Source organism: Schistocerca serialis, chromosome 9 (genome assembly GCF_023864345.2).
Source record: "Schistocerca serialis cubense isolate TAMUIC-IGC-003099 chromosome 9, iqSchSeri2.2, whole genome shotgun sequence".
In the NCBI taxonomy this organism is placed as follows: Eukaryota; Metazoa; Arthropoda; class Insecta; order Orthoptera; family Acrididae; genus Schistocerca; species Schistocerca serialis.
Genome location: NC_064646.1, coordinates 438,171,494 through 438,243,582, shown reverse-complemented (window position 1 = coordinate 438,243,582; position 72,089 = coordinate 438,171,494).

Here is a 72,089-nt window from a genome sequence, read left to right as displayed (position 1 = left end):
TCCCGAGGGTATGCAGCTTTACTGTATGGTTAAATGATGATGGCGTCCTATTGGGTAAAATATTCCGGAGGTAAAATAGTCCCCCATTCGGATCTCCGGGCGGGGACTGCTGAAGAGGATGTCGTTGTCAGGAAAAAGAAAACTGGCGTTCTACGGATCGGAGTGTGGAATGTCAGATCCCTTAATCGGGCAGGTAGGTTAGAAAATTTAAAAAGGGAAATGGATAGTTTAAAGGTAGATATAGTGGGAATTAGTGAAGTTCGGTGGCAGGAGGAACAAGACTTCTGGTCAGGTGACTGCAGGGTTATAAACACAAAATCAAATAGGGGTAACGCAGGGATTGGTTTAATAATGAATAAAAAAATAGGAACGCGGATAAGCTACTATGAACAGCATAGCGAACGCATTATTGTAGCCAAGATAGGCACGAGACCCTCGCCTACCACAGTAGTACAAGTTTATATGCCAACTACCTCCGCAGATAACGAAGAGATGGAAGAAACGTATGATGCGATAAAAGAAATTATTCATATAGTTAAGGGAGACGAAAATTTAATAGTCATGGGGAACTGGAATTAGATAGTAGGAAAAGGAAGAGAAGGAAAAGTGGTTGGCGAATACGGATGAGAGGTAAGGAATGAAAGGGAAAGACGCCTGGTTGAATTTTGCACAGAGCATAACCTAATCATAGCTAACACTTGGTTTGAGAATCATGAGAGAAGGTTGTATACGCGGAAGAGGCCTGGAGACACTGGAAGGTTTCAGATAGATTATATAATGGTAAGACAGAGATTTAGGAATCAGGTTTTAAATTGTAAGACATTTCCAGGAGCAGATGTGGACTCTGGTCACAATACATTGGTTATGAACTGCATATTAAAACTGAAGGAACTGCAAAAACGTATAGTAATTTAAGGAGATGGGACCTGGATCAACCGAAAGAACCAGAAGTTGTAGAGAGTTTCAGAGAGAGCAATAGGGAACGATTGACAAGAACAGGGGAAAGAAACACAGTAGAAGAAGAATGGGTAGCGTTGACAGATGAAATACTGAAGGCACCAGAAGATGAAGTGGGTAAAAAGGCGAGGGCTAGGGTAACAGAAGAGATATTGAATTTAATTGATGAAAGGAGAAAATATAAGAATGCAGTAAATGAAGCAGTCGAAAAGGAATACAAACGCCTCAAAATGAGATTGACAGTAAGTGCAAAATGGCTAATCAGGATTGGTTGGAGAACAAATGCAAGAACGTATAGACATATATCACTAGAGTAAAGATAGACGCTACCTATAGGAAAATGAAACAGACCCTTGGGGGAAAGAGTACCACTTGTATGAATATCAAGAGCTCAGATGGAAAACCAGTCCTAAGCAAAGAAGGGAAAGGAGAAAGGTGGAAGGAGTATATAGAGGGTCTATACAGGGCGATGTACTTCAGGGCAATATTAAAGAAATTGAAGAAGACGTTGATGAAGATCAAATGAGAGATATGACACTGCGTGCAGAGTTTGACAGAGCACTGAAACACCTAAGTCAAAACAAGTTGCCAGCCATGACAAAACTCTACTATCTGGTGAGCATTATATATGAGACAGGCGAAATACACTCAGACTTGAAGAAGAATATTATAATTGTAATCCCAAAGAAAGCAGATGGTGAAAGGTGTGAAAATTACCGAACTTTCAGTTTAATAAGTCACGGCTGCAAAACACTAACACGAATTCTGTACAGGCGAATGGAAAACCTGGTAGAAGCCGACCTTGGGGAAGATCAATTTGGATTCCATAGAAATGTAGGAACACGCGAGGCAATACTGACCCTACGAATTATCTTAGAAGATAGGTTAAGAAAAGGCAAACCTCCTTATTTGTAGATTTAGAGAAATCTTTTAACAATGTTGATTGGAATACTGTATTTCAATTTCTGAAGGTGGCAGAGGTAAAACACAGGGAGCGAAAGGCTATTTACAATTTGTACAGAAACCAGATGGCAGTTATAAGAGTCGAGAGGCACGAAAAGGAAGCAGTGGTTGGGAAGGGGGTGAGAGAGGGTTGTAGCCTATTCCCAATGTTATTCAGTCTGTATACTGAGCAAGCAGTAAAGGAAACAAAAGAAAAATTCTGAGGAGGTATTAAAATCCATGGAGAAGGAACAAAAACTTTGAGGTTCGCCGATGACATTGTAAATCTGTTAGAAACAGGAAAGGACTTGGAAGGGCAGTTGAACGGAATGGACAGTGTCTTGAAAGAAGGGCATAAAATGAACATCAACAAAAGTAAAACAAGGATAATGGAATGTAGTAAAATCAGGTGAAATTAGATGAGGAAATGAGACACTTAAAGTAGTAGATGAGTTTTTCTATTTGGGGAGCAAAATAACTGATTATGGTCGAAATAGAGAGGATATAAAATGTAGAGTGGCAATAGCAAGAAAAGCACAACTGAAGAAGAGAAATTTGTTAACATCCAGTATAGATTTAAGCCCCAGGAAATCCTTTCTGAAAGTATCTGTATGGAGTGTAGCTATGTGTGGAAGTGAAACTAGACAAGAAGAGAATAGAAGCTAAGTTATTTTGCAAACTTCATAGAAAACTGTCCAATGATTTTGCAAAACCCATTGATGATTAGCACTGACAATGACTTGACTGAAATTTGCTTACAGCTTTGTAGCCATATTTTAATTTTTTTAAGAAAACTGCAAAATAGCTGTAAGGCGACTGCATAACAATTTTGGTTGTGTGTAATTTCATCGACGAACTTAAAAATGGACTGAGAAAAAGGAAACAAGAGCTCCTCTTTGGATATGAAATAGGCAAAAAAATTAATCTGTTTTCACCTGAACTGACAAGAACAATTCACAAAACTTTTTCTTATTTTTTGACAAAGCATTTGAATTCCTAAAAAACTGGTTATTTAAACTAAGTAATATAAGTTTAAAGATCGGTTTTGGCTGTCACCATTTCGTTAACATAGTTCCAAATTTAGAGTTGCGAAACTCAGTTAAAGTATGGATGTTCTTCATGGGGAAACTGCATTATGAAACAAATTGTATGGTCACATATACACTACTGAGTTTTTGCAGAATTATTTGCTGCACAAAAATGGCAACAAATATCTAACAAGACAAATGTTCCTTTCACAAATTTTCACAAGTTAATTTCATTTCTGTTGTAGATTTCTGCAACTTCAGTACTAACAGAGAGAGCTTTTTCAGTAATGTCTATTATGTGGTAGGGTGAAAGACAAAGTACTGATAAAAATAAATTATTTATTTTTCTTCACTTACATATAGACTGCTGTGGTGCTGTTTAACATTGACAATTATTTGTTAAACATTGCTGGAGGCAATAAAAATATACTTTTAAATAAAATTATGAAGAAAAATAAATAATACTTTATTTTCATACAATGTGATGCTTCTCGTATCTTTAACAACCAATATACTTCATTTGCAAAAAATAAATAAAATAAATTGCACCATTATGCACGAATTGAGGCGAAGTAGCTTCCTTTTCCTATAAGCTTATTACCTGAAATGCCACGTATTGCGGACAAATAACTCAGTCGTTTTAGGCAATGGATTTTAACTCCACAGACTTGCAGATGGACAGAGGGTATGATGTAATATTGCGGTCGTCTTATGAAGCAACGTTTGCTAGAGGGCGCTAAACTAGGCAGAGTGCGGTCACCCAGCCCTCACGTACACGCAGGCGCCATCGCGCTAATTTTCGGCATAAACTTAGCGATGTGCACCAGCAGTCTCTAGTATATAACTCTCTTAAAGATGATTGGATGTTTGCCAACCGAAATATTGTGTCAAGAAGTCGACGCGCATCCGCCAAACCTCGTAGAATACGTCACAGTGTTTCGCATAATATGGTTTTTAGATGTGGAACTGTTTTTCATTATTTTATTTCGTTACACATGTTTTATCAAAAACGTAAGTAGATACAACGCTATTAAGGATACTTTTCCGGCTCAGTATTATGTAAAATATTTCTTTCAGGCACTGTATATAATGTACATGTTTTACAGATTTTTTGTTGATATTGGGTATGCATCACACTTTCTAAACAAATTAAAAGTATTTTGAATATTTTTGATCCTCCATAGGGCTAATAAAAAAATTACAAAGAAATTGATGCAATTTTTTTCCAAAATGGTTCTCAAATTGAGGTACCATTTACTCCAATGTTATACATTTGAAGGAGACCAAATATTTACCAGATATGCATTACATGAGGGATGAGATACTAGACCTGTTTAATTCCATCTATTATGTGCATTACAAGGATAAAAAAATATCACATCATACATTCAAATTTTTATAATTTTTTCCTAATAAAAATGTTATTTTTCTGTAATTTAGTTGATTCTGCAATAAAGCTTAGGCCTACTACATAAGTGTGGACTATTGTAAGTCACAAAAAAATTGGAGCAATGCTTTATAAACTTTAGGAAATATTTGTATCTGAACTCCGAAAAATACAACTTGTGAGAAATTGCGAATCAAGATATGAGTCCAATTATACTATGCCCTAGAACATTCCTGAAGCATAGTCTTCATCCTGAAGCTTTTCTTCATCTTCAAGCTTCCTCTTGGCATTCCATTTAGCACTTCTTATTCTTTGGTAACTTGAAGAGCGAATCTTTCAGCTTCGTGCACCCATTGTCTGTCATATGCAAGCAATTGATCTTCCATATTAGAGCCACATTTTATGCCTAAATTTCTGAGGACTTCAAAACTCCCTACCACTCCATCATTGAAACATATCACTACATCTAGAACACCAACTTTTAATGTATTTAGTCCTACAAAAACATTCTTGGGTAATATTTCCCATAATCAATGGTTGAAACTTACATTTGTATTCTGAGTGCCCCTGTGAAGACATTTACTAAGCAAAATAGGGTCACTCAGGCCTCTAAAAATTGGTTTTATTTCAATCATAATCAGATTCTGGAAGAGAGTGCTTATGATGGTGTATTTGACCACTTTTTTTGATTTTTCGTAACCACACCAAGAATCTGTTCCTTTAGGGCGAAGTCCGTGAACAGGGTGGCCATCTGTTTACAACTTATGAAAGTAGGTGGCCCATACAGGTTTGCTCATTGCTGTAACATCATTAAGAGGTGCAGTTCGTCTAATAGCTAGTCCATAATAACTATGAAGAAAATCTATTTCAGTTTCTGTCAATCTGCCTCAGACAAACAGATTTTCCATCAGACAGCAACTTTCCTTTCATTCTCTTCGTAGCTTCCTCAATCTTGCACCCAGACTCTTCAGCACATGTCCACAACACTCCAGTTTTGTTATCAAGGTATCACCATAAACATTGAACTCATTAATTTTATTGAAAGTTTTAGAGTCCCCATCGCCTAGGTACTTCGTATATCTAACGTTATAACGGGCACCGACGTCTGAAATATTTTTAGAGCTCCATCACACTTCATACCTTCACTGTAACCATCATAATTCTTAGAACACTGATGTTCAATATGTCCTTCAGTGTCACCATGGCAGATGTGGCCATACTTAGATAAGCACTCAACACCAACAACTTTTCCATTCTACAGAGAAATAACGCTTACAACACCATTCAATGAACCATGTCCTCGACGTTGTCATGTCCCATCAAGTCCAACAGCAACGTTCCTGATTCCAGTAATATTTACAGTTTCTTCTACTGCACGATCCATAGATGCTTTAGACAAAACCTTCAAGGCATCTAAAAGTATTTTTATGTACTAGCTGAAACTACTGGGAGGCGGAGGAAGGTCCATCAAACCACAAAACGTTTGAGCAGACTTTTCTCCTTTTCCTATTGCGCGCATTGGATACACTAACTTTGAAAATTCACATCATATGAATTATGCACAATGTTCGAAGTCATTTTCGAGGTAGATTTATTGCAGGATCTACACAGAACAACTAATTTTGACGCTAAACCCTTCCTGCTACTTTGTTGTTCAGTTATTTCCAGACAGCCTACACCATCACATTGTTTACATTCCGCCACTTCCTTCATCAAAGTCCGCAGCTCGTGGTCGTGCGGTAGCGTTCTCGCTTCCCGCGCCCGGGTTCCCGGATTCGACTCCCGGCGGGGTCAGGGATTTTCTCTGCCTCGTGATGACTGGGTGTTGTGTGCTGTTCTTAGGTTAGTTAGGTTTAAGTAGTTCTAAGTTCTAGGGGACTGATGACCATAGATGTTAAGTCCCATAGTGCTCAGAGCCATTTGAACCATTTGAACCTGCATCAAAGAAGATAAGATACCCACAAAAACAACAAATCCACTACAAACAGCGTCATTGTTAAAACAAAAGTTTGAATCATCAGGAGGCGTGAAGAACTGGTACGTAAGTTACTTTCGACAGTGTGACTTGCTTTGTATGTCAACTGGTTACCATGGAAATTCCCTTTATTCAATATCTTGATGCGTGGCATAGTTCGTATGTATTGTACGCTAAGGGATATGTACTTCCACAAATATATGTAGCACTTGGGCAACAAACATTCAGTAACATGTGAACAAAATGCTTCAGCGAAACAAAAGTAAATACTAGCGAAGATGATCATTTACAGACACTAAAAACTTGCACTGTAACCAACATATACAATGTATCATACGTATAATCGCTGGAAACAGAAAGTTCACACTTCTTTTCGAAATAATACTCATTTCTGTAACAGAAATAAAAAGACTTTAGAATTTAATAAAGTCATAAAAAATGTCGAACTTTCCACTATTTATAAGAATTCTGTATCCTTAAATAATGTTGGTAGGAACTTATTTTAGTAGCGCGATGCAAGAGGTGACCGTTTGGGTCATTTCAGGACATCTAACCAGTCTTAGGTGACGTGGGGTGCACCATTACTGGAGATGTGGCAATGAACATTTGCTATGCAACGGCATGTACTTATTGTACTATCATTAATACAGGTCAATAACTGTTAAAGACACAGGTGTTAGAGAAACTGTTTATTCACCATGCCACAATAATGCGCAAACATTCGGATATCAGTGCTGACGAAAACGACTAACTTGTGTGTCATTTCTGAACGTACTAAAAATGTTATTGTGGTCTTCAGTCAGAATACGAATACCTGTTGGTATTGTTACTGTAAATCGTATTCACAGTTCTGGGCAAGTGCAGCACACACATCAAACCTAATGGAACCACTTGGTGTTTTGACAAGTTTGTAAAACTTTTTTCATTGATTTTAAAGAAATTTCTGCTGTTTGACTTTAAATTACTACTCATTTATTTCAGATAATAATGATTTCGGCTTTACAGCCATTCAAGTGCTAGTAGAACTGAAAATTAATAAAGCGAATAGATCAGACACACTAGGGCATAATGCGAGGAACAAAAACTCATTACTTATTTGAGAACATGACTTACAGGTCACAAAACGTTCGACATGTAATCGTCGAGTAACATATATCTTGTATTACAAACCAGTCGTCGTATTACAGGATTTTGGTACTTATCAGAGGCACATAATATGGTTGACGTTTTTTTCGCAAGCCCACAGCCACTGGTCGTGGATCCACTGTCACTTCAGAATGCCGCACCAATCTGGATATTGCACGATCCTACCATCCAGACAACTGGAGACCCACAACGAGGCAACTTTCAAACTGTATCAGGTGCTGATAACGGTGTATCACACGAGTACGCAACATTTCCGTTCTACAGCTAATGCTGTTCATGTCCCATTCATTCGCTACTCGGCCTGGAAGCCACTCTAAACGGTATCAGTACTAATGTTCGCTGTTGGCCGTTCTGTCTTCCACAGAGATCATTTGGATACCTGCCGATGGTGTGTACATGTACGAAGTTACTTCGACATCCGACAATGTCTTCTGCGTGCTTCATACTTTCCTCTGTCACGCAGGATACTTACGTTATTTACAAAAAGAATAAATTATGTTTACACTGTATTAAAAGAAAACTGATTGCCATATATAAGAAGCAATTGTGGAACTACATTACGGATTTCTCGTCAATCAGGACTACATTTTTCTAATTACGTAGCACAAATTTTTGCATTCTTATCACTATGTCTCCCTTTAGCCAATTGTTAACTACATCATTAATTCCACAAAATCTCATTTTCCTGAGAATACTTCGTGATTTGTACAATCATATCTCTTTAACAGGCACCAAAAACAGATCGCCAGATGCTCATCTGTAACTTACTAACGGCAATATTTGCTGCTTATAATCCACAACGTCATTGGAACAACATTTCAGAAACCCGATTTGTGATTTGGTACTCAAATTATTATTAACATGGCAAAAGGCTGTTCTAAACAACCGTTTTCTCAAAAGCTACTATCGTATTATATTATGATTATGTTACATTATTAAATTATGTTAGCAGTGAAACAGCTTGAATAACCACTTACGTCAGCAAAAAATTCTGGATAAAGTTCCTATTTGGTTACAGTTCAGTTGCCACTAGGCTGTGAACCGGTTTAAGCTACGACAGCAAATGAATGATGTGCTCCGGCAATGCACCTAAGCGATCAGCTCGTGTCATTGCTCTAAGCGCAGCAGAAATATGGAACGCATTCTCAATTCAAATGCTGCGGACCTCCTTGGGCAAATTACGAGTAGCTGTGAAACTGTTGATCAGGCAGACCCTCCTACGTGTATGTTAATTCCGAAAACTCGACCCGAACTACCCTGACCTGCTCGCGCAGCGCAACACTTGGGGCAAGCACTGGCTTGCGAGACCGCAAGGCGAGCTCCAAGCGACGTGAATACGCTCGTTGTACTAATGAATGTGGCAGACACATAGAAGACATTCCATGTTCTGTTAATGTACTCCTACGTTGGAAGCTGTCATAGAATGTCCACTCTAGATTCTTCATTGTTGTTAGAGGGACGGCAAAATAAAGTTTTCCGCCCTCCCTAACAGGCGTCGTAAGACGGAAAGGTACCGACCGTCCGCCGTGTCATCCTCAGACGACTGACGTTATCTGGTGCGGAAATGAAGAGACATGTGGTCATCAAACCCCTTTCCCGGCCTCTGCCAGTTTTCGTGACCTGGAGCCACTATTACTCAGTGAAGTAGCTCCTCAACTGGCTTCACGAGGCTGACGTCAACAGCGCAGACAGCTCGGATGGCCACCGATCCACGTGCAACCACGCCCGACTGTGCTTAACTTCAGTGATCTGATGGGAACTGGTTAATCCACTACGGCATGGCTGTTGACTAAAATGTAAGTGACCCAGAAAATGTTGATAAGAGTAACGTGGAACTGACTCTTGTCAGTGAACAGGAGAACTGCCCATTACAGAAAGTGCTAGAAACTGGTTTCTATGCACCAATCAGATGGTGCCACATGTCTGCGCATGCGCATCTCACACGTCCTCGGCCCCGTGTACTCAGATGTGTCATTGCGTCTGAGTGAGCGAGAGGAGTAGATCTTTTAGGTGGTTCGCTGAATGCAACTTAAACGATACTCACAATAACACAGAATGCGTTCGTTGTCGAGTGCTGTGCGAAACACAATTCGTGCAAAACGTATGCAGAACAATTTGCACAATAGTTTAAGCCTGGAAGTGTTTGTCCAAAACATTTAGCAACGTCTAAAATCTACATCTACATCCATACTCCGCAAGCCACCTGACGGTGTGTGGCGGAGGGTACTTTGAGTACCTCTATCAGTTCTCCCTTCTATTCCAGTCTCGTATTGTTCGTGGAAAGAAAGATTGTCGGTATGCTTTTGTGTGGGTTCTAATCTCTCTGATTTTATCCTCATGGTCTCTTCGCGATATAGACGTAGGAGGGAGCAATATACTGCTCGACTCCTCGGTGAAGGTTGGTACCGAGCTACTGAGCGTCTCTCCTGCAGAGTCTTCCACTGGAGTTTATCATCTCCGTAACGCTTTCGCGGTTACTAAATGATCCTGTAACGATGCGCGCTGCTCTCCGTTGCAACAATTATGGAAAAATGGCACGAAACAGGCTCTGTAGCGAATAAACGCTGTTGATGGTTGGAGAAGCAACATCGTTGTTACAGTCTACGGAAACTTGTTCGTGGGTGTTGGCCATTGATGGACCAGTGTATACGATTAGAGTTAACCCTCTCAGTTCCAGTTAAGGCCTGAAGGCGGTGTGTTGAATGACCGAAACTGAAGATATGTAATAAATAACATCTAAAGTACGGCTGCAGATGCTGAAATATTACTCTGTAAGTGAACGGCCGAAGTCCCTCAAACCTGCAATCGAATCCTTTATTGTCTGATTATATGATAGCGGAACAAACAATGGTAGCAGTTCCTTCTGTAAAATATCTGGGAGTATGCGTGTGGAACGATTTGAAGTGGAATGATCATATAAAATTAATTGTTGGTAAGGCGGGTACCAGGTTGAGATTCATTGGGAGAGTCCTTAGAAAATGTAGTCCATCAACAAAGGAGATGGCTTACAAAACACTTGTTCGACCTATACTTGAGAATTGCTCATCAGTGTGGGATCCATACCAGATCGGGTTGACGGAGGAGATGGAGAAGATCCATAGAAGAGCGGCGCGTTTCGTCACAGGGTTATTTGGTAAGCGTTACAGAGATGTTTAGCAAACTCAAGTGGCAGACTCTGCAAGAGAGGCACTCTGCATCGTGGTGTAGCTTGCTGTCCAGGTTTCGAGAGGGTGCGTTTCTGGATGAGGTATCGAATATATTGCTTCCCCCTACTTATACCTCCCGAGGAGATCACGAATGTAAAATTAGAGAGATTCGAGCGCGCACGGAGGCTTTCAGACAGTCGTTCTTCCCGCGAACCATACACGACTGGAACAAGAAAGGGAGGTAATGACAGTGGCACGTTAAGTGCCCTCCGCCACACACCGTTGGGTGGCTTGCGGAGTATAAATGTAGATGTAGATGCAGAACGCTGGACATATAGAAAAATCGGAAAATATTTTTCGAGTGAAAGGAAACCTCGGAAACATTGTTCGAGGGAAGGAAAACGTTCGAATGAAGGAAAACATGGAACAAAGTACGACTAAATCTCAACGACGTTTATCTGCACATGTCGAAATTAATGATATTGTCGTGCCGAAACGTTATCAAAATGACTTGCATCTGCATCATTACAAATTTGCTATGGAGCATGACTTCAATCGTCTGGGCAAACTTCCGTGTGTTGAGATTCGCCGCTGTTTCTAAGCGAAGTGTAATCAGCAATGTGGTATCCTCAGTTTTTCATTTCTTCATACAAGGATTGCTTCAGTCTCTTAAGGGTATGTGAACTCACAGAACACGCACCATAATGCATCAGAAAATCCCCATACTTTGCAGAAACGTTTCTTGGTCTCAAGATCGGTGCTCGGTGCACAATGTCTGGTGTCCGCATCGATAGTAACATGGTTCTTTCATAAATCTGTTAATGCTGACTGGTATCTCCAGAAAATGCTTACGAGGGGAGTTCAATAAGTAGTGCAACACATATTTTATAGGCCAATATCGCTTGGAAAAAAAGCGGAATTTGTTGTGGGACATTGTGGAATATTCCCTCTTCAGCCCCTATACTTTCACAAAATTTCAATACGTGACGGCGTTATAGTAGCCTTCCCAATGGCGTCTACAGGGTGTTACAAAAAGGTACGGCCAAACAATCAGGAAACATTCCTCACACACAAATAAAGAAAAGATGTTATGTGGACATGTGTCCCGAAACACTTAATTTCCATGTTAGAGCTCATTTAAGTTACGTCAGTATGTACTTTACTTCGTCGATTCACCGCCAGCTGGCCCAATTGAAGGAAGGTAATGTTGACTTCGGTGCTTGTGTTGACATGCGACTTATTGCTCTACAGTACTAACATCAAGCACATCAGTACGTAGCATCAACAGGTTCGTGTTCGTCACAAACTTGGTGTTGCAGTCAGTGCAATGTTTACAAATGCGGAGTTGGCAGATGCCCATTTGATGTATGGATTAGCACGGGGCAATAGCCGTGGCGCGCTACGTTTGTATCGAGACAGATTTCCAGAACGAAGGTGTCCCGACAGGAAGACGTTCGAATCAATTGATCGGCGTCTTAGGGAGCACGGAACATTCCAGCCTATGACTCGCGACTGGGGAAGACCTAGAACGACGAGGACACCTGCAATGGACGAGGCAATTCTTTGTGCAGTTGACGATAACCCTAATGTCAGCGTCAGAGAAGTTGCTGCTGTACGAGGTAACGTTGACCACGTCACTGTATGGAGAGTGCTACGGGAGAACAAGTTGTTTCCGTACCATGTACAGCGTGTGCAGGCACTGTCAGCAGCTGATTGGCCTTCACGGGTACACTTCTGCGAATGGTTCTTCCAACAATGTGTCAATCCTCATTTCAGTGCAAATGTTCTCTTTACGGATGAGGCTTCATTCCAACGTGATCAAATTGTAAATTTTCACAATCAACATGTGTGGGCTGACGGGAATCCGCACGCAATTGTGCAATCACGTCATCAACACAGATTTTCTGTGAACGTTTGGGCAGGCATTGTTGGTGATGTCTTGATTGGGCCCCATGTTCTTCCACCTACGCTCAATGGAGCACGATATCATGATTTCATACGGGATACTCTACCTGTGCTGCTAGAACATGTGCCTTTACAAGTACGACACAACATGTGGTTCATGCAAGATGGAGCTCCTGCACATTTCAGTCGAAGTGTTCGTACGCTTCTCAACAAAAGATTCGGTGACCGATGGACTGGTAGAGGCGGACCAATTCCATGGCCTCCACGCTCTCCTGACCTCAACCCTCTTGACTGCCATTTATGGGGGCATTTGAAAGCTCTTGTCTACGCAACCCCGGTACCAAATGTAGAGACTCTTCGTGCTCGTATTGTGGACGGCTGTGATACAATACGCCATTCTCCAGGGCTGCATCAGCGCATCAGGGATTCCATACGACGGAGGGTGGATGCATCTATCCTCGCCAACGGAGGACATTTTGAACATTTCCTGTAACAAAGTGTTTGAAGTCACGCTGGTACGTTCTGTTGCTGTGTGTTTCCATTCCATGATTAATCTGATTTGAAGAGAAGTAATAAAATGAGCTCTAACATGGAAAGTAAGCGCTTCCGGACACATGTCCACATAACATCTTTTCTTTATTTGTGTGTGAGGAATGTTTCCTGAAAGTTTAGCCGTACCTTTTTGTAACACCCTGTATAAGGATGTGCGTTCGAAGCAGAGAGCTGTCACTGAGCTTCTTTCGGCGGAAAACCTGAGCATTGCAGATATTCATAGGCGCTTTCAGACTGTCTACGGCGGTCCGGTAGAACGCTGAGCCGTTGGGCGAGGCGTATCATCACTGCAAAGAGGCCGCTGAAACCTATCCTATCTCCTGCGTGCCGGCTGGCCGCACACAGCTGTGACTCCCGCAGGTGTAACACGCGGGCACTCCCATTCGAGGTGATGGATCGATCATAATCAAAAACCCTGCTGCACAATGTGACGTTTCTGTTGGTAATGCTGACACACTCGTCCACATGAGGGTATCAGACGAGTGTGTCTATTGGATTCCTCGCCCCTTAACACAGAAGCAAAAGGACCAACGAAAGACCTTTTGTGAGAAACTACTCGCGCGTTACTAGACTGAGTGTCAATGTTTTGTCGAACATCGTCACAGAAGAAGAAAAATAGTTCATCTCTTCGAGCCAGAAACAAAACGGCAATCTATGCAGTGACACCACACTACTTCTCCCCTGAAGAAAAAGTTCAAAGCCCCACCCTAAGCCGGTAGAGCCATGCCGAAGGTCTTCTGGGACTCAGAAGCGATTATCCGTTTGATGTCCTCACTCACAGGGCATCGATAAACTGTACTGGGATACCCTCAGGAAATTGAAGAAACGATTTCAGCGCGTTTGTCGCCACAAAAATGCAGACAACTTCTCCTTCTGTATGACAACGCAGGGCCTCTCACAAGTCTGTACACGTTAGAGGAGCTTACAAAACGTCATTGGATTATTCTTCCTTGGATTGTTCTTCCTTGGACGTCGCACCTTCCGACTTCCATCTTTGCCCCAATGAAGGATGCACTCAGCGGGCGGTACGTGAATGATTGCGAGGTTACTGTGCAGCAAGACGACGTAGACCGCCAGAGTGGTACCATGCGGACGTAGAGGCCTTCCCAGTAAGGTGGCGTAAGGCTGTCGCGCTAAACGCAGATTATGTTGAATAATATGGTTTTATAGCCAAAAGAGTGGGGAATAATATGGGATATTGGAGTCCTGAATAAAACCAACCTGCTTTCAGCACAGACGTGTGTTGCGTTACTTATTGAACGCACCTCAGAAATATCGATCAGCTCCTGTGGGGCAAACTGAAGTGTCAGGTCTACTCAAATAATCTTCACATACTGAAGAGCTACAGCAGAACATTGGAAACACTTTGGCTGCCATCCCCCATGCAGAGCTACTACGTGTGTATCTCTGTTTGATAACTCGAACAAATCTCTGCATCGACGCAAATTGAGGCATTTCCAACACCTTCTGCCACGTTAATTGGCAATAGTTAATCCTAGGCCGGTCTTATTGTAAATACACTCATCCGACCCTACATAACCCTCTATGTGAGGTGTGAACTACTCACAACTGCTTATCAGTGCCCATAGATATAGCAAACTTTTAAAAAAAAATCGTAAATCTGTTTCTCAATACCCTTCTTCCTGTAGGAAGTAGCTACGTACAACCTCCTGCCTAAAAGCTGTAACAGCAATTCATTAGACCGCACTGTGTCTCCCATCGTGAATGGGATAACGCGACTTGTGCACTCTGTTCGGTCTGACAATGTGCCTGTGAGAGCCGTTTCAAGCTTGGACCGTGTGCGCTTTGCTACTTCACGGTAAGAAGGGTTATTAGGAAGGAAATTCGGCCATCACACTGGTGCGCAGGACATAGACTTTGTTCCAACACTCCACCGCTATCGTGAAACACAAAAGATCTCTATCGTGCCTCGTAGTGATCGCCCAAGGTCAGCAACAACAGCTGTTGACCGCTACCGACACATTACTGCTGGCAGATACCCCGAGGAGCATGCACCACACCTGGGCGCTGCCCTTTTGAAGACAACTGAATAGGCTGTGCCGACCCAGACATGTTTATTTACTTAACTACAAGGCTTTGTTTGCGTGTGTGTTCGACACATATATTACACATATTCCCCCCTCTGTCCTGTCTGTGTGCATCTCTCCCTTCCACATCTTTCCGTTCCTTCCCCTTCTCTCACTATCTATCTCCTACCCCCTTTTTCCTGCTGAGCCGTACCCATCTACATGTGTAACACCTGCAAGGCTGCTGATACTATCTGCATAACATGTTTCCTCCCCTCCCACCCCTCTCTCTGTCTCTGTCTCTGTCTCTGCCTCTGTCTCTCACCATCTCCTTGCTGCTCCCTCTGTCCTTATCATCCTCCACCTTTCTCTGTCTATCCTTTCCTCACCCCTCTCATTGCCCATTACCTGAGACCCCCCTCTCCATTTGTCCATATCCTCCTTTGCCCTTTCTCTGTCCACCACATCCTCCACCCTCTCTCACTATCCATTTCCTTCCCCCTCTCTCTGCTCAGCCATACCATCAGGTATATTCCCTGCAAGGTATGCCAATACTATGTGCACAACATGCCTGTTGTGCAGGGAAGCATAAATGTCATTGGAAGAAAACACTTTTTTGTCCATATCTTGCTCCAATGGGAACTAGGTGGCTGTAAATCCCACAAGAAAAATCGCAATTGATATCTAACTAGTGAACTTCGCATCAACATATTGGGGTTTATACTTTACTAAATATTCCCTAGAATCTCTCTCTTACAGGATACGTGAGATTAGAGGCCACAGTAGGAGGGTAGGCGTACTGGTACGCACATTATAGTGAAGTTCAACGAACTAAATAGCTGCATGAAAAACATTTATTCACAAGGGTGGAGTATACTCCTGAACTGCGTTTAACACGGAACAGACATCAAACCCTAACACTACGGTTCCTTACAATCAAACAATAATAACTTAAAGATCATCATTATTCAGCAAGGACTTGGTTGACTAAGGGACGCAACATGGTCGCACAACTGCTCACACACAAAGATTCGGAATCACAGAGTAACTGAAAGCAAAATCAGTGATTGAATCGTCAAAGCTGACTTGTGACTTGCACCAAAAATAATTATAAAAATTATGTGGGCACACGATGCTTGAAGTGATCGTGGACAATTAAAGAACAAGTTCGGTTACAAATGGCTCTAAGCACTGAAACTTCCTGGCAGATTAAAACTGTGTGCCGGACCGAGACTCGAAATCGGGACCTATTCCATTTGCGGGCAAGTGCTCTACCATCTGAGCTATCCAAGCACGACTCACGCCCCGTCCTCACAGCCTTACGCCTGCCAGTACCTCGCCTCCTACCTTCCAAACTTTACAGAAGCTCTCCTGCGAACCTAACAGAACTAGCACTCCTGAAAGAAAGGATATTGCGGAGACATGGCTTAGTCATATCAGCGCACACTCCACTGCAGAGTGAAAATCTCATTCTGGGCTCTAAGCACTATGGGACTTAACATCTGATGTCATCAGTCCCCTAGACTTAGAACTACTTAAACCTAACTAACTTAAGGACATCACACACATCAATGCCAAGGAAGGATTCGAACCTGCGTCCGTAGCAGCAGCGCGGTTCTGGACTGAGGCGCCTAGAACCGCTCGGCCACAGTGGCGGGCTAGTTTGGTTACATCTAAGTAAAGTGGTAGTGGAAATATCACTTACGAGAATCCCACACTGCTCCTGACGGTATTAGTCAATTGTTGCACAGAATTATAACCAAAAATTGCACTTCTATCCAAAATCAGCGTTGCGCTTACAAACAGTGCGTCATACCTAACTTGACCACTGTCCAAAATCCAAACTGTCTCACCTCTGCATATCGAGATCGAACAAACTTGGAAGTGTCGGACTGACCAACCACCAAGATTCAGTGGTAGCAGGCGTCTCCTCTAACGACAAGATAGGAGGCACAACGCCTGTTCCTTCGCCTCAAAGTTTCGCACTCAGTTTAAGGAGGTAGACTAGGATGACGCTCGTTTTTGGAACGAATACTCATGATTTTTTCATATAAGTAACAACAAATTACAAAACTGACTTAAGACTTTTATTGTGCACCCTTATAAATGCATTATTTTTTAAATAAAAGACTTGCTCGACCTGGACACTGCACGACATTGGCGAAAGGCCTTCACGGAGGGCGAGGGCCGTTGGTGGGAGCCATGAACGCCACAGCTCTCAACTTAGAACAAAATTTCAAAAATGCTTTGAAACTGATGAAATTGTCGAACGTGTTACGTAGGTGTATTTAAAAATGGTTTTTAATCAAATGGCGACACTTTGAAATAAAAGCAAACTTTTCAACCAAAAAAGTCGGTATATAAACGCGCAGCAAAATCGAAGATAAAATGTATCGCTAACTCCTATGTATTACAGCAGAGAAAACGCCGACTGACAAGCTACAAAAAGCTATAATGTAACTGAATGCAAATTTCACGAGTTAATAGCTCTTCCCAGCGTGAAAAATGTTATTTTGGAAATTGAACAAATCATTTCCCCCGACATCGAAAGACTCTTACACTGGCGAAATTATATCGATTAACTGGTTTCCGCTTACTACTCGAAGCGTTTTTTCACTGTTGGGATTACTTTTCGAACCTTTTTTACCGCTTTAAATACGTTTGTTTGTCATTGCCAAGCACTCACATTTTTCTTCGTATAAAAAACAAGCGAAATGACAAGTTAAGCAGACCCGAAACAAGCACGTGCTTTCAGCCTGTTTACCCTAAACGAATCATGGTACGAAGAGAAATCTTGTTTGAGAATGGTATTTCAGTTGATAAAGATGCCCTCTGTCATATTATCCGAAACTAACTGACCCTCTATTCCGTCGGTAACTATTATATACTGGCATCCAAAATTAAAGCAACAAACGGAAATTTTGCGAGGTTGCGTTTATTTTGCCACGGTATAAAGTGGTGGTAGCAAATAGAAACAACGCAAAGAACGCAGAATGTAATCAACTGCAACATGGATAACGGGAGACAAAAATGTTCTTAATCTTTTTCGAACTTAACGGGTTTGCACACAAGTTCGCCGGCCGGAGTGGCCGTGCGGTTCTGGGCGCTACAGTCTGAGGCCGAGCGACCGCTACGGTCGCAGGTTCGAATCCTGCCTCGGGCATGGATGTGTGTGATGTCCTTAGGTTAGTTAGGTTTAATTAGTTCTAAGTTCTAGGCGACTGATGACCTCAGCAGTTGAGTCGCATAGTGCTCAGAGCCATTTGAACCATTTTTTGGACCACACAAGTTCTGACAACTGGTTAATGTGACCAGTACGGGATGTGAGAACCTCTGGCACCAGTACAGGCCCGACAAAGACGGGGCATTATGTGAACAATGCCATCAAGCCATTGTTAAGGCAATAACAGCGATTCTTCCTGCAGAGCTGCTCGCAAGTCTTGGAGAGTTGTTGGTGGATGCTGACGTGACGCAACCTGTCTCGCTAGTGCATCCCAGACAAGCTCTATGGGATTCAAATCGCGAGAGCGAGCAGGCCACGCTATGCGTGCAATATCTTCTGTTTCCAAGAAAACATCAACCACCCATGCTCTATGAAGCCGAGCATTATCGTACATCAGTACGTAGTCTACGCCCACAGCACCTCGCAACAATCACGCATGAAATCCCAAGATGTCCTGACGGTACGTGACAACATTTAAATGTTTCTGATACACCCGTACAGTTTCATGAACAGGTGCACGAGTGGTCAACATAATCCTTGCTCACATCCTTGGGGATCCTCCTTGGTATCGGTCCTTTCCACGAGGTTTAGGTCCCTAAATCCTGTTCCACGTGCCCTCCAGATGCGAATCCGTCGGGAATCACTCTCCAGATCAGATCGCGACTCATCTGTGAGAAAAACACTGGCCCACCGTTTGACCTTCCAGGTAGTGTGTTGACGGCTCCACTCTAAACGGACCCTTCTGTGAAGACACGCCAGCGGTGAGCAGACATCAAGTATCCAACAGTATAGTCCATCTACTGAAGTCTTCTGTACACCGTTTGCCTCTATACAATACGTCCAGTGGACGCTGTGAGGTCAGATGCCAGTTGTAGTGTAGTACTAAGGCGGCACCATCGTATCCTTACAGCCAAATAACGGTCCACTCTTTCTGATGTCACACGTGATCGGTCCTGTCCTGGTCTCCGGAATACAGATTCGGCATCTACAAACTGTCCACTCATATGAGAAACAACAGAACGATTCACATTATGCCATAAGGCCACATCAGTTTGCGACTCTCCAGCTTCCATTCTTCTTAGGGCCCTTCACAGAAGAGAGTCTGTAGGAGTCTTCTCTGTGGCATACCGTACCATCTGTGGCTGTGTACACAGCGATTGTGGATGTGGGACGACCCCGAAAACACTACCCCGCTTGACAGGTGCCCTAACGTCCGTGGTGGCGAGGTTTTCCGTTTATAGGAATGCCATCCTCCATGCAGAACACGATCGTAACAACATCTGTTGACAATTTGTATGATTATATGGTGAATTAGTCACAGGACGTGGAAATAGCGGTTTGTTGCTTTAATTTTGGACGATAGTGTAGTATTATATCGGTTACATTTGAGCACTCGGATGCGCCAGACACCCATAAATTTCGGTTTTAATGTAGTTGTTGTTGTGGTCTTCAGTCCTGAGACTGGTTTGATGCAGCTCTCCATGCTACTCTATCCTGTGTAAGCTTCTTCATCACCTTCCGCAACCTATATCCTTCTGAATCTGCTTAGTGTATACATCTCTTGGTCTCCCTCTACGATTTTTACCATCCACGTTGACCTCCAGTACTAAATTGGTGATCCCTTGATGCCACAGAACATGTCCTACCAACCGATCCCTTCTTCTAATCAAGTTGTGCCACAAATTTCTCCTCCCCCCCCCAATTCTATTCAGTACCTCCTCATTAGTTACGTGAACTACCTATCTAATCTTCAGAATTCTTCTGTAGCACCACATTTCGAAAGCTTCTATTCTCTTCTTGTCTAAACTATTTATCGTCCATGTTTCACTTCCATACATGGCTACAATCCATACAAATACTTTCAGAAACGACTTTCTAGCAATTAAATCTATACTCGATAGTAACAAATTTCTCGTCTTCAGAAACGCTTTCCTTGCCATTGCCAGTCTACATTTTAAATCCTCTCTACTTCGACCATCATCAGTTATTTTGCTCCCTAAATAGCAAAACTCATTTACTACTTTGGGTGTCTCATTTCCTAATCCAATTCCCTCAGCATCACCCGATTTAATTCGACTACATTCCATTATCCTCGTTTTGCTTTTGTTGATGTTAATCTTATATCCACCTTTCAAGACACTGTCCATTCCGTTCTACTGTTCTTCCAGGTCCTTTTCTGTCTTTGACAGAATTACAACGGCATCGGCGAACCCCTATGTTTTTTATTTTTTCTCCATTCATTTTAATTTCTACTCTGAATTTTTCTTTTGTTGCCTTTACTGCTTCCTCAATATACAGATTGAATAACGTCGGGGATAGACTACAACCCTGTCTCACTCCCTTCCCAACAAGTGCTTCCCTTTCATTCCCCTCGTCTCTCATAACTACCATCTGGTTTCTGTACAAATTATAAATAGCCTTTCTCTCCCTGTACTTTACCCCTGCCACCTTCAGAATTTAGAAGAGCTTATTCCACTCAACACTTTCAATAGCTTTCTCTAAATCTACAAATACTAGAAACGTAGGTTTGAATTTCATTAATCTATTATCTAAGATAAGTCGTCGGGTCAGTATTGCCTCACGTGTTCCAACTTTTGTACGGAATCCAAACTGATACTCCCCGAGGTCGGCTTCTACCAGTTTTTCCATTCGTCTGTAAAGTATTCGTGTTAGTATTTTGCAGCCGTGACTTATAAAACTAATAATTCGGTCATTTTCTCTTATGTCAACACCTGCTTACTTTGGGATTGGAATTATTATAACCTTCTTTAAGTCGGAGGGTATTTCGCCTGTCTCATACATCTTGCTCACCAGATGGTAGAGTTTTGTCAGGACTGGCTCTCCCAAGGCTATCAGTAGTTCTGCTGGAATGTTGTCTATTCCCGGGGCCTTGTTTTGACTTAGGTCTTTCAGTGCTCTGTCACACTCTTCACACAGTATCATATCACTCATTTCATCTTCTCTACTTACTCTTCCCTTTCCATAATATTGTCCTCAAGAACATCGCTCTTGTATGGACCCTCTATATACTGCTTACATCTCTCTGCCTAAAAAAAAAAAAAAAAAAAAAAAAAAAAAGCATGGTTCAAATGGCTCTGAGCACTATGGGACTTAACATCTGAGGTCATCAGTCCCCTAGTACTTAGAACAACTTAAACCTAACTAACCTAAGGACGTCACACACATCCATGCCCAAGGCAGGATTCGAACCTGCGACCGTAGCGGTCGCGCGGTTCCAGACTGTAGCGCCTAGAACCGCTCGGCCACTTCGGTCGGCTTCTGCTTTCTGTTCTTTCCTTAGAACTGGGTTTCCATCTGAGCTCTTGATATTCATACAAGTGGTCCTCTTTTCTCCAAAAGTCCCTTTAATTTTCCTGTAGGCAGTATCTGTCTTACCCCTAGTGATATATGCCTCCACATCCTTACATTTGTTCTTTAGCCACCCCTGCTTAGCCATTTTGCACTTTCTGTCGATCTCATTTTTGAGGCGTTTGTATTCTCTTTTGCCTGCTTCATTTACTGCATTTTTATATTTTCTCCTCTCATCAATTAAATTCAATATATCTTCTGTTACCCAAAGATTTCTGTTAGCCCTCGTCTTTTTACCTACTTGAACCTCTCCTGCCTTCACTATTTCATCTCTCAATGCTACCCAGTCTTCTTCTACGATATTTCTTTCCCCCATTCTTGTTAATCGTTCCCTAATGCTCTCTCTGAAACTCTCTCCAACCTCTGGCTCTGTCAGTTTATTCAAGTGCGATATCCTTAAATTTCCACCTTTTTGCAGTTTCTTCAGTTTTAATCCACAGTTCATAACCATTAGATTGTGGTCAGAGTCCACATCTGCCCCTGGTAATGTGTTACAATTTAAAACCTGGTTCCTGTATCTCTGTCTTAGCATTATGTAATCTATCTGAAACGTTCCAGTATCTCCAGGCCTCTTCCATGTATGCAACCTTTTCATCATTCTTGAACCAAGTGTTAGCTATGATTAAGTTATGCTCTGTGCAAAATTCTACCAGGCGGCTTCCTCTTTCATTCCTTACCCCCAAACCATGTTCACTTTTCCATCTCTTCCTTTTCCTACTAGCGAATTCCAGTGCCCCGTCACTATTAAATTTTCGTCTCCCTTCACTATCCGAATAATTTCATTTATCTCAACATACATTTCATCAATTTCTTCCTCATCTGCGGAGCTAGTTGACATATAAACTTGTATTACTGTGGTAGGCGTGGGCTTCGTATCTATCTTGGTCACAATAATGCGTTCACTGTGCTGTTTGTAGTAGCTTACCCGCATTCCTATTTTTTTATTCATTATTAAACCTACTCCTGCATAAGACCTATTTGATTTTGTACTTTTAACCCTGTATTCACCTGGCCAGAAGTCTTGTTCCTCCTGACACCAAATTTCACTAATTCCCACACTTCACATAACTGAATCTTAAAAATAGATTCTCTAAGGAACGTTTAAAGCCAATAAAAAAATTAGTCTCAAAAACAATTTCTTCCATGGTATACCTTAGAACATGGCGTTCTAGGACGTGGATCTGTAGGAACCAATCACGCTGCCGCACTTGTAAAACGCTTGGTAGACGACTGTTGCGACTGAGCGGCGCCTTCGACAGGCTACAAAGACTGCACCCAACTGCCTTTCCCAGGCTCCTGCTGCGAAGTTAAGACAAGATTTTCCACCTGAATTCACCCAGTCGAATGTGTTTTTAATTAAGCCAAAATTCATTGAATCCAATGACTATTCATACTTACCCAGTGAGCTGAATATCACATATCGTGAAAATGAGAATAAAAGACATTCAGTTTCTGCTCCTAGCGTGATCTTGCTTCTTGGCATATAAAAATATGAGACAACACAGGCAGAGGAAAGATTCTCGACATACTTGCTCAAACCACAAAATTATATAAAAAGTGTATAGATCGACATCTTTAATTATGACATTCAGCAAGTCCTTGACGTCTGTCTGGCAGGCGAGGCACCCTTAGCGATAGCCTATCAATCTGTCCAGGAAGAGGAGAGGTACGCAATTATCCTTACACCATTAACTGGCCTCTAGACATTCATTGCAATCAATAGCACGAACTGCTCAGAACCGTGGTGCACGGAGTAAGTGGGTAAGGGAACACCTGGGACAGAACCTGGATCAGTGGCATTGGGTTTTCTTGACTGAAGAGTGCAGGGTTTGTCTGATACTTCAGGATTGTCATAGAAAGGATTGGAGGCACCCAGGTACCAATGCATATCTATCACATGCATGTAGTCCCATGAATTCAGCAGGATGGAAGGTCAGTCACGTTAAGGGGCAGAAGAATGTACGAACGTTGGACCCCTCTCATCGTTGTTAAAGTTAATTTGAGATCTGCACAATATCAGGACAGTATCCTCTAACTTGTTGTCCAACCATACAGCCAAAATTTCGATAGTCGATTTGTTTTTCAATGTGGTAATGCTTGAGAACAACCCGCTCGCTCCATAACCACATTAATCCAAGAGGCAGGAATGGACTGAATAGCACGGAGTATTCGCCAGTGTAAACTTGACTGAGTGTGTTTGAAATAAGAGATGGACGAAACACTCCTGAAATTATTCCAAGAGTTAGAACCTTTCTTGGAGTTCAGTGACTCACAGGAGCAGCAGCTGTTTGGATCCAAAAAGCCTCTCCAATGACGTCAGTGTGCAGAGCGATAATTCTAGGACAGGCTGCTGCAATAGTGTCCCATCCAGCATGCTGAGCGAGTCACTATGAATAGGCGATGTTGCTAAAAAGAACACTACATACAACATGTTACAAATTTTTGTATATACTAACTCTTTTTTTTGTTATGGTTTTAGGGCGCAGAACTGCTACCGTCACTAGCGCCCAGACTGTGACTTAGGAAAAGGCAGAAATGGGAACGAAACTCAAAAAATTGGAGAAACTAAAAATAGAAGGATAGCTTAAAAAACCACTATAGAAGGGGGCTGTTGTCCCCAAAAAGAGCTTCAAATGAAAATCATAGAAACGTCACTCTTTTACAACACTGCTTTTGATTTGAAAAGGCAGCTTTCAAGGTCCTGCTGTGTCGGTCCATTCGACAGTTCACTATAGGAGACACTGCTCTGGAAAGCATAAGCACTTGCTTCCCCTACCGGTCGCGACTCAACATGGAGCAGATTACAGACGATTCATGATTTACAGTGCCCTTAGCTCGCTCACTGATTTGGTTTCTGGCAGGTGCTCACTGCACCCGCCTCCTTGCACAGCAGATCTTTATGTACTCAGGAGTCACCTTGCTCTATGCGTTGTTTGCTCACTTGCTGATTTGGCTCCAGCACTCTTGGTTCAGTCACTGATTCAGCTCATAGTTCAAGTTGATTCTGTGACTCATCCCTCTCTATTGCTCAGTGTACGATTAACATTATTTATATTAAATTATTAAATTTTATGTAGATTTTAATGCATTTACAGATTATAGAATAAAATGTACATTTGTTCTCATTTTAAGTTATTATTTCAAAAGTGCATCTTCAGAGAAGGTATTTTAAATTTTCCACATAAGTACTTTTCAAAGCTGCAGGACATAAGTGGACCATGTCGCCTTTGCACAGAAGAGTTTCAAGTGATACATGGTACCATTTTACCAAACTGGATAAAAAGAGGAAAATACTGTTACTACCAGCAATAGCTTCTAGATCATCAACAAACCTCAAGACACATCTAAAGTTCGAGTATCCAACAGTACCTCTGGAACAGTATGGATCAAAAAGTCTATGAGGATCACAATCAACTAACAATTCTTCCGCACAACATCAAGAAATTGTTTCTCACGAGTCATCCTCAGCAATGTCTCCTTCAACTTCAGATCAATACCTCAATCCATAAAATCAAATCGAGTATCCAACAGTACCTCTGGAACAGTATGGATCAAAAAGTTTATGAGGATCACAATCAACTAACAATTCTTCCGCACAACATCAAGAAATTGTTTCTCACGAGTCATCCTCAGCAATGTCTCCTTCAACTTCAGATCAATACCTCAATCCATAAAATCAAAGCGAGTCTCAATCTGTTTCCAGACAGTCATTTTCGTTTGGTTCTTAACTAGATCCTGATTTAGTTTCCTTTGTGACACTCACTACCAACCGAGCTTCGTTTCGAAAAACACGTAAATAAACCCGGTAAATCTGTCAATGCTATAAACCTAGTAACATTAAATAAAATTATTAATTTTCTTAATATGGGACAACTGCTTCTATAAACTTAAATGACATATCTGCTTTACCGTGTTACTGTTTTTATTTTACTATTGTTGTTTCTGCATTTGCGCCATTTTGAAGTGTCTTCAAAGCGTAAAACAACGTAATGAGAAGAACATAATAAGAGTGATACGCAGTATTTACTGGAATTAAAGAAAACTTGGAAGGGAGGACCCACCGGTATAACTTTCTTTTCACACAGCCTGTTTATTTAGCAGTATATAACCAGCAATTTTTTTTTTTTTTTTACAAAAATGAAAAAATTTGTAAAATGAATAACCTTTTGCAAGAGAAATCAAAACAGAAAACAATATTACAATAATTACAAGACGACCGTACCTGCAGCCCGGCCAGTACCGGGTGAAACAGCTGTGTTTACTACCGCGCTGGACACAGTTTCTTTTATTGAATGCCCTTCTGCAACACATGAAAACTATGTAAGCACCATTGATGACAAGAAGGATTCAATTACTCAAAACAGCTTATGTAACTTTTAATTTGAAAGCTATAGTAGAGAGATTCTAGGCAAAGATACGCACCTGTGCTTAAAGGTTAAACAGATTAGGAAACAATATGACAATGATAAGGCTTACTTTAAAGCAACCAACTTCTTAATTTCAATCGGCAACCAAGGTGTGACTGGATCCCAACCCGTCCCCTTTGGCAATCTTATTTTGACTAAAGCCTTGATGACAGTTGGCCGTTAATATTTTCAAAGTTAAACCGATTGTCAGTTATTAAGACCGAAAGAAGGAACATATTAAAACATTACTTGTGAACACTTATTACAAGAGAACTCACTCGGCGGAACCACAAGATCCAACTAAAAATACGCCAATAACGACCAGATCTTTTAAAGACAGCAACGCACATTTTAGTACAGCAGTTTGTTCAGATTATAACTAACGCAATTACAATCAAAGAACTGGACCAGTTAGCATGTAAATCTAACTACATTACCCCCGTTTGTTTAATGGCAACCTGTGCCTTTGTACCACTGTCCCGGCCGTATTTACAACCAGGAGTTGATTCATTAGAACATTAATGATCGGGTATAAACCAGAAAGGAAAGGCAATACAATAGCAGGACAAATTGACAACTTGTGTCTTAGTACAATACTACGGCCTAATTTACGACAGAAGAGCCGACCGAGTAAAACTCCGAGGGTAGGGTACAATACAGTAAGTAATTAGGAGGGCAGGTAGACGCCACTGGGATCAGAGAATGTTACTCCCCTTTACCAGCAAGCAGCTCCATGGATCCACGGTGCGCCGCGGCGGTTACTGAGTGGTGCCGATGACAGCCAGGTAGATGGGGGCAGCCAGACCACGAGCGGTCGTCCGACACAAATGTTGCCAACCAACCGACGGGATGTCGGCCTGTTGCTTGTAGTCGACGCTGACCCCGGTGAAGTACTCCGGTATCTTTACTCTGCGCAGGCCCTCCTTGCGCAGCTCGTGTCTTCGGCCGCTCGGACCTCGTGACCACCTCTTGTCGCGACGCTGCCGCCAATCTCCAAACTGTCAAGCCTCTCTCTCTTGGGCCAGCGAACCTTTATATACATCGGCAAGCAAAGTCCTTCTAAGGACAGAACCCACTGATACCAACTCTTCGTCATAGATATCAGCAATGGGGCCGCAAGATGGATAGTCGATACTACCCTTGAGCCAGTGGCGCCAGACAGAACAGTCTACTAACTCAATGGCGCCACGGCTCAATGAGATCAAAAGTTTGTACAACTGATTCTTGCCATCTTTTAATTTTCACATAGTTACAAGGATTGATATTATGTCAGAGAAAAAGACTGCAAATAGCGTTATTACAGGATTGTGATACATCTGATGTTAATATAGTATTTGGTTGTTACTGATAAGATCAGTAGATCGGTTACTGATGGCCAGTGACAGGCAAACAACAATAAATAATATTAGTTTCTATGCATTCACGGCACATTTAGCAGCTATTGGCTCTGGAGTGCATCCAACCTGAAGAAAGATACACTGCAGAAAATACTTCAAATTGGAAACTGCTGTTATAAAATATAATTTCAATTTTAACATCACTGTCATAGCAACAGACAATACTCCAGATATGAAGACAGCTTCCATGCTTTTAATATTTTCTATGTTTTGCTTACCCTTTTGTATCGTACTGTGCAACATGCAATACAAAAGTCGAAAGAGAAAACTGTTGATGAGGTCAAAAGAGCAGCGATGTTTATCACTAAGAGTCCTTTCAACTTAAGAATACTTGCTGAAACGAAAGGAAATTACAAGAAAAGACCAGCCAACAAGAAATTACTGTTATAAAGTGTGGGAACTGTTCAGCGTGGAAGTTGTTCAATGATACCATCTGTCATCTCCAAGGAAGCCACGTTTAGTCACTTATAGTGACCGAGCGGTTCTAGACGTTACAGTCTGGAGCCGCACGACCGCTACTGTCGCAGGTTCGTATCCTGCCTCGGGCATGGATTTCTGTGATGTCCTTAGGTTAGATAGGTTTAAGTAGTTCTAAGTTCTAGGGGACTGATGACCTCAGAAGTTTAGTCCCATAGTGCTCAGAGCCATTTGAACTTATAGCGATTGTCAAACTAGACATATACTGTTATGTAGATAGCAAACGACAACTGCAGTTTATTTCAGAAAGTAGAAACGTAATTTGAAATATATTTGAGGTTTTATATTCCTTTTTGATATGAGCAATGTTAGGAAAACGTAACGAGAATGAGCTATTTTTATAATTTGCCGAAGTCTTGTTCCGAATTTTGTTGTGGTATTTCTTATTTTTGCTGAAGAAGAAATGTGGGACTTTTCGTAAATCTTAAAACTGGTAGGGGTGGAAAATCATTAGTTCTCTTTCTACATTCTTTCGAAAACGGCTGAAATAGGGAAAAATACAGCTACTGTGACCTTGAATTAAAAAACGGAGGTGTGTAAAGCGAACGATGAGTCATGAAAAACAACTAGTTCAGTGCAGTCTGTGAGTCATTCTGACACAATTCCGAAAAGAACGGTTCTGCCGCCCTACGCGAAACGAGTTACCAGTTGCAACTTTAAGTGCTCGTCGCAAGATTCCCCCTCGCTGCCCCCCCCCCCTTCCCACCCCATCGTCACATACACCGAGTGACTTAAGGTGGGAGAATGAGAGACAGGCTTGAACAGCAATGCCTCGACCAGCTTATGGAAAGCACTTAAAATATGTTAGAGTGTACGGTGTAGCGCAACATGGTTGGACGCTACGCAACATCAGGCTTCGATCTCGCGTGAGAGAAGATATTCATTTTGAAACAGACTATTTTTACACGGTCCAGTCACATTAATGTGACCACCATATATGTTCAACGTCAACGTGCAACAACCACTCACAACTGGTTGCAGTAGCAGTGGAGGGTTTCTACAGTGTGTCAGGAGGAAGCCAAAAAGAATGCGGGAACGGAGCGATTTATTTGACGTCCAAAAGGGCATAACCATTGCCTTTCCGGCCAAGGGTGAAAGCATTTCCGAAATGGCTAACTTTATTAACTATTCGCGTGCCGCTGTGGTTAAAGTATACCACCCATGGCAAAATGGCGCTATCCAAAACAGCCACCGAGGCGACTGTGGTGCGCCACGACCCTTAGATGACAGAGGTGGACGACGGTTGCAGATGTGTGTACGGGCGGACAGATGTGCAACTGCTGAGCGGCTGAGCGACCAGGTGCCCCGGGGGACTACCAACGGTGTCTCCTCAACGGCAGTTCAGTGAGCGTACTGCGTATTGTGTGGTCCTGTGCAACAGACGTTTGTTTCATGCATCCATGCTGACTGCTGTTCACGCCACTACCGCAACTGAGTGGCGACAGCTGGACTTTTTGGAGAATCACATTTTATGCTCCATCGGACTGAAAGCAAACACCATACGACAATCGTCGGAAGGCTTCAGGGAGCGGTGTACTCTGGAGAACGTTTTCGTAATATTCCGGTGGTCATCCCGTAACTCTGGTACGGGCAGTGGATCAACACAAGTATGTATCTATCCTTGGGGACCATGTCCACACCTATATGCAGTTTTTTTTCCTCGGCACGGTGACATCTACCATCAGACAGTGGAACGTGTCACAGGTCGCAGTGTCCGTTTGTAGTTCGAACAGCAAAAAAAAAAAAAAAAAAAAAAAAAAAAAAAGGTTCAAATGGCTCTGACCACTATGGGACTTAACATCTGTGGTCGTCAGTCCCCTAGAACTTAGAACTACTTAAACCTAACTAACCTAATGACATCACACACATCCATGCACGAGGCATGATTCGAACCTGCGACCGTAGCAGTCGCGCGGTTCCGGACTGCGCGCCTAGAACCGCTAGACCACCGCGGCCGGCTACGGTAGTCCCCTGGTCACCAAACGCCCCTTATTTAAACCCAATCGAGACTCTATGAATCCATCTCTATAGGAGTGTTCGCGCCATGGATCGTCAGCCGCGAAACCTGGCGCAGTTGGCCACGTCACTGCACGGCTCCACATCCCTGTTGGTACGTTCCAGAACCTTATTTTGACTCTCTTCCTGCACGTCTCACAGACGTCCGTGCTGAAGAAGGTGGTTATTGGTGGCTTTTGACGGCTGATCACATTAATGTGACTAGACAGTGCATTTTGGCTTTTTTTTTTTTTTTTGCTTTTGTTTCTCAGTATAGTACGGGCGCAATAATGCTGCAGTCGGCCTCAGGCGTAAAAAAGCGCGAACTCTAACCTCAGACTGCCCGAGGGAAAAGGGCAAGCTGACCTTCCTTTCGCAGACAACCTATTCCCGCGTTCTGCGCTCCTGCGAAAACAAAACTGACATGTACTCTTAGAGGTCGCCGGTCCCTCCTGGTATTTTGGAAGTCATAATCCAACCCCCTGATCAGCCACCCACTCATTGTAAAATAAGAAAGGAAAACAACAGACAACACAAAAAATAAAGCAACCGCAGAATGTAGAGCAGTTGTATAACAGTTGGTATGAAACCGCATGCTGAGCTTCCCAGCGTCGGAAACATAACTGAGACCCGACATCGACCGGTATTTTATGCAAACATAGTTCAACCACCGACCCACGAAATGTCTGCACTGGCGATCCCATTGTTGTTGCGATTTGATGGAAGATGCTACGGGGATTCTGTGATGGCCATTTCACAGGTGGGTACGTGGTGTCCTTCCTTGACCAGAAACACCAGACAGAGTTGCCAGCCACTCCTCATATCAGTCGTCTGCCGTGGCTGCTTCCCGAGATATGTTTGCTGACGAAGGACAAAGCAAGACTACTGTGCATGGTCAGCGTCACGTTTGCATGCAAGTATGTTATCTACTGGCATTAGCACAAGAGGCTCATTTGCGCTCTGAATGTTCGGATGCATGTATGGGACCTCAAGTTGCTGAATTGAACAGGGCCTAAGGAATTTGGTTGGTTTAAGAAATAGTTGTTTTAAAACTAGAAATTAAACTGATTAAATTTTATACGTTTGTTGATACGATACTTCTTAAACATTATTAATCTGTGGTCAGACTGATTTTAATGCCATAAATTTTCTGTAATTCCTTTGAATTTAAATAGTTATATTGCTTGAAGAGTGTTACTAAAGATTACAGCTAACTTGTGATGTTGTGGCTCTCTGTCAGATGATTATAGTGAGCCGAAATTGAGTTTACGCAAGTTGTAACTGTTAAGTTCTCTCATAAAACAAAATGTATTTTCTATTAAAAAATTTTCTTTTGCGCTCCGAGTCGTAACAGCTTTGGTGAATATTAAGTTTTATTACCTTAAACGCGTATAATTTAATTTGATTTTTACCCCAAGTTTGACAACATAAGTTTCAAGCAGGTTTGCTTTAATTATGTTGAATGATTGTTTGCCAGTGTACGTTTTGTAATCTTTCAGTGTACGTATGTTTTAGATTTTGTCTGTACCCGACAGGAGTCAATGTATTCTGTGAAGGCAGCGGTCAGGAAGTCCGTAAGGGCTAATCGTTTGCGGGCTATCCCGTTCGTTGCGTGCCAACGTCACTGCCGCTTGAAAATTTTTTAAACTATACGAACTGTTATTTCTTGGTAATTTACTGTTGAATAAATTAATATAGTTTATTGGTTTGTGTACACCGTCCTTCTACGACAGAGTAGGGAGTGCTTAAGTTTTTGTCGAATAGTATTATCAGGATTGCTCAGCCCAGATACTGGAACGCACATCTGTTTGGACCACTTGAGGAGTCTCAACCTGGGAAAAACTTTGCACGTGACAAGAGCGTAATTCGTGCAGTGTAAACATGGCTACAACCAAAGGACAACAAAGGGAATTCCTGCTCTTACTCAAGGCAATAGAATATGACGCGGATTATGAAGAAAAACAGTAAATGTACCTGCAGAAGTTGTTGACAGCATCTCCGAAATGCTGCACGTTACTACTAGGACAGCTGTCGCCACTGACCGCCAAAGGGCAGAACTGGAGTGTCACGTGAACGCCGCAGCCCAAGCAGACTTAAGTGTGCCAGCGGCCTGTATCCTTCTGTACATGCTACAGGAAGTGCTTCGTAGCTCGCCATATTTCTTCGCATACTACGACCCAGCTCTGTCAACTGACTTTCCCGTTTTCTTTATTGGTATTGACTGTGTGTAGTTCACAACAACTTTGGTTTCCGTTCGCAATTTACACTTTATTAACAGGACGTGACAGAAAAATATTGACTGATAGTGTCACTAAATTGTAAGTCTTAAGAATGAATATATTATGAGAAAAAATTATGGGCCATTATTTACTGTATGACCCTACAAACATGTAAGTGTCGGACTGCACCTGTCTACTCGCTGTTTTCGTTATTACGGACCGTAAACCGCATTTCAGTATCCGTGGGACGAGAGCTTTTGTTCTGGCTGGAGTTAATGGGTTGATCTCTCCGTAACGCTTCTAAATGGTTATGCTCCGGAGAGTTGAAGTTGGCGTACAGTCGTGGCCTTATATAGGATAGAGGAAGTGCAGGAGAAGTAAAGCAGTTAGGAGCAAATGCAGAAAGATTAACTTCCAGTGATGGCAGGTGATTGCTTGTCTCAGCGCCGAACACTGTCACAGGGCACCGGTGGGAGGTGCGGATTTTGGGACTCGTTAAGGATAGTTGTAGGAGACTCGAAGAACGAAAGGACAGAATATCACTGTTTTATTGCATTAAGACTAAACCACTATATGAAAGCTATTTTTAAAAATTAGAAAAGCGAAGGGTTCAGCTGTTAATACAACGGAAGTTTATGTTTGAGTCGAGACAAACGGACAAACATTCGAGCAGCAACCAAAGTAAGAAAACAGACCTAAATCAGAGCTTACGTGAGGCTAGCATCGATTGAGACGGAGTTTGCACTCAAATGTTCTTGAAATTGTAGGGAGCTAATATTTGGGAGCATTAAGGTGCTGGACATAAGAAAAAGCAATTTCTAAACATTTATTCATTACAGAGGCCAAATTTAAGACTGCAGTTTCTATAAGAGTACACAGAATTTCAAAAATACACAACACCTTGTATTCCATAACATTAGGAAATATTCTCAGAGGCACTAACTGAAAGTGAATGGCCTTTTACTTAGAAATTGGTGTTACAAAGGACCCGAATACACATACACATAAAAAAATCTTAAAAGTAACAGGGAGTACGAGATAAAAGGTGTTCCTATACTGGCTTTAAAGTACAAGGAAAGCATTAGTAAATCAACACTCATAACTAAGCGATCACAAATCCAAAACAACTGGGTTCAAACGCATGTATTAACTAACACACGGTAACTGTCCTAAGCTTGGCCCATGCCCCAAATGATTGTTCCACTCAATACACGTTCTAAAACGTACACACAGAAAACGCATTAAATTACATAAGTGGCAAGTAGCACGTGAGCCCAAACATGACAGAGAAAATGAGGGCAGAAAACTGAATTTTGATCCGCAAGTACTTTAGGAGAGCAGAAATTTACATAACTAATTCTGCAGGGCTGTACGTCTCATAATTTGTCTCGAGCGCCACACGTCGTTAAGTATACGAAGACGGACAGAAGCAACGCTTCAAGGAGGTGGCCAACAAATGTTTGTTCTTATGACGAGTGATAGGGGACGCTGAAGCTCCATTTTTAAATCTCAAACAGTACCGTCGCAGTACAGTCGCAGGCGGCGTTATTGCTGTGGCCACCTGACTGCGTCTCGTTCAGTTTTCTGAAATGTTCGACAAGCGCAATGGACACCGAAAGGTCGGCAAACACTGTTGGTCACGTCTCCGTTGTCTGACTCGCCGATTTTTTCGCGACTCTCGCGCCACGCTGTCTGTCCGTCATATATAAAAAATGGTTTAAATGGCTCTGAGCACTATGGGACTTAACTTCTGAGGTCATCAGTCCCCTAGAACTTAGAACTACTTAAACCTAACTAACCTAAGGACACCACGCAGACCCATGCCCGAGGCAGGATTCGAACCCGTCTTATATAGAGGCACGCAACAGCGCCAGGGACCTAACTAGGTTGGAGCAATCAGGGCATAATCCCGGAGCCGTCGAGTATGAGGGGACCCTGGCTTCAGGAAGAAAGAATGGAAAGAGAACATGAAAAAATTACAATGGTAAATTAGTCGAACCGATTGGTCAAGTGAAGTCTATACTAAGACCACAGCTTTGGATATCATTATCACGTAAACATATACGAATCATTTATACCTAACAACTGACGCTTTGTTCATAATGTCTACAAGAACTGGATAGAAACGTGGAAACACTGCGGGAAATGAATGCTTGAACTTAAATACAGATGCTAGTTCGCCCTGAGGTTGCGCTCTTGCAAGCATTTGACCACGAACGGCAACTGAACACTTGCAAGCGTCAGTCGTGGCCGCAACAGTGTTGTGTGTGGTTGTGAGAGCATTGCGTCGGACGAACAGATTGTTGCTGCTCTTACAAGGGTTGCCCAGAAAATAATGCAACGCATTTTTTTCTCAGCCGAAAACTATGCTACGAGTGCGAAACGTTATGTACGTATTATCTGATGTCTCCTGAGTGAGCGTACCAAGTTTCCGTCACTTCTGACATAGCGTAGCTGCAGGACGGTTTCAAAATGGCGTCTGGTGGTGATGTAAGTTACAACAAACGTCCGTCATTGAATTTCTCGCTGCAGAAACTGTGAAGAATATTCACAAACGCTTGTGCAAAGTCTATGCAGCGTCTGATGTCGACAGAAGTACAGTTAATCATTGGGCACGGAGGGTAATGTCATCAGAAGGCGGTTCGGAGGACCTCCACGATTTACAGCGGTCGGGGAGATCATCCACGTCTCTCACGCCTGTCATGTTGAAGCGAGCTGATTTTGTCACTCTCGAGGACAGACGCATTCGTGGTAGACATTTTGACGACGATGAGGAGGTGACTCATACAGTGAAGCTCTGGCTCCACCACCAAAACGAGGACTGTTACCCACAGGACATTCAAGCCCTGTCCTCCCCGATAGCTGAGTGGTCAGCGTGACGGATTGCCGTCCTACGGGCCCGGGTTCGTTTCCCGGCTGGGTCGGGGATTTACTCCGCGCAGGGACTGGGTGTTGTGTTGTCTTCATCATCATTTCATCCCCATCCGACGCGCAGGTCGCCCAATGTGGCGTCGAATGTAATAAGACCTGCACCAAGGCGGCCGTACCTGCCCCGCAAGGGGCCTCCCTGCCAATGACGCCAAACGCTCATTTCCATTTCCATTCAAGCCCTTGTTTCGCGCTGGATGAGGGCCATAGAACGACATGGAGATTACGTGGAAAAATAGAACGTGTAGATAAAACACCATTCTTTCATGTATGTAATTCTCATTATGTTCAATAAAGAATTGTTGAAGGAAAAAAATGCTGTGCATTACTTTCTGGGCAATTTTCGTATGGTGGGTGCTTTCATAAACAAGGTAGCCGAAGCTTCAAGAGGCACCGTGTAGAAGATTTACATCGCGTACAAGGATTGCGAATAAGCTTCAACCACTACGTCACAATGCGGACAAAAGTGTGAGTCGCGGGATCGTCAGAGATGGTAATTGAAAAGGACTGCGATGAAAAAGACGGGGACGATAGCTGCAAATGTCACTGCAGAACTGAATGCCGGAATCGTGACACCTGTTAGCACCAAAACAAAACACACGGAGCTCCGTGAGCTGGGAATTTCAGGGACAGCTGGTATTCCAGAACCACTCGTCAGACATACAAAAGCTCTTAACAGGAAAACGTAGTGAGGAAACTATAAAATCTGGACTATGGGACAATAGAAGAAAGTTATTTTGTCGGATGAGTCTTGTTACACTTTGTTTCCAACTTATGGCCGATTTATGCCTCCAAAAGTGAAACACGGCAGAGGTTCAGTCATGATTTAGGCAGCTGTATCGTGGTATGCCACGACCCCACGGTTACTTTTCAAGGTCGCATTACTGCCAGGGATGGTGTGACCATTATGTCTGATCAGATCCATCCCGTGGCACAATTGCTGTTCGCCCAGTGCTGTGTTCCAAGACGAGAGGGCCCCTTTTTGTACAACTCGCGTCGTCCAGGGTCGTTACCTGTCCATCACAGTCACCAGACCTCAATATTATTGAGCCTTTGTGGTCTACTTTGGTGAGAAGGTGGAGAATTCGCTATCCGCCTCTATCAGCGTCATCTGAACTTGCCGCTATTTTGCAGGAAAAATGATACAAGATTCCCTTGAAAACCATAGAGGACCAGTATCTACGAGGTGCGATAATAAAGTAATGAGCTGATGTGAAAAAAAATGTTGCCTACTGTTTTAGTAAAGTTTAGTGTTGTCTCCTTCAAAGAAATTCCCTTCTGTAATATCCTCTAAGACCCTCGTCACAGCTTTTTGGACATCTTCCGTTTTTTGAAAATGGTGTCCCTTGACCGTCGTTTAAACTCTTGGAAATAGAATAAAGTCGCATGGAGCGATATCCGGTGAATAAGTTTGAAAACAAGCGGGAAGGATGTATCTACACACTGTAAGACTTTCACACATGCAGAATGAAAACTGTATTTTACAAAAATAGTGTGCATATCTTTTGGAGCGAGCCTCGTAGTTTCTGAGCACATAATTGTGCCTTCAAATGAAATCTGTAGGAGAATGAGAGCTGTGAACGGTGACGATCGTATCGATATCAGTAATGTGCGACGTTGGTTTGTTCGTACTCGTAATGAAGGAAACGCTGGTGCTTGCCTCAACCTGTTTGACACAGCTCGAAGTGGACGACTGCGCAAGGCAACCGACAAGACACATCGAAATGGAGCTGATGAACTCACCAGAGAAAATCGTCAGATAACGTAGACACAGCTCTCAGGTAAGTGTGACATATCACGAAAGCGACATCTGCAACAATCCGACGCATTGGGTTCAACTTCACCGATCATCCACCATACAGTCCCGACTTGCCCAGTGCAAGTTTTCTCTGGTTCCAAAAGTTAAAGAACATCTTTGAGCTGTTATGATAGTGATGAAACGGTGCAAGCAGAGGCGACGTTCTGGCTCCATCAACAAAGTCAGACACTCTACACAGACGGTATCAACGAACTGGTCTCTCGTTGGGAGAAATGTGTTCGTCGCCACGGTGACTATGTTGAGAAATTAATACGCAGACATAAAGAATAAAGATGAATTTTAATAAAGTTTGGTTTGTTTAAAAAACTTTAAGTGTTTTCACATAAAAATTCGGACGCATTACTCCATTACTCTTCAGCGTGCCCTCGTAGATGTAGATGTAACAGACGACGCTGGGTTCATTGTGTCTACGTACTCGTAAACGAAAGTAGACGTAAGATGCAGAGTTACAGATACCTGAGATGTTATATGTTATTGAATTTGAAATGGTCTGAATTTACTGATACGTTCAAAGATGACACTCTTGACGCTCTTTGCGAACAATATTGAAATCTTATTTTCACAGCGATCAGAAACAAGTGAATACCAGTCAGAAATCATACACAGTCTCTCGACTTCTATCGAAAGCGTTACTCCTGTCAACCACACAACTCAGAAAGTCTTTTCAGAGTGAACGACTAGCACTTTTTGTATCAGATCAGAGGGTACACAATGGCAAGAGATCATGTAAAAATTACACCCTGTGCTATGTATTATTCATCATCGAAATGAAACACGGGCTTAAAAGATGACGACTTCAGAGTCGGGCGTACAGTGCGCAGTATCATTTGATCGCCAGCGTTGGCAGTGAGAACAATCAACATATTAGAAGCTCGCATTTCAGCGACCTCTGCCTATTCAGTACTAGGAAGGCGAGAAACCAAAAAAATGTGAGAGCACTGTACTGGGACAGGGGATACGAACTGCACTGGCATAAAGACGAAAGCTGACCCATGTTACTTTATTTATACGTAAACAGAAACAACAATTTCAAATAGCATTTCATTCCGTTTACGACACCTAAGATGTAAACGCAAATTAGTTTTCTGTCAAAAATACAGCCTAGTGTTTGAAAATCGCCCAAACCCGTTAGAAATTCTTGTAAAGTTCTATTGTTTCTTACGATACGTGTGTGGAAAAGGTGTGTTTCAAGACACCATGATGATACACTCGAGAGAAGAGATCACAAGGAATTTATGTTACGGGTCCGCCGGAAGTTGCAATCGATATGACGCCTGTGTTTTCGGTGCCACGGATCCGCACAAGCTGTGATCGCAATTGCAACAAAGTTTTGGTTTACATGTAAGAGTCTTACATGCACATTACATATGTGCGCACAATATTCGCCAGTGACTATTAGACTACGCATGACAGTCATGGGCATGTACAGTCAACGTTTTCAAAAACTGGGTCGTTGCTACGATTCGGCAAAAGATTACGAAGATGAGCGTGGTCAAAGAGTATAAAATGACGGAAACAGAATCTTTTATCAAAGTAGGAGAACTTCATGAATGCCTGCACGAAGCAGTCTTCTGAGTCACACTGCGTTTGAACGTCAAGAATACTTTTGGGCGGCGCTTCAAACCTCTCTGCTCTGAGGTCATCACATCCAGCTGCAGTCCAGGACTGCCGAAAAAAGTCTACGAAGACCGGAGCTCAGAACAGATTGTGTGAATACACATCAGCAACGAAACTGAATCCCTCAGCCATCGTTTTAACTGATAGTCGTTAAGGCTTCTGTGATCTTCAGTCCACTTCAGCACTGCCTTGAACTGTCGGAAGAACAGCACATCAAGTGGCTGAATGTAAGGTGTGCGCCCAGGGAGGATGGTCTTGCCTGCAGTCACAAAGTTTTGTGCTCGGATAGCGTCTATATGAGGCTTTCCACAATATTTCCCTAGACAATCAACCAGAAACATATGAGATGCAGGCATCTTGAAAGAATGGCATCAGGTTTTTTTTCGTGGTTAGGCCAGACTTCGAGGCAACTTGAATCGGATTCTCCGGTTTCAGCATGTGTTGCACTATTCGCACTCCAAACTGACCTCTAGGTTCCCAGTAAATCACGAGTATCTTTGGAAACACGTATCCACTTAACGACGTAAGAGGATGGATGGTGTAAGAATGATTTATTGCATGATCACTCCGCCCTGTACCTCTTACCGGCGTCTCTCCTCTGAAATGCAAGGTTAGTTCGTAAACCACTTTGATTGGCATTATAAATCTGTACACGTTCCGTGATATTTATGAAGGACATTGTCTCCTTGCGAAACTCGTTACATCTTTCTGTCACGTCACCATAGTATTCCATGCTTTAGTGGTTGCATATTTTGTTATTGTTTTTGAGCCAAGTTGGTGTCTCCGTTTAAACCTTGCAACCTATCCGTCGATAGATCCAGTGAATCAAGTCAACCCTACCTCTCGGGCTTTTCCGAAACCGCAAGCACGAATATTCCTGTCGTGAACATTAGCGCCTAGAACAGTTCTCCCCAGCCTGAATTTTTCAGCTACATAATCGTGAAGCACGTGAAGTTTTGAGCGCTGGCCTTGTTCCCCTTTCCCTACCAAGTGACATAAATATCAAATGGTTCAAATGGTTCTGAGCACTATGGGACTTAACTTCTGAGGTCGTCAGTCCCCTAGAACTTAGAACTACTTAAACCTAACTAACCTAAAGACATCACATACATCCATGCCCGAGGCAGGATTCGAACCTGCGACCGTAGCGGTCGCGCGGCTCCAGACTGTAGCGCCTAGAACCGCTCGGCCACTCCTGCCAGCTGACATAAATATCGTAGATGATGATGTCTTGCAACATACGATATCGATTCGGTGCTGCATTCTAACCTAATCTTTCAGTTTTTCCATAATCTTGAAATGCATATCTCTCCTTTGCCTTTTCAAAAGATTTATCGGCCGACTTATTCCTCTTCAGTGGGCTTGGCAGATAAGAAGACGACTGGCTTCCATCACTTCGTAACAACTCTTCGTCACTATCAGGTTCTGGATCATCCAGAAGTTTTTCACAGTCAGACACGTCTTCTGCGTATTCGCATTCTTCAGTATAGTCTATTGTATTTTCGTGATGCATATTGTTACTATTGGTTGTCATTGTTTCATCTGTCACACTGATTATGAATGCAGCTACATTTCTCTCCTTAACTGTAACATCTGTGGATCTCCTTTTGTGCTTGTAATGGCTAACAATCATACTCATTATGATTGCGGGATTCATTACCACATGGTGTCGTTGACAGCGGGAGTAACGCGACACGCTACGAAATTGCTAACACTATAAACGGACGGATTAACTGCCGAAGTTGATGCAACACAAGTAAGGTCACTGTTATCCTGGTTTCTTTCCTCTTATGCGCAATGCCAGTCTGGTTCCCCTAGATGTCGCATAGGACACTTCCATCAGGTGACCTGTATGGCGCGGGGTGCGGCGACCATAGCATTCACTGCAAATAACCGCGTTACCTGTAGGAACACTGTTTACGATGACTACAGTTACCAAAGTCACACTATCATGTTGGATATAGTCGACTGCGAGCGGAATATTGCGTCTTAGTAGATTACAGTGGAACTGACGATAGTATTTAGTTTGAATATTTTTGTAATCAGCACCTCAAACATATTGACACAAACAACTCAACAGCAACTGCGATCGCAACATGCGCTACCTCACTAGTCAGATGTTTCTTGATGTCTTACCTTGTGACTGCTATGGTTGCCCTGTGTTCTCTCCTTATTTCAAAGTTTTCTCAGGATTCTGTTGAGTGGAGATGGACAAATTCGTGTCGCTCACCGGCCGGCTCGTCTCGACTGTTGCTAAGCGACGGCGCGGTCCGCTGCTGGGGCCCTTGTATTGTTGAGAACTGCGTCACCTCCGTAAGTTGTTTACTCTACATAGAGCCAAACACGACTGACAGATCTCAGCCATCCATCACCAGGTCGCGCGATCTGTCCGCATATCATCACGCTTATGAAGACAGGTCGAAGATCCCAGAGATCGATCGCTGATCACTCGGAATTCCCGTGCAGTCTGGTGAATCGCGTGCGACGTCTGACAATATGGCTGCTTGCCAGCGTCTCGTTTGTCTTGATTTAGATAATGGTTGTGTTGTTTTGATTCGTTTCAGAATACCGACGTGGTATACGAACGTTACATTAGAATTTATAGTTTCTCATGGCACACGAACCACTCTGAAAATTGGAGCTCAGACCGCAACTGCCACTGATTTTAAGAAGTTTTACAAATATAAAAACGTAGACACACTCAGACTGTGCAGAGATTAGCATTTTGAAGCCAGTGCGTTAGAAGCACAAATGCATGTGAAGTTCATAGCAACAGTGGCGATATATGGGACTCCATCTGGTGGCTCCGAGTTATCTATGAAACATTATCAACGGCTTTTACTTGTAAACAAAGTGAGGCAATAATAACTGGAGGTTTTAATTCAAATGTTTGGTGCCTATTTTTTCGACAGCTATACTTACTCCCTTGTCATTCCATCTAACATCCCGTCGTACAATTTACAACAAAAGTTTAAAAAACCATCAGCATTGATACTGATAACATTAATACTTACTACAGATACGTCGAGACTGGCAAACTACTGCGTAAACACCTCCATGTAAAGTACGGCCCGGGAGGGGGGGGGGGGGGGCGGGGTTCAGGGAGGGGGAAAATAAAAAGGGCCCCGCGAAGAACATAGTTCCAGAGTACAAAGCAACACAGCAGAGGAACGGAAATACACTACTAACCTGACTATAGCAAATGTTGAAAGTGACCACCATTCATCTCATGACAGTGTTGGGCCCTGATCAGCAAATTGCTGAAGGTGAATCGAAGCTAGACTGCCGGAATTGTTGCAGTCTCATCCGAAATGGTGTGATGTAGTTCTTGAAGACTATAAGGGGATACACCTTCGACTTGTTGAGGGCTCCCCACACAAAGTAATCTCACACTGGCAGATCAGGTGATCCGGGCAGCCAGCTAGGGCCTCGACCAGACTGACTTCTGCTAACAACTCCATCAGGCTTGAAGATCGTGTAAATGTGCTCCAAGCTTCGACTGGCTGTGTGCGCTGACGCTCCATCCTGTTGGAAATAGCTGTAGGTCTTTTCCTTCTCCGTTAATGCTGCCACAAATGTTTTAAAAATGTTGGCAATTTAACGCGCCGAAGTCAGCGTCTAATGAAAGAAGATGGGACCAAGAATGCGCCGTGCAGACACTGCACACCAAGCCCCAACTTACTGACAGTGCAATGGTGTTTCGTGGAAGTTACGCGGGCGCTCCGCTGCCCAAAACCTTTGATTTTGTGAGTTGGCAAAAGTACTCAGGTGAAATCGCGCTTCATCAGACATAAAGAACGGATCCATTTCCAAGCCATTGATTGTTTCTCAGGGAACAGCCAAACTGGAAGCGCTGAGAAGCATCTGCTGGTTTTAAGGCATGAACAATAGGGATACATGTTCAGGTCCAAATGGAGTGTTCATCCACATGATCGACGCGATAAGCCGGTTTCTTGCGACAGGCGTCGCGCTGAGTTGGTAGGACTCGGAAGCATTTTCTGGTGTGCGGGCACTTTTCGGAATATTTTTTTGACTATTAAACTTCTCAGCAAAGAACTGACCACACCGTTTTCACGAATTTATTGTCACGTGGCTTTCCACAACGAACACCAGCTGCTCCACTTTAAGTATCATCTTCCCCTTTGCACTGTTCTACTCACACTGACACAGACCGCACTACGCTCTGTATCGGTGTGGGTCACGTGGCGGACTTACACGTGGTGTGGGCGTCACAGTGTGTAGTTATATACATACATTCACGTCCAATCGTACCCACGCATCCGGGCCACTTTATTTCCCCCACTCTCTAAAGGCTAATAAATGAAGAAGGAATATGTGGACTTTAACATTTTATTTGGTAAACACTGTATACAAAAATGTACACAACAAACTTAACGTCAATGAAAAATATTATGTATTCTGTAATACAGCCTACAGTTTCCAAGAAAAGCGTCTTTTTAAGCAGTTCAAGGAGATTCTCCGATTTTTTTTTAATTTATTGTTTTGCAAGTGTTAGTGAACATATGCAGATCAACAGCCACTACTGTTAAACGTAACAGCTCATATTCCACATTCCAGTTCCAAGACGGCTATGCATAGCAAAGTGCTGAAATTTTTAAGATACATTCCTCAGATTCCGGTCTCTAACAACCTTGAAAAAACGGATAAAGATATGTTTCCGAGATACAGAGGTTCAAAGTTACTCTACTCTGTGCACCTAAAACAGGCACGAAATCCGGTGTGAGGTGAAAAGGTAGTTTATAAAGTGAGATAGCACGGATAAATATGATGTAAAGTGTCTCCGTTTTTATCATATTGGTTCTGGAAACTCCACGTTGTAGTACTGAAGCAAAGGTAAAATTTTTGTGCGCCGGTATGAGGTGTAAAATTAGTTTTATGTTATTTCAGTTTCACGTAAGTAAACTATCAATATTTCGCTGGCCTGTCAAGTTCTTTTCATATCAGTGACATGCCACGCTGTGGCAGGGAAAAGAAGGGAACCAACGGAAAAATGCTCCTAACAAGTCAGACATGATTTTTTTATTAAAAGACTGATCTTCCTCAGCACCTTTAAAAATTTTCACAAAAATATTGACGTGCGGACATATTCGTGCTTTATTATGCTGAGAGAGAAATAGGCTATTGCAGCGGGAAAGAAAGGGAGAAGTAATAAATACTGGAAGATAGCAGACAGTGGTTCTGCTATAGAAAGAGCAGTATGAGAGAAAGAGAGGGACACAGTGGCAATGGAACATAATAGACTGTGAGAGAACAGTGCCAGGCAAAGACTGAAGGGCACAGTGCCAGTGGGAAGGGAATCAAGAGAAAGTTGAACTGCATGAGAGCCAGTGATGATGAGGGACAGAGTCTGTGACAAGGACAACGAGGAAGAGAGAGATAATGACAGTGAGAAGAGAGAGCAGGACAAGGAGTGAATGAGACAGCAGCAGTAAGAGAGAACAGCAGGGAGACAGTGTGACAGTGAGAGGAGACAGTAGTAACAGGACAGAACGAAAGCGACTGTGGGCATGTGACAGAAGACAGTGACAGCTGGGGAGTCACAAAGAAATAATGACAATGATTTGGGTCGAATAAGTGAGTGAGATTGGGCAGTTGGCAGTGGATGGGTACCAGAGGCTTACAGCGATGGACCAGAGTGTGTGAGCGAGCTACAGTTAGGGAAACTTGTGAGGGTGAGAAGTGAGTTTCATGTTAAAAAGAACACGAATACGTTCGCGTGCCAATATTTTTGGGGAAATTTTTAAAGATGCCGAGGAAGGTAGAAGAGGCAGCTGGTACCACACTTTCCAGTCAGAGCCACCTTTCAACTGCCAGTGAACCGAAGTCAACTGTTACACCCAGGTATTTGTACGAGTTCATTGATTACAAATGAAATTCACTGCTGTTGATACTGACTACTGATACAGACATTGAATTCATACGTTTTTGAATTTTGCGATAAGCACAATTACATGTATATGATCTCATTAGCTCAATGCACCGTCTGATTTCCGCAGTCGTGCGGCTCGGACGTCTGTTTACGTTCCTGCCGCGGAGCTTCCAGCGACGTCTGTTTACGTTCCTGCCACGGAGCTTCCAGCGTACGCGGTTGTTTACTTCGTGTTAGCCTTCACTAGTGCTTGCCGTTTCGAAATAAATGGCTCTTACGTACCGACAATCTACTATCAAGATCAGCTTTAATAATGAATTTGCACGACCAAAGGCATTTGAATAGAACGATTTATACATGAAGAAATTAAAAATTGAACCACAAGATATAATTGCTATCCACTTCTCTATCACAAGCAATGTGGTCTACGTCAAATTGATCAACGACACGGTGTGTGACAAGATAGCATGCGACCATAAGGGTGGACTTGAATTTAAACATTCAGACGGCCATGTCGGAACGGTAGCTATTGATCATGCGGGACTTGGACTGGAAACTGTAAGAGGATTTGAGCTACTATTTGAGGTTCCGGCTGAGATCGTGGTTGACGCGCTACAGTCATATGGCTCGGTACTAGTCACATAGCAGAAATATGGACAACCTTTACCACGTATCCGGTACTTAATGGTGTGCGACAAATACGGATCGAGCTATCAGAACATGTGCCGTCTTATCCCACAATTGGAGACTGCAGAGTGATATAGTCACTTACGACGGTCAACCGAAAACTTGCTCAGTTTATGATCAAGAAGGCCACGTTCGTTCAGTGTGTCTCCAACGAAGAATTGCACAGATACCCACAGGTGAGTCTGTAGCAACACCTATGACGACGTCTCTCCCTGTCACATGTGCAACTGTGTTCCGGAAGGACGCCCCAACGAACAGTGACAGCGCCCAACCGCTGGACAGGCCAGTCGAAAAGCCGACGACGGCGGATGACGACACGAGAATGGCGACGGCAGCAACGCCTCCCGCCGAGCAGCACCGACCGATACCACCAGTACAGCGATCGGATGAGCAAATGGTCATCGACAGTCGAATAGTACCAACGACTGCCCTCGTGTCCGACTACAGTGGTGACAGAGACACTCGCTCGCATTCGGATACGAAAACTCACACGCGTGAGCAACGGCGCAAGAAACGCCGTCTAACGCCGTCGGACGACTTCTTACTACGTATGCAGGACGACGATCAAGAAACGACCGAGGAAGACGGCCACCGTACAGAGGGTCCCTAGACTCCTCATCCAGAACACCAGCTTCTCGACAGCAGCATACGTCAAGAGCGACCTGGATAACTTGACAACGCACGGCAACCAGCAATCCACCGCCACTCCCAAGTATTAGGAGAGGAGCCACAGAGAGACGGGGCTGGCGAGCCCCGGCCAACGGAAAGCTCCTCCCAAAGAGACTGGGCTGATGATTGTGAAGAGGGCCCACCGACAGTCGCAACAGGCGACGCGGAGGGGGCGGCGCCCCTCTAAACTTCGACTTATAACCAACGACGGCGCGCAGACGGCGTAAGCTCCCATAGCATTGAAGAAAATGACTTATTGATACATAACCAACACGGGTCCAGAAAATATCGTTCTTGTGCAACACAGATAGCTCTTTATTCCCATGAAGTAATGAGTGCTGTCTACAAGAGGTCTCAGATCGATTCCATACACCTAGATTTCCAGAATGCTTTTGATACCGTTCCTCACAAGCGACTATTAATCAAATTGCGTGCATATGGAGTATCGTCTCAGTTGTTTGACTGGATACGTGATTTCCTCTCAGAGAGGTCACAGTTCGTAGTGATAGAAGGTAAATCATCGATTAGAACAGAAGTGATATCTGGCTTTCCGCAAGGTAGTATCATAGGCTCTCTGCTGTTCCTGATTTACATAAATGATGTAGGTGATAATCTGAGCAGCCCCCTTAGATTGTTTGCAGATGACGCTGTAATTTACCGTCTAGTAAAATCATCAGACGATCAGTTCAGATTACAAAATGATATAGAGAGAATTTCTGTATGGAGCGAAAAGTGGCAATTGGCACTAAACAAAGAAAAATGCGAGGGCATCCAAATGGGTACTAAAAGAAATCCGATAAATTTTGGGTATACGATAAATCGCACAAATCTAAGGGCTGTCAATTCGACTAAATACCTAGGAATTACAATTACGAGCAACTGAAATTGGAAAGACCACATAGATAATATTGTGGGGAAGGTTAAACAAAGACTCCGCTTTGCTGGCAGAACACTTAGAAGATGCGACAAACCCACTAAAGAGACAGCCTACACTACACTTGTCCGTCATCTGCTGGAATATTGCTGCGCGGTATGGGATCCTTACCAGGTAGGACTGACGGAGGACATTAACAAAGCGCAAAGAAGGACAGCTCGTTTCGTGTTATCGTGCAATAGTGGTGAGAGTGTCACTGATATGATACGCGAGTTGGGGTGGCAGTCACTGAAACAAGACCGGTTTTCTTTGCGGGGAGATCTATTTAAAAAATTTCAATCACCAACTTTCTCTTCTCAATGCGAAAATATTTTGTTGACACCAAACCAGGTAGGGAGAAAAGATCATCATAGTAAAATAAGAGAAACCACGGCTCGAACGGAAAGATTTAGGTGTTGCTTTTTCCCACGCGCCATTCGAGAGTGGAATGGTAGAGAAGTAGTATGAAAATGATTCAATGAACCCTCTGCCAGGCACTGAAGTGTGAATTGCAAAGTAACCATGTAGATGTAGATAGTTATACATACGACAAAATGAAGACAAGCATATCGCCAGGCTTCTATCAATATCAGTAAGGTACAGTCACACATTAAGATGTCCTTACTTAAGGACATGCTACAAGCAGCGGACATCGACATCGTTCTCCTACAAGAAGTATACGTCGATGAGTTTCCTGTCATGTACAGGTACGTATCCTACATATCACATGCCTCCGAGACTGGCAGCGGCATGGCAATACTACTTTAAGAAGGCATCACGGCAGAGGATGTACTGTACTTACCGACGGCACGGGGATTAGCAATGACAGTACTTGATGTTCGACTCATCAACATCTATACACCGTCCGGTACAGACAGGAGGCAAGAGAGTTCCCGCTTCTTCACAGACGAAATTGCCAAGATCTTCCAAGGTACACATGATTAATCCTGGGCGCCGATTTTAATTGTGTACTTGCCCTGAAAGACCAATTTCCTCGATATACCCCGTGCCCAGAATTACGAATGTTGGTGCAGAGTATGCATTTGGTTGACATCTGGGAGCATTTCCATGGCCTCCGTCCTGGATACACGCACACAACGAGTGACTCCGCTATGCGTCTCGACCGAACATATGCCACACGCCGTCTTAACGCTGACGTCCTGGAAGCAAAACTGTGGCCTACAGCATGTACCGACCACACAGCACTAATATGTGCAATGCCGCGCGGGATTAGCCGAGCGGTCTAAAGCGCTGCGGTCATGGACTGTGCGGCTGGTCCCGGCGGAGGTTCGAGTCCTCCCTCGGGCATGGGTGTGTGTGTTTGTCCTTAGGATAATTTAAGTTAAGTAGTGTGTAAGATTAGGGACTGATGACCTTAACAGTTAAGTCCCACAAGATTTCACACACATTTGAACATTTTTGAACAATATGTGCAATCTCCCTCCGGCGACAGCAAATGTGACGTAGCCGCAGTCCTTGGAAAATGAACGTCGCTCACCTGCGGGACCCAGCTTATCGAGACATCATTGAAGATGTTTGGAGATCTTGTTAATGACACCTTCGGTCGTATCGCAGGACCCTAAGCTGGTGGATGGGTTGCGCCAAACCGGCGCTGCGCCGTGCATTGATGACATATGGTTGAGTGCAGGCGGTGTGGCGACGTCAGACGATGGACTTCTATCTCTCGGTGCTACGAGAATGCGCCGAACAAATGCCTTCTACGGAGCGGCAAGGGATGGTATAACGAGCAAAGGCCAAAATTATATCCATCATGCGACGCCACCTCGAAGGTACGGTGGCCAGGGCGCAGACACTAGATCGGGTTGCAGGAGAACGCCCATCTATGTATCACATCATCTACGAAAACAAAAGACGACGAAGAGCCCTAGTACATGCTGTGGACGCGAATGATGGCAGACACCTAACGTCTCAACAGGAAGTAGGCAACACTTTTGTAGAACATTACATTCAACTTTACACTGCAGTAGATACCGATATGGCGGCAATTAACAATGTTACGCATTTGATTTTCGGCACCATTGATCCAGAGGTGGAATCGCAACTGACGGAGGAGATTACAGAGGAGGAAGTGATGGAGGCCATTGGTGGAGGAGCGGTGAACAAATCGCCGGGACCAGATTGCCTCCATCTGGTATTCTACAGGACCTTTAGCTATGTGATCACACCACGATTGACTACTATCTGCCGTGAATTAATGTCTCCTGACGCGCCCTTACCGCCGGATTTTTTGGAGAGGCTGATTATGCCGATACACAAACCCTCGGGTGGTACACGGATACGGGACTACCGACCACTGACGCCCTTTAACGGCGGCTTTAAAATGTTCACCAGATTATTAGCAGCACGCGTCCGAAAAGTATTGCGCCAAGTACTCTCACTTGATCAAACGTTGCTCAGCGGAGATAACAACATCCCGACGGCACTTGTTGAATATCGCGATTTGATCGTACCAAACGAGTATATTTCTATTGTCTATTGTCAAACCACAATTTATGAAATATGTTTATATTTTATTAACAGGATTAAGTAGGAATAATTAATATTTGTCATTTTGGAAATAATTGTGGTAGCAGGGAATGTCTGCACCAAAGTATTATTGGCGGGAGAGACTGCACATTAATATAATTTTAAAAAGGGCAGGAGAGACCGCGTATGGATAAATTTTAAGAAAAGAGCGGGAAAGACAGCGCATTGATACATTTTGTAATGGTAGGAGGGATTGTCTGCACCAGAAAGCATTGTTGGCGGGAGAGACCGCACTTTAGCGTTCGTAGGAAGCAGCGTTGCCAACCATACGATAAATATCGCGATATACGGTAATTACAACGTGAACACGATATACAATAGTACATTGCTGATAATTGCGGACTCTACGATAATTTTTGTGAACATTTAAAATGAAAATAAATTGATACTTGTAGTAGTTTCATACGTTAATAATCTGTTTTCATATATTTAAGTCCATACTCCATTCAATATAAGCAATTTCCTGTTTTTCTCTCGTCCACTCCCCGCAACAATCCAACGACTCTTAACACTGTATATTCGCTTCCGGGGAATACCCTTACCGCCTAACAAATATTGTTTCACAACAATATGGGCTATTAGGGATAGGTCATCGTCATCAGTTGCTGGTGAAATTGGGACTTGAATGCACGAGTAGTTGTCTTTGTGCTCTTAAAAGAATGTTAATTTTTTGTTCTTATGTGAAATTAAAGTGTGGTGTTCTTTAAATAAATACTGTAGTAGTGTATTCAAATATAAATAAGGGAAAGTGACAACAGTGATGTAGATTCTCCGCGGACCCCACAGAAGAAATTGAAGCTGCGTGGTGAGTTGAAATTAAAACGTTTGAAACAAAAGTTCAGAAAGGAATGGTTGACTGATTTATCTTTCAAGAATTGGCTACAACCTGTTAGTGATGATGCATATAAAGCTCGCTGTAAAATTTGTAGATGTGAATTCAGTGCTGAGTTGACTGTAGTGAAAAATCACGCTAAAGGGAAAAAACACTTAAGTGCCGTAAAATGTGTCGGCCTCTACAAAAGAAACTTGACTTTTCATCACAATCAAAATCGTCTGATACATTTGATAAGCAGGGCAAGAGGGCTGAAATATTACTATGTGGATTTTTGGCAGAATATAACATCTCTATCAATACAGCCAATCACTTAACAGATGTAATTAAAAGTGCCTTTCCCGATTCTAAAATAGTTGAGAACTTGCAGTTGGGTAGAACAAAAGCCACAGGTGTGATAAAGAATGTCATAGGTAAATGTCATTTGGATGAACTGAATGCAGTTTTACGGAGACAAAAGTTCAGTTTCATAATTGATGAATCTACCGAAATTTCCGCTACGAAAAATTTCTGTATTTGTGTGCGGTATTTTGATGAAGATAGCTCCAAAATACATACTAAATTTTGGCAGTTGTTACAGCTGTTTGACGAGAAAAATGCAGAGGCCGCTCTTGAAGGTGCCACTGCTAATCGTTTGTACGATCTCGTACGCAAAGCCTTGTCAGTACATAATATTCCTCCTGAAAATTTAGTAGGATTTGCTTCGGATGGGTGCAACACAATGATGGGGAAAGATAATTCTGTTGCTAGGCGAATAATTAGAGATTTTCCTGGTATTTTTATACAGAAATGTATATGTCATTCATTGCACCTATGTGCAAGTGAGGGTTGCAAGCAATTACCAAGACTATGTGAAGACACAGCATGGGATACATATTCATTCTTTAAGCATAGTTCAAAAAGAATAACCCAGTTTGTGGAATTCCAACAGTTTTGTAATGTCGAACCTCACAAGATACTGCATCCATCTCAAACAAGATGGTTATCTTTGTTAACTGTTGTTTCACGTATTCTGGAACAATGGAATGCATTGCAATTATTTTTCACTTGCAAGTGGGAAGAAGAAAGACTGTATGCAGCTGAACAGTTAGCAAAGGCATTCAGGGACAACTTTGTACGTGTATTTTTTTATATTTCTCGAGTGGATTCTACCGAAATTTGTGTCTCTGAATCAATATTTTCAAAGCGAGAAATTAGTAATTTGCTCTTTGCATGATAGAATGTGCAAAACGTACAAAGAAATCCTTCTCTGCTATATGTCTTCTGATTATATCAATAAAACTGATTTGACAGACATAGATCCAGCAAACCCAGCCCGACTTGTGCCTTATACGCAAATGTATTTAAGTGTAGGTGTGATGGATTTCATGAGCCAATCTGAAAACATCTCACAAAAATCTAAAGTGACTGATTTCTACTACAGAGTGCAACAGTTTCTTATAGTATCTTGTTGTGAGATAAAAAAGCGGTATGATTTCAGCAATTCTGTTCTAAAAATGTTGAGTTGCTTAACACTAGAAATAGCATTGTCAAAAAGTGCTGCAAGGCCGTCAACGCTTGTTCCACTTATAAAGTCGGTTCAGAGGATTTCTCCAAAAGACAAAAGGCTTATGCAAATGACTGATGACCAGTGGAGCCACATGCAGAATTTCCCGAAAATCTACGGTCTAAAGAGGTGGACGAATTTTGGGTGTTCATAAAGAACGCTAGGGACCTTCATGGTAACCAAGAGTTACTCCAAATAGGAATCTTTGTGCTAGATATATTAGTTTTACCACATTCTAGTGCTGATTGTGAGCGGGTCTTTTCAAAAATGACTCTAGTGAAGACACCATTGAGAAATAAGTTACATTCGGGTACAGTCACCGCAGTAATGCTCACTTCCCAGCGTGCGAAGAATTGTGTACAGTTCGAACCAACCAGTGCAATGATTGCATCAATGAACACGTCGAACATTTATGCTAAGAAGAAGGAATCTCATCGGGATAGTGACGTCGATTTCGCCGATGTGGAGTTCGACAACGATGCTTATTAGGGTGAGTTTAATTATATTGTTATTTTTAATTATATTACGTACACAGTGCTACTTTTCGATCGGGGTTAAAGAATTTTCCATGCATAAAATCTATGATGCTTTGGACACTTCCGAGTTTATCTGATTCTGAACGTATTTTTATTACTTAACATCGCGATTAGAGACGTTTTGGTTCGTAATTAGGAGATTTTATGGATAAAAATTTTAAAAGATGAGAAGACTTTGCCCTTCGCGATTGAAAACAAATATTGTGTACGTCATATTATCAGCATTATTGTTTTTGTTTTTTAAGATTATCAATATACGATAATTTAGATAAAAAACGATAATTTTAAATTCAAAATGCCATAATTTTATCTTCTGGGGTTGGCAACGCTGGTAGGAAGTCAGCAGTAAGCAAGATGTGAAGCGAGTCGGTAGCAGGTCTGAAGCGAGAAGTTGAGAGGAGCGGTGTGCCTGCCAGCCACCAGCTACGATTTACAAGAGATTATAAACGGATGTACAGAGACATCAGCTAACTATTATCATAAGAGGAACTGATATTATTTAATATTTTGTAGTTGTTGAGAAACTCAAGACTACTGAAGGCATGTTTGCGCAATGCTAGTTGTAAGATCATTGTAAAAAGTAAGTGGCATTTGAACGTTTGTAAAATCATTTCATTACCAACAGTAAATATTTAAAGAATCGTTTTCAGAATATAATTAATTTTTGCCAACAATATTGCATTACTGATTATAATCCATCCCAAAAACCATCAACGTAAAACTTTGCAAAATTTTATTGTTGTCAAGAAAAAGTTTAACTGTGAATTACGTAACTTCAGTCAAATTAATTAAAGAATAACCTCAGCTTTGCTATTAAAGAATAACGTCGGCTTTGCTATTAAAGAATAACGTCACCTTTGGTAATAAATACAGCCACTTATTATGACAGCCTACCAGCTGCTAATAGAGTACAGTAAGAGTAAGTATATTCATGTCGCAGTTCGATGTAGCAGTCAATGGCGATCCAGTAACGGTAAAAAAAGGTAAGGAACAGTGTTAGGAAACTACTGCGAAAGCAAAGAGAGCTTCACTCGAAGTTTAAACGCAGCCAAAACCTCTCAGACAAACAGAAGCTAAACGATGTCAAAGTTAGCGTAAGGAGGGCTATGCGTGAAGCGTTCAGTGAATTCGAAAGTAAAATTCTATGTACCGACTTGACAGAAAATCCTCGGAAGTTCTGGTCTTACGTTAAATCAGTAAGTGGGTCGAAACAGCATATCCAGACTCTCCGGGATGATGATGGCATTGAAACAGAGGATGACACGCGTAAAGCTGAAATACTAAACACCTTTTTCCAAAGCTGTTTCACAGAGGAAGACCACACTGCAGTTACTTCTCTAAATCCTCGCACAAACGAAAAAAATGGCTGACATCGAAATAAGTGTCCAAGGAATAGAAAAGCAACTGGAATCACTCAACAGAGGAAAGTCCACTGGACCTGACAGGATACCAATTCGATTCTACACAGAGTACGCGAAAGAACTTGCCCCCCTTCTAACAGCCGTGTACCGCAAGTCTCTAGAGGAACGGAAGGTTCCAACTGATTGGAAAAGAGTACAGGTAGTTCCAGTCTTCAAGAAGGGTCATCGAGCAGATGCGCAAAACTATAGACCTATATCTCTGACGTCGATCTGTTGTAGAATTTTAGAACATGTTTTTTGCTCGAGTACCATGTCGTTTTTGGAAACCCAGAATCTACTATGTAGGAATCAACATGGATTCCGGAAACAGCGATCGTGTGAGACCCAACTCGCTTTATTTGTTCATGAGACCCAGAAAATATTAGATACAGGTTCCCAGGTAGATGCTATTTTTCTTGACTTCCGGAAGGCATTCGATACAGTTCCGTACTGTCGCCTGATAAACAAAGTAAGAGCCTACGGAATATCAGACCAGCTGTGTGGCTGGATTGAAGAGTTTTTAGCAAACAGAACACAGCATGTTGTTATCAATGGAGAGACGTCTACAGACGTTAAAGTAACCTCTGGCGTGCCACAGGGGAGTGTTATGGGACCATTGCTTTTCACAATATATATAAATGACCTAGTAGATAGTGTCGGAAGTTCCATGCGGCTTTTCGCGGATGATGCTGTAGTATACAGAGAAGTTGCAGCATTAGAAAATTGTAGCGAAATGCAGGAAGATCTGCAGCGGATAGGCACTTGGTGCAGGGAGTGGCAACTGACCCTTAACATAGACAAATGTAATGTATTGCGAATACATAGAAAGAAGGATCCTTTATTGTATGATTATATGATAGCGGAACAAACACTGGTAGCAGTTACTTCTGTAAAATATCTGGGAGTATGCGTGCGGAACGATTTGAAGTGGAATGATCATATAAAATTAATTGTTGGTAAGGCGGGTACCAGGTTGAGATTCATTGGGAGAGTCCTTAGAAAATGTAGTCCATCAACAAAGGAGGTGGCTTACAGGACACTCGTTCGACCTATACTTGAGTATTGCTCATCAGTGTGGGATCCGTACCAGATCGGGATGACGGAGAAGATCCAAAGAAGAGCGGCGCGTTTCGTCACAGGGTTATTTGGTAACCCTGATAGCGTTACGGAGATGTTTAACAAACTCAAGTTGCAGACTCTGCAAGAGAGGCGCTTTGCATCGCGGTGTAGCTTGCTCGCCAGGCTTCGAGAGGGTGCGTTTCTGGATGAGGTATCGAATATATTGCTTCCCCCTACTTATACCTCCCGAGGAGATCACGAATGTAAAATTAGAGAGATTCGAGCGCGCACGGAGGCTTTCAGACAGTCGTTCTTCCCGCGAACCATACGCGACTGGAACAGGAAAGGGAGGTAATGACAGTGGCACGTAAAGTGCCCCCCGCCACACACCGTTGGGTGGCTAGCGGAGTATAAATGTAGATGTAGATGTAGATGTTGGGTTATTGCAGGTAACGACTGAGGGCCACGACGACGACACATTCTATGTTTCGTCGAAATAATCAGCAAATCACTTTTAATAAGCAGCATTTAAATTTGTAGGCTAAGATTGCACTTATTATTATTGAGAAAGAGTATTAATTTCAAAGGGAAGATTTCATTTGTTATTATTAAGCAAGAGATAGAAATCCTAATGGAAGGTTTCATAGGTTATTGTAGAAGGGAAGGTTGCGTAACTAAAGAGATATAGAGGAGACGGAAAGGTTTCAATCGCCCTAGTGCAACACTAGCGGCAATAGATTTTGATAAAGCCTTTGACAGAGTTAGCCATAACTACCTTGCAGAAGTCCTGGCGCATATGCGATTTCCACGACCATTTATCGCTGTCGTGATGCGGCTACTCAGCAATGCCTCCTCCTAAGTGCTCGTCAGTGGACATAGGACAAAGTCTCTAGTCTTAGTGACATCAGTCAAAAGGATGTTCCTTATCAACGACATTATATGCACTGGCTCTCGACCCGTTACTCTGCGGCCTACGACACGCCTTGACAGGACTGGCTTTGCGAGGATACAGGTAAGTGCAAATCATATGCGGATCACCTGGTGCTGACAGTAGCAATGAAAACGATATGAGTGTGGTTTTAGATTGCATACGCAAATATGGAACGACTACTGGCAGCCGTATGAATATGGGCAAGTCTGTAGCGATGAATATTGGAGTTGGACTAACAGAAGAATGTGTAGCACCCTTACGGCTCATGGGTACATTGAAATGCCTAGGTATTGTTTTTACCAACGACATATGTCTCACAGCAGCGTACAACTATAACAGACTAATACAGTCAGTCCGGACGGGCATTAGAGGGAACATTGCACGGGCATTAGACATGATCCAGCGGGTCACGTATGTTAACACCTATCTGGCGACACGAATTCAGCATTTTTCTCAAGTACTCCCAGTGCCGGTAACGATAGCACGACGAATGCTGGCGGCGTTCGGTTCCTTTGTGAGTGCTGGTCTACTGTTTAAAGTAACATATAACATACGACTCCCTTACCCTCCCTCTTAGTAGGGGTGGTCTTGGTCTTGCGCATGTCCATGATCGAGCGGTGGCACTATATATCTGCACAATGTTGAAACTATGGAGACGACATCAGACTTGTCTGACAAGAATCTTAATAGAAGAACTAGCACCAGTTTCTCGAATGGCGCCAGTGGCGGTCCAGCACATTTCCCAGTCGCTCCAGCATATACGCACTTTCTTTTTATAGAGTACAGCTACGTTCAGACAGCTCTGCCGGAAACCAGACCTGCAACGGCGCGTGACATATATCGGATACGAATGACCGGACGTCACAGCAATCCTATTGAGAGGAAGCATCCACATATCAATTGGCAAGTAGTATGGCGATCATACACCATGTTTCCTTAGACATGTGCAAGAGTTAATAGTAAAAATGTCACCTGATCCAGACTCGGTGCGATTCATGACAGATTCACCATTGAGTCCTCAGTGCCAAGCTCTGGACAACGATAAACACAGCCTCACATGCGGCCCTTTGGCAGAAGTGAGGCGTTTGGCGACACAGAGATCGCTTTCTTTCTTCGAATGGGACAACACAACATTGAACCACGGATGATATTCTTCCCGGACGGGACGTTCTACCCCCGTACCAAAACAAATGCCGTAACGTGGCTTCGAGGCCAGACGGTGCTCTATTTGTTAAGAGATGGCCCAAATAATGTAATGAACTTTTGGATCTTTCTGCAGGAACGGCATCTAAAGCTCATGAACAATCCGAAATACGGACATTATTTCTCTAACTTCTTATGGAGTGCGTTTCGCATTACCGATGCGAAGAAAGAATGAATGGAAGATTAGAATCGGTGGACACTTAATACTTACGAGAAGACATGCCCGGATGAGAGAACAGCGGGGGGGATTGGAAATACGATTCTCAGTTGTGATGTGTGTTTCTTTATTTATCTAATGCGAGAATAATATTCAGATTACTAGCTTTCAAGCAATACATAAATATTATTTGTAGTATGACAATGCAGTGGTTGTTACCGAAATTTAACTTCACTTAAAAGTTATATGTGAACCAGGATTTGCCTTAATTTGTGAAAGATATTCATTGACATTTCAAGCATCGTTGGGGAACTATTTCTTCTTAACGTAATTTTATTGTGTTTTTCATTTCTGACGTATGATTACCTTTCCACAGCTTACTACTTATCACAATGTTTATTTTACGTAAGTCTGTTTTATAGTTGTCCTTTCAGCTTACTTATGCATATATATAAAGAAATTGTTAACCTCATTTTGTAATACCAATAAAAAGGTAGTTTTTTTGTTTTCTATTGTTTCTGTTTAAATGTAAGAACAAAAATAATTAAACAAAAACGAAAAAATACTGTTCTTCCTTTTAATAAATATAAAAATTAAAAAATGGTAAGGCGACAAAAAATGGTAATGAAAAAAAAATGCTGAGGTGCCAGACTTCAGATCCGAAGGTCATAGGCTCAAGCTCCGGTCCGTCGTACGCTTTTTATCTGTCACTCGTCACTTCTTCCATATCTGGTTATATTTGTTATTGTGAAAATGTGAAAAATGCCGTGGTTCGGAGTCCACGTGGAACTGTAGTTCCCTCTATAACCGAGTGAATAAGTCAGTTCAAGAGTAGGAGCAAAGGGACGGCATTCTCCCTGCAATAGGGTAATGCCTACCAAAGCATTGTCATGTTCAGACGATATTCATCTACCTCTACATGATTACACTGTAATTCACAATTAAGTGCCGTGCAGAGGTTTCATCGAACCACCTTTAAGCTATTTTTTCAACGTACCACTCTGAAACAGCGCGTGTGTGAGCTCTGATTTCTCTCATTTTATTATGGCGATCGTTCCTCCTTATGTAGGTGGGCGCCAACAAAATACTGTCACACTCAGAGAATAAAATTGATAACTGAAATTTCGTAAAAAGATCATGCTGCAACGAAAATCGACTTTGCTTTAATGATTGCCATCCCAATTCAAGTTTCAAGTACTTAGGATGCATATTGTCACAGGATGGCAACATAGTGACATAGCTGGAAGCGAGGTGTAGCAAAGCTAATGCAGTGAGCGCTCAGCTAAGATCTAGTCTCTTCTGCAAGAAGGAAGTCAGTACCAAGACTAAGTTATCTGTGCACCGTTCAATCTTTCGACCAACTTTGTTGTATGGGAGCGAAAGCTGGGTGGATTCAGGTTACCTTATCAATAAGGTTGAGGTTACGGATATGAAAGTAGCTAGGATGATTGCAGGTACTAGTAGATGGGAACAATGGCATGAGGGTGTCCACAATGAGGAAATCAAAGAAAAACTGGGAATGAACTCTGTAGATGTAGCAGTCAGGGCGAACAGGCTTAGATGGTGGGGCCATGTTACACGGATGAGAGAAGCAAGGCTACCCAAGAGACTCATGCGTTCAGCAGTAGAGGGTAGGAAGAGTCGGGGTAGACCAAGGAGAAGGTACCTGGATTCGGTTAAGAATGATTTTGAAGTAATAGGCTTAACATCAGAACAGGCATCAATGTTAGCACTGAATAGGGGACCATGGAGGAATTTTATAAGGGGGACTATGCTCCAGACTGAACGCTGAAAGGCATAATCAGTCTTAAATGATGATGATGATGATGATGATGATGATGATGATACCAATTCACGTACCATATCCGTGGCACTATCCCCCCTATTTCGCGATAATACAAAACAAACTGCCCTTCTTTGGACTTTTCGATGCCCTTCATCAATCCTATCTGGTGCGGATCCTATCCCGCACAGCAGCACTCCAAAAGAGGGTGGACAAGTGTAGTGGAAGAAATTCTTTACTAGATCTGTTACGTATCTGCCAATAAACCGCAGTCTTTTGTTTATTTCCCCACAACATTATCTATGTGATCGTTCCAGTTTAAGTTGTTCGTAATTGCAACCCCTAAGTATTTAGCTGAATTTACAGCCTTTAGATTTGTGTGTTTTATCCTGTAACAGAAATTTAGCTGGTTCCTTTTAATTCCTTTTAATAAAAAAGTGAAAACTGTTACCTTTCTGACAGGAAATCACGTATCCAGTCGCACTCCATAGGCACGCTATTTAATTAGAAACTGCTTGTGAGTAACTAGACATCCCGTGTCGATGGCACTCATTATTTCGTGAGAATAAAGAGCTAAATGAATTTCACAAGAACGACTTTTTTTTAATCCGCGTTGGCTGTTTGTCAATATATCATTTTCCTTAACAGTATATGTTCCAGAATCCTACTGCAAATCGATACTGATCTGTAATTCAGCGGATTTATCTTATTTCGTTTCTTGGGTATTGGTGTGATCTGTCCAACTTTGTAGTCTTTAGGTACGGATCTTTCGAAGAGCAAGCGGCTGTGTATGATTGCTAAGTACGAAGGTATTGAATCAGCATACTCTGAAAAGAATCGGAATGGTATGCGCTCTGGACCGGACGTCTTGTCTGCAGTAAGTGATTTAAGCTGCTTCGCTACACCAATTACTCGTGTTTACAGTTGTTCTTGATTCGAATTCAGGAATATTTACTTCGTCGTCTTTAGTGAAGGAATTTCGAAACACTGTGTTTAGTAACTCCACGCGCGCTGGTGACAACTTTAACTCGAACACTTAAAGAAAGTGCCCAAACTTGGCATCACATTAAAATTTTATCAAGATTTAAACTAATATTCGGCCAGTTTTGTCAGCTTTTATTTGATTACATATTTTTGCGTCATTTGCAAAGAGTCTGCAGATGCTGTTTGTATTGCCTGCCCCGCATTAACGCACAACATGAACAGAAAGAGAAGAATTGCTCAGGTGATACCTCTATAGATTTTTTATCGGCTAGCTCAAGTAGTTCATTACGAATGCCTTGAGTCGAACGGAGGGTGTATAAGTATATTCCCAGCATTTGTTATCGCTCGTGGTGTCCCTCAGCCATCTTTAGTATATATTTAATTAAATTAATACTGAAAATCACATTGTATTGCGTGAGTAATGATAAAAAATTCTTTACACAAATAATGCCTGTCGCCGTAGTGTATCTTTCATTTTAGAAGTTGAAGACGCTTTGGCATGCTATAGTCACTCCACTGTAAACAACTGCATGGAAAAGTATGAAGATATGGCGCTGTGTCTGCTCTTGTGTCATAGATGAGGATGTTCTTCCACTCCAGATAGGTAAACATATCTTTCAGAGTTTTTATGCTATATAACACACAGAATAGAGAACATTAAAATACACTGGTTTTCCTGGACACAGTTAACACTGTTACGGAAGATATCCTCACTAGCACACTCAGCAAAAAATCTTGCGCACTTCAAAACTTCATGTAATATAACCACTGAAGTATAAGTGACCATTAGACACCTAACGATGACAGCATGCTGCCGAAACGCGCCTTCTCAATAAATACTTAACTAAAACGTGATAGATGGAAAACTGTTAATGGTATTTCGTCGAAAACTGATATGGTGAGTCGGTGGCTGTGTGAAAATCAATATAACAAAATAAAAGTAACAACGCAAATAGCCAAACAGTTCTCATTAATTTGATAGATATATTCCAATCTCTGTCTTCCTCTTCACTTTTTAACCTCTGCAGACCACTCTAGTACTTTGGAAGTTGTTCCCTGATATCTTAACAGATGTCCTATCGTCCTCTCCCTTCTTATTGTCCTTCTTATCATCCGTTAGTGGAGATTAATGTAGGATTTGTCCACTCTTCACCTTTACGACTCTATTGACTGTGCTCCGCACACTTTGTTACGTGCCTGAATGTTTCTGGAAATGTGTTAGCCCATTCTTCCTCAACAGCCGAAGCCAGATAAAGTTGTGATGTTGGAAGCTGGGGTCTGGAGCTGACTCTCTAACTCCTCCGAAATGTGTTTCATTTGGGTTCAGGTCGGGCCTCTAGGCAAGCCAGTCCATTTCAGGAGTGTGATTGTCCATAAACCACTGTCTCACAAACGCTGCTTTATGTTACAGTGCATTGTCATGCTGATGCAAACGGTGACCATCTCCGAACTGTTTCTCTGCTGTACGCAGTACAGAATGCTGTAAAATCCGTTGATGTTCCGCCACATTTAACGTTTACTGAAGCGCAGTAAGGGATCCACATCCCAACAACGAAAAACACCCCCATACTGTATCACAACCTCCTTGTCTGCACTACAGCTGATGGCAGGTTACATTCATCGGGTATTCGCTAGACCCTGACGTCCATCGGATTGCCGCAGCGCTATTCATCGCGCCATATCACTCGTTTCCAGTCGTACACAGTCCTCTGACTTTGCTCTTCACACCATCTGAAACATCGCATAGCGTTGACTACAGAAATGTGTCGATTATGAGGAGTTGCTCGACCACTTCTACTCCATTCTTTTCAACTCCCTGCGCACAGTCATTGTGCAAGCGGGACTGGTGAGAACACTTTGAAAGTCACGAGTGATTTCTGCCGCTGATTTCCACGATCCTCCACAATCCACAATCCTGTCCGTCGGTATGTTAGGATTGTTTGGTCTTGGTTTATCTGTGGTTGTTTGCTTGAGTTTCCACTTTACAGTCACATCACCAACACTCGACCTGGACAATTTTTGGACATAAATAGATACGTCCCAGATAGACTTGTGTCCAGAGACCGGTCAACGCTCGAAGTCATTACGCTCCTCTGATCGACCCACTTGGTGTTGCTGTTTCTCTGCTGACAATACTATAGTCGCCACCTCCTTTCGCAGTCTTCGTTGATCCATTATGGACCATGAGACAACGGCTGGCATGTATTTCTTGGTGCAATAATTTGCCAACAGCCGTATGTACTGTAGAAATTTATTTTATGAACTTCTTATGTGCTACCAGTTTCGGCATTACATTGATGCCATCTTCAGGCCCCTGTACAATGAGTAAAACAAATGTATTATTATAAAAAATATATAACATACGTTAACAATTGACAGGTATTATGTTAACTATGTAAGTGGCTCAAAAAGACATATTGTATATCATTAAAACTATATGTAACATTAGGACAAATATGCTTCTGCCTATGACATGCTGTTGTTAATAGTTTTCACTGTTCTACTCGAATATAGCATAATAGACGAACGTATGGCGGCGCTATTAATCATAAATCCGTACCACACAGTTGTAATAGGACATGCAAACAACAAACAAATGTATTGCATACAATCATATGTCCTGTGGAAGAATATTTTTTAAATAATTAACTAATATAAATAAATAATAAAATGAATTAAAATACAAGAAAATGTACCATAACCATGTCAGAATACATAAGTTACATATGTGTAGCCTAGGTCGCATTATGTGTGGTACGACAAATAGCTCCTGCAATAATAACGATAAAAGGCATAAAAGAGTTTGTTTTAAAAACCAATTGCATTCACGAACTAAACCAATGCAATCGTACTATAAAAATCATCAAACACCTGGTCCCGTAGGCTTTTCATTAGAACCCCTATATAAGGAAACTTCGCATTGCGCTAAGTGGACTAATGAAGCGACAGTAGCTGCCTCATATAGTCATAGTGGCGGGTTCGCCTCTGGCGACTAGTTGCTAATATCGCGTTCTTGGAGGTGTACGGATGATTTTGGTTACGATAGTATGTCTGTTTATACAGGTCTCTCATAACTGGTTTTGTTTCTTTCTTTCTTTCAGAAAATGTGACAGAAAAACCATTTCCATAGTAATTTGATGATCAATTCTCTTTTATATCTGTATACGTCAGTTAAAATTCATTTTCACTCAATAAATATTGCATGTACTGACACACTTACGCACTATCAATTTGCTATTATAATATTTGTGAACATATTGTGTCTTGCCTGACAGACATATCGTTTGCCACAGTTTCGCCATCTTTGTGTAGTTAGTGTGTGAGTATGGTGCTCTATATTGTTTGTATGTTCAAAGTTGAGTAACGTGTTAAATCTAATTGTTGTTGTGGTCTTCAGTCCATAGATTGGTTTGATGCTGCTCTCCATGCTACCCTATCCTGTGCAAGCTTCTTCATGTCCCACTACCTATTGCAACCTACATCCTTCTGAATCAGCTTAGTGTATTCATCTCTTGGTCTCCCTCTACAATTTTTACCCTCCACTATGCCCTCCAGTACTAAATTGGTGATCCCTTGCGGCCTCAGAACATGTTCTACCAACCGATCCCTTCCTCTAGACAATTTGTGCCACAAATTTCTCTTCTCCCCCAATTCTATTCAATACTTCCTCATTAGTTATGTGATCGACCCATCTAATCTTCAGCATTCTTCTGTAGCACCACATTTCGAAAGCTTCTACTTCTTCTTGTCCAAAGTATTTAACGTCCTTGTTTCACTTCCATACATGGCTACACTCCATACAGATACTTTCAGAAACGACTGCCTGACACATAAATCTATACTCGATGTTAACAAATTTCTCTTCTTCAGAAACACTTTCCTTGCCATTGCCAATCTACATTTTATATCCTCTCTACTTCGACCATCATCATTTATTTTGCTCCCAAAATAGGAAAACTCATTTACTACTGTAAGTGTATCATTTCATAATTTAATTCCCTCAGCATCACGCGAGTTAACTCGACTACATTCCATTATCCTCGTTTTGCTTTTCTTTATGTTCTTCTTATATCCTCCTTTCAAGACACTGTCCATTCCGTTCATCTGCGAACCTCCAAGTTTTTATTTCTTCTCCATGGATTTTAATTCCTACTAGGAATTTTTCTTTTGTTTCCTTTACTGCTTGATCAGTATACAGATTGAATAGACTCGGGGATAAGATACAACCTTGTCTCACTCCATTCCAAACCACTGCTTCCAATTCATGCCTCTCGACTCTTATAACTGCCATCTGGTTTCTGTACAAATTGTAATTAGCCTTTCGCTCCCTGTATTTTACCCCTGCCACCTTCAGAGTTTCAAAGGGAGTATTCCAGTCAACATTATCTAAAGCTTCCTCTAGGTCTAAAAATGCTAGAAACGTAAGTTTGCTTTTCCTTAATCTATCTTCTAAGATAACTCGTATGGTCAGTATTGCCTCACGTGTTCCAACATTTCTACGGAATCCAAACTGATCTTCTACCAGTTTTTCCATTCGCCTGTAAAGAATTCGTGTTAGTATTTTGCAGCCGTGGCTTATTAAACTGATAGTTCGGTAATTTTCACATCTGTCAACACCTGCTTTCTTTGGGATTGGAATTATTATATTCTCCTTGAAGTCTGAGGGTATTTCGCCTGTCTCATACATCTTGCTCACCAGATGGTAGGCTATCAGTATCAGTAGTATCAGGAATGTTGTATACTCCCGGGGCCTTTTTTCGACTTAGGTTTTTGAGTGCTCTATCAAACTCTTCGCGCAGTATCATATCTACCATTTCATCTTCATCTACATCCTCTTCCATTTCCATAATATTGCCCTCAAGTACATCAGCCTTGTTCAGACCCTCTATATACTCCTTCCACCTTTCTGCTTTCTCTTCTTTGCTTAGAACTGGGTTTCCCTCTGAGCTCTTCGTATTCATACAAGTAGTTCTCTTTTCTCCAAAGGTCTCTTTAATTTTCCTGTAGGCAGTATCTACCTTACCCCTAGAGTGGTAAGCCTCTACATCCTTACATTTGTCCTCTAGCCATCCCTGCTTAGCCATTTTGCACTTCCTGTCGATCTAATTTTTGAGACGTTTGTATTGCTTTTTGCCTGCTTCATTTACTGCATTTTTATATTTTCTCCTTTCATCAATTAAATTCAATATATCTTCTGTTACTCAAGAATTTCTACTAGCCCTCGTCTTTTTACCTAACTGATCCTCTGCTGCCTTCATTATTTCATCTCTCAAAGCTACCAATTCTTCTTCTACTGTATTTCTTGCCCCTATTCTTGTCAATCGTTCCCTAATGCTCTCTCTGAAACTCTCTCCAACCTCTGGCTCAGTCAGTTTACCCAGGTGCAATATCCTTAAATTTCCACCCTTTCGCAGTTTCTTCAGTTCTAATCTACAGTTCATAACCATTAGATTGTGGTCAGAGTCCACATCTGCCCCTGGTAATGTGTTACAATTTAAAACCTGGTTCCTGTATCTCTGTCTTACCATTATGTAATCTATCTGAAACCTTCCAGTATCTCCAGGCCTCTTCCATGTGTACAACCTTCTTTCATGACTCTTGAACTAAGTGTTAAATCTAATACTCGGTGAAATATGAACTTTTTAATAAGGAATCAGCAGTGATATAGCAACACACAGGAGAAAAAACTAACCCAGCATCTTAGAAAAATTTTCACCCTGTTTCAATCAATAGTTAGGTACAATTAGAATAAAGTAGTTTTTTCTTACATATTTTGCTACACGGCAACGCCACCCTAAGGAATTTACACCACAGTGAAGATCAGCGAACATCACTTGCACAGTATAGCTGCATGTCATATTAAGTGTAAACTGCCATCTGATAATGAACGTGTCAGAGTGAAACCGATAACAGAGCTATTTGTTTCTAATAAATATTTGCGAGTTGTTTACAGCTAATATCGTTTCTGGCTTCTCAACCTAGATAGTTTCCACGCTTTCCAATCCACTTCCTGGAGATTTGTCGAGTCCATAGACTGCTTGACGTATATCAGCCGTCTTCTAGGCGGTGGACCTCGTTTCCTTTTTCCTTTGGCAAAGCATCATCTTTCATTTGTTCTAAATTGACGTACCATAGTGAACTCTTCCTCTAAATAGCTTCCATGTACCCGCTTCCAGTAGCATTATTTTTCTGGATTCTTCATTTCTGACGTGGTCTAATCTTGAGACTGCAGCATTTGGTCTCCGGTCTCCATTTCCCATGGTTACTATAGTAGTCGATCTTTTTCTCTCCTTCGTATTCCACAAACGTCTAACCCATGTATACATATGCTGTCTACTGTTGTTTGAATACATTCGTTTCCGTTTTTTGCGATTTTATTCCAACAAAAGATTGAGTTTAGCTATCCAATAACACGTTCCTTTTTTCAACTGTTATTTTTAATTACTTCTACACTATTCCCATTAGCAGGAATAGTTTTACATCTTACTATTTAAAATAAGAGCAACATTTAACATTAAAAGCCCCGGTGCCTAAATCGTCACCGCCCACTACGACGTACTGTTTTGTTGTGTTTATTTTCAAACTCCACTTGTCATACCAATGACTGGTTGCTGTTTTTTCTAAAATGAACCTGTATCAAGAAGTGTATTTTACGGAAACGCTTTGTTGATTTTGTCCGTTATAAATTGTTATGTGAAAGCCTGCGACTGTGAAAGCAATAGGTTTGTTCATAAATAACCTTTCTGCTGTCAGTCACGATTTTCTTTTATTAATATCTTATATGACGCCTTTCGGAAAATGCTTCTCATTTTCAAGTGCGTTTGTTCTGAAACTTCCTGGCAGATTAAAACTGTGTGCCCGACCGAGACTCGAACTTGGGACCTTTGCCTTTCGCGGGCAAGTGCTCTTCTGTGTGGTATGCCATTTTTATGTAATGCTTTGATGTGTGATGTTCTGCTTTGTTTTGTTGAGTTGACTGCCACGTATACAAACGAGCAATATTTAGTTAGTTATCGCTTTTTATATGTAGTTAGCGGCAAAATGTGGAAGAATTTGTACTTACAGTTTTCTTATGGTCGATTTGTGCACAGTTTCACACTTGTTAAACAATTTTCCGTACACAGTATACATAGAGATTACTTACATAAACAGTTACAAAGATGTTTTAAATATAGTGGACAGATATTTACAAGTCCTGCACAGAGGAGGATATGCTTTCGTACAGAGGGGATTTATCTTAATAATCTGGATCATAATTTGCTTATACCTATTTTACAATGGTGCTTATTTCTATGTGTTACTATTTTTGTTTAAGTCTGCTGTCAAAGGGTATGAAGAAATTCACTGGTTCACTTTCAAGTTAAAATTTAGGCCTGATTATCCTAGGCAGTACATGGAGCATTCATCGCATGTTATTTTATATCTTCCACAGCCTGTGTATGCCTCATGATGAGACTTAATATTATCTATTAGTTTTTTTTTTTTTTTAAGTTTATTGGATGCAGAAATCTCAGGTTTTGCTTTGTCGCTTTTGAAAATATTTGAAATTTCAAATGGTTCAAATGGCTCTGAGCACTATGGGACTTAACATCTGAGGTAATCAGTCCCCTAGAACTCAGAACTTCTTAAACCTAACTAACCTGATGACATCACACACATCCATGGCCGAGGCAGGATTCGAACCTGCGACCGTAGCGGTCACGCGGTTCCAGACTGAAGCGCCTAGAACCGCTCGTATACATCGGTCGGCATTTGACATTTCTTGTGATGTATTTCCAATATTAGGGATGATAGATATACATTTGTTGTCTTTTTCTTCTGTAGTGCACTTTGCGTTTAAGTCTTTCTTCACTTTATCTAGGATTGTGTCAACCATGGGAGCAGTATAGTCATTGACAACTGCAATCTGTTTCACTGTGTTTTTTCTTGTTGCACGTTTTCTTGTTTCAAATGTACTTTGGTTACCCTGTGCAGCACAGACGTGTTTTCTGCCTGCTTATGTACATTCGGATGACGATCCAGGGTTTTTGCGGCGGTCATTGTATTTTTCCTTTAAACACAATGTTGCATGAGGACATATTCACAAAGTCTGTCGCGCTATCCCTGTGCCGAGGTGCACAGCTTGACAGTCCCCGTACCGTAGGACCTCTTTCCGCGTTGCTGGCGTGAACGCGAGTTGGACGGCGCCTTGCAGCCCTCGCCTCCGAGGCAGGAGCTGCAGCTGCCAGCTCGGCCTCGCGCGCCATCTTGCGGTCGGCTCCTCAAGGTCTCCCTGGGCTGTGGGTGGGGCGGCGGGGGGCGAGGGGGGCGCGTCCGGCCGGCGGAACAGCCAGGCAGCGGCAGCGGCAGCGGCGGCCTGGGGTCGCGCGCGGCCAACGCGGCGGCGGCGCGCGCAGCATTCCAAGATGGCGGCGGCCGCGCCAGCGGCGGAGGAATGCAGCGCCGGAATCCGTGCTCTGCTGGGATAGTGGCCCGTCAGCGCCTCAGTAGTCGCAGCACAACCGCCGCCGCGCTAGTTCCGCCCTCGTCTGCTCTCGCGTTTCGTCGTTTCCCCAGGCTGCACGTGCGTCCGCTACTCGTCCAGAGCGCTACAATCCGCGGACGGACGCTCGAGGTTCTCCTTCTTTGTTTTTCTGCTTGCGAGTGTTTCAACTTCGCTTCGTGTTCTGTACTTTGGAAGCGACCAGCGATGTGCAGGAATTGATGTGGTCGAGTGCGGTGCCCTAGCCGGATCGGATCATGGTGAAGGGTGACCCTGCTCCCACAGCAAAATGTCGCAGAGAGACCTGTCTGAGGTGAGTAACCACTCCATCTTCTCTTTCTCCGTCGCCTGTGGACGTTCCTACTGTGCCGTCAACAGTCCAGCGTACCAGCAGTCGAAATATCGTGATCGGTACAGCAGGTGTTCGTGAACAAGTTCTTTAAAAAAAACCTAGAGATTCGCCTTTTTTTATTACGTATAAAAGAAGAACTGCTGCTTGGCGAGAAGTATACAGTAGCGAATGTAATGTGTGTTACAAAAGTGACATCCAAGACGTGACTCACCAATTCAGAAACATTTTGTAAGTGTTCCTCTTCTATCGTATCATTGAAATCTCCACTGCGTGATGTTACCAAAGGAAACACGTCCCGAATATTGACACACAGTTGTATTGCGCAATAGAGATAAGTTTGAAAACACCTACGACTACTAAAGGGCTTTTGTTTTGTTTTAAGTTTTGACGTGTAATTAAGTTTTAGAAAGAGACAAGGAGCATGCCGCAAGGAAGGCTGGAAACACACCGCGGGTTATCTCACTCGGGCGGCCGTCCCCGAACACCGAGGAATGTTGATTTCGGAAGTCGATAAGTCAAGACCTGGCTTTGCGTGTGTGCGTAGTAGCGGCTGGAGAGGCGAATAACCCAGCCGTCAGCCGCCGCCTCCTCGGAATTACCCGTTCTCTTTGAGCAGCTCGCGCGATCGCTTTGAATACTGCCGTAATAACGGCTAATTGCGGATTAAGCCGACAGGGAACGCCGGCAGATAATAACTCCGATCGTGCGCAGTGTTGTCGAAAACGCTTTTCTTCCACGCACGCGCGCGCGCGCCTGTGCGTATGCGCTTGTAGTTTCTACCTTTTTGTTTTTGTATTGTTCTTTTACTCTTTTTTTTTTCCTTCTTCATTCCCTGTGCCGCCGCCCCTGTCTCGACAGAATAAACCGCCGCCTGGAGCCGTGTCCAGTTACTCAGGATTCCTTCACGCATACTTCAATTATCAGCGTCGAATAAAACACATAATTAGAAAAAAAAAATCTCGTTACCCAACGGCACGAGTAATGGCTATCCTTAGTGTAACTGTTTTCGTGCACGGGCGCTTCACTTCGTTATTAAATGGAACCCCGTCGCTGCGAGCCGCCCCGGCGTTATTACAATGGCCCGACACCCGCTCCAGAAAACGACTCGTCGTGGCGGGCAGCGGACACTCCAAATGGGCACACCCGTTCCTCGCCGGCGCGCTGCGCTGCGGTCGGCCTGGACGCCCGCTTCGAGGTTAATGGAGGAACGTAATGGTCGAGTTAATGACAAGTGGTTCAAGGTCGGTAATCGGAAAGAGAAAAAGTTCTCCCCAGGGCCGCCGCCTGCTGCAGCGCTCGCCTTGTGCATCCTTCAGAAAATCCAGCCCGCGGCCGGATCGTGTGCACCTGCGGCTTTTGAGGTGGCCCTTGTCATGTGTTTCGTGAACTGGTTCACCGGGGACGCCGTCGAAGCAGCTGCCGCACTGTGCTCCTAATGGGAAAGAGCTGTCCGCTAACGAAGGCAGCCACCTCGATCGACTTGCACTTTGCTTTGCTCTCCATTTTTACTGCAGGCATTTTTTACCGAAGCGTAAACAAGTACGAACCATCCCACACTCGTTGACGCAAGCAGACTTAGTACTGTAGCTCCATCTTTATCGATACTATGTTTACAAGTATGTCGTCTCTGACAGACAACTTGTGAAGGACTGCGACTGATTAGATGGTATACAAAAAACTTGTTGGTGCACTTCTGTCATATTTATTGTTTAACGGTACACTTTTTTATGGCCGTGGCATCATTTTCAACTGGATTACGATACTTTTGCATCGTAGAATTAGCTTGTGACTGTGTAATGCGCATTTGGCAGACAGCGCTATGACAGGTACATTATGTGTCGTCTTGCACTACTGAAGAAACGTTAGCGTTTCTTATGGCACTGATTCACAGACTTTTATACATGTTTGTGGAAGCTTTACTTCACTGCACATCTTTGCACGCCACATAACCCACTCCCATTTTTCAGCTCTGTAATATTTTGCAAGTCTTGCAGTTCAAAGATGTTAGCTGTGAGACTGTAAAGTGTACAGTTCGCTGTAGCAGCGTGCAGCACAGATATGCAATAAGTACAGCTTCCACAGACACGTGGGAAAATTGTGTAAATCCTGTCATTGTAATAGTTAACGCTTATGGTTATCCACCAGTGCAAGATGACACACCTTCCTCCTACTGTGCTGTCAACCTAAAGGACAGCGCAGGCGTATGTTGCAAGCAAATTCAATGATCCAAAGTAAAAATACACTTTTTTGCTTTGTTTAACAATTCTTAATTGTTTCTGTACGAACTACGTTTCTGGTTGTAAGTCCATTTTCAGTGCGTAACTAAGTCCAAAGATGGCAACTAAGCAACGATAAACATTTGTTAAATTTTTAGTGTTTCCAGATCTCGACTTAAATTATGGAAGTTCTCTTTCTTGACCATTTACTCCATGAATAAACAAACAACGAAGTAGAACTATGCACAAAGGAGTTGTTGCTTATGTGATTACCAGTTTATGAATGGAAACACCAAGGTTCTCCTCCTACGTAGTAAGTTGCGACATTATCTAAAAGTGGTAATAATGGTATTGGGTCCTTCAGTAGTAAATGTTGAAATAGAATATCCGTTGTTTAGTTTCTAGTATTTCTAACAGCGAGTTTTGCATTCTTTCCATCGAATGTGTAGGAGTTCTATATCCATTGCATATGGACTGCGATTTATTAGATGATATACAAAAGCTTTGTTGGTGCACTTCTTCAGTCATATTTATTGTTTAACGGTACACGTTTCTATGACCATGGCATCATTATCAACTGGATTACGATACTTTTGCATCGTAGAATTATCTTGTGACTTACATACCTAATGCGTATTTGGCAGACAGCGCTATGGCAGGTTCATTATGTGTCGTCTTGCACTATTGAAGAAACGTTAGCTTTTCTTATGGGAATGAAACGATTCACAGACATTTCTACATGTTTGTGGAAGTACTTCACTGCACATCTCGGCTGCACGCCACATACTCCACTTTCATTTTCCGCCTCTGCAATATTTTGCTAGTCTTGCAGTTCAAAGATGTTGGCGGTGAGACTGTAAAGTGCACAGTTCGCTGTAGCAGCGTGCAGTACAGATATGCTATAAGTACAGCTTCCACAGACATGTAGGAAAATTGTGTAAATCCTGTCATTGCAGTAAAAAACGCTTACGGTTACGCAACAGTGCAAGATGACACACCTTCCTCCTGCTGCTCTGTCAACCTAAAGGACAACGCAGGCGTAAGTCGCAAGCAAATTCAATGATCTAAAAGTAAACAAAACACTTTTTTTGCTTTGTTTAACAAGACTTAATTGTTTCTGTACGATGTACGTTTCTGGTTGTAAGTCCATTTTCAGTACATAACTAATTCCAAAGACGGCAACTAAACAACGATAATCATTCGTTAACTTATTAATTTTTCCAGTTCTCGACTTAAATTAAATTATTCAAATTCTCTTTCTTGACCATTTTCACACAGCAACATGTACATTGCACAAGCTCACGACTGTCATTAGGACACCATTTACTCCATGAATAAACATACAATGGAGTACAACTATGCGCACAGGAGTTGTTGCTTATGTGAT